Raw genomic sequence first — 72,089 nt, forward strand, 5'->3', positions numbered from 1 at the left:
CATGTGTTGGCATACCCTGTAGTCCCTAGCATGCCCTGGAACACCTTGGCATAATATTTCATTGAAAAACATTAGCACATGGCATACATTGGCACTTAGCATGTATTGGAACATATTATTAGTGTGCCTAGCATGCCCCTTTTGAAAAAGATAAAGTCCCAACTTATTAACCCTCTTATGTGTTCATTTACTTACATTTTAGCTTGGTTATTCCTTTTGTTTCCTTGAAACTCCTTGACGCATATTGGCATACTCTGGCACCCTGCACATCCTAGCATTTCTTAGCACTTGGCATGCCTTGGCACTGTTTGTCACATGTTATCACACCCCGGAACTACCCAGCACACTCTAGAACTTCTTGACATGCCCTGATATTCCCTGGCATGCCTTACCCGTGCTTAGCATACCTTTCCACTCCCTCCTTGGCATGACAACTAGCACTCATTGACACTCCCCAACACACCCTCATATTCATTCACTTCCATGCATTTTGACCTAGTGCTCCCTTGTGCTTTCCTAGTACTCCCTAACACTCCTTAGCATGCATTGGCATTCTCTAGCACACCTTTGCACTCTTCGATATGCTCTGCCACTTCATAGCATGCATCGCACTCCCTGACACACATGGGCACTTGGCAAGTCTTAGCATGTTTGGCATGCATTGAGATGACTTGGTATGCTTTGGCATGGTTTAATACTAAAGTTATTTGAGATCAATTATTGGAAACTAGATGAGAAGAAATGGAGGAAGATTTGGCACTTAGAATGCATTGACACTTGTCACTTGGCACCTAGTGTTGGTGTGCCTATCATACCCCTCATGGAAAAGGTAAATTGATGATATATTAACCCTATTATGTGCTCATTTTCTTGTAGGTTAACTTGTTCCTCCCTTTTGTTGCCTTGAAAGTCCCTGACATGCATTGTCACACCCTTGTACATCTTGGCATACCTTAGCACTTGGCACATCTAGTTAGATTGTTTGACATGTCTTCATACTCTTTGGAACATGTTATCATGCCCTAGAATTCCCTAACACACCTTGGAATTCATAACCTCACAACTAGCATTACATTTTTCCATGACTTGGGAACCTTACATTCACTAGAAGACCTTGGCACTCCATAGTTGTCATGCCCTCTATTATCCTCCACAATGTCCCAAGCTGATGAGGAGATCGGTGAAGGTGACCACAGACCAAGATTTTAGTTTGGTAGCTAGTCCTACCAAACCAGAGAGGGCTCTCTCTATGAAATCACAGCCAAGAGATGACTGGAATGTAACTGATTTTAGGCTAGATAACTAGGCTCAGGTGGGTTTTGGAAAATTTAGGGTTTTTTTTCTAGATAAGGGAGAAAAACCAAGTAGATAGGTCAGAGGATCAAAGGGTTACAATAACAAAGATATAAAGGAGAAAGGTAACATTACTTTTGTGATGGATCTTAGGGTTTTCCAGTGTAGTGTAGTGTTTAGAAGAAGCAAAAGGTCTTAATGAGCATGAAACATGAATTCATTAAGCAAGAAATAAAGTAACACATAATGATTGTTTATTCAAAACAGAGCTTTATGCAAAGAATTCTATTTATAAACTGTATGGAAAACCATTGAAGAATTCATGATTGGAAAGAGAAGATGAATATATTTCATATGAAGCTATAACAGAGAAAAAACAACATCACAAACTTACTACACATGAATTCCTAGATAATAGCTATAAACTGTGTCCTTTGATTTCCAGAATATGTCCAAGTACAAGCTACAATGGTTCTCTCCTTTGAAATCCAACTCATTCTATAACTGAGGAATTGATACATAAATACCAAAACAACATCTCCCCACTCTCAAGGGTCGAATCCATGACTCTAGTAACTGTTCCATGAGGTGTTCTAACCAAACCCTAATGTCTAGGGAAGTTAAAAACAACTTATACAATTAACTTTGACTCCAACCTCTCTCATAAATGAGGTCAAATTTACATCAAAATAGCTTACAAAGACTAACTGCCCATTATTTACATTTAATTTTACCCCTCACATTCATATACTTCACCCTTTTGACTTTGACCAAAGTAAAACTAGGAATTACAAAAAATTACATAGTGAAAATTTTACAAAAATCTCAGAAATTTCCAGGTGCGTAGCGGGCTATTGGAGGACATTTTTGAGTGCCTTTATGAAGTTCAAATCCAGATTTGAAGCCTATTCTAGAAATTTGGGAGAGTGCATATGTCTTTAGAGTATTTTTTTCACTCAAAAGGACCCATTTTTGGATGAGATATGGCCATTCTCCCAAGGTGTCTCCAGGTGCACAACGAAATGGAAGAAAAGGGGCATAAAGGTGATTTTTGGCCTCTTTTTTGCAAATTTCTCAAAAACTAAGCCCTAGACTAGAAAAGTGGGAAAGTGGGTTTTGAGAGGGGGTCATAATATTTCCAAAAATTCTGGTTTTCCATCATTTGGAGCCCTGAGGAAGAAGCGCTACGTGAACTCCCTGCGCTCCTAGACACAAAATTTCCAAAAAATTGCAATTCTACACCAAAACACAAAATTTTCTCCAAATCCTCCTAAAATTTGTCTAGAGTTGCCCAATGAGGTATGTTATGCCATCATAAATGCATAAAAAATCAAATCTAACTTACCCTTATCCTCTTGGCTGATTAGGGTTTCCTTTATTTTTTGCTTCAACTGCTTGATTTTGACCTTGACAACCTAATTCCTTGTGTAATAATGGATGGCCATTTTCTTTTGCAACTTGTTATCCCTGTTGGCCTTGTTAAGGAGCTTCTCAAGGTCGCAATTGACTTTTCCAAGCCAAAAATCACTGTCCTCATTTATTTCCATTGCAATCCTATCTTCAAAGGTCAATTCTTCCATTGGTGGCTTTTGTTCTCTTTCCCTTTGAAGTTCCTTCCTAAGTGTTAGGATATTCTGACACATAGGAAATAGTTAAGTACAACTTGGTCTAGTGTAGAGTTAGGTATAGAGTTAGGTAAAGTGTGTTTCTTTACCGTTGTACATTTTGTAACTTACAATCCGACGGTCACGATATGTAGTGATCCGACGGTTCATTCTCTCCTCGGTATTACCGACACTTGATCCGTGGCTTGACACCTGATTGGTCCATGACTTCTATTTAAAGCGCATGGAGGGTCATTTGTAGGGAAATCCGTGCATGAGAGAAACATATGTAAATTTTCATTCTTTTATTAATAAATTGCCTGAAGTGGCCGCGTTGGCTCAGGCCGTGGACTGTTTCCCTCTTTGAGGGTTTTAACCACGTCAAAATACTGGTGTATTGATCTGCGATCTGGTTGTGAGCGGTGTCCTTTTGGTGTTCTGTCTGAGGAACTTACCCTGTAAATTCTTACATGGTATCAGAGCTATTTGAGGGCCGCGTCCGTTGGTGATCCAAACCTGAAGCCGGTAGAACTGCATCCGACTGCCGTTTCCTAGATCTGCTGTTTCTGACTGCTTTCGGGTCGAGAGGACTGCTCTGTTGTGTTCAGAGCATCTGTTCCAGTGAGGAACCCCTTTCGTTTCACGCGAAAAGGTTTCCGGTAGCCCTAGCTGCGTCATTTTTAAGATCTGGAGGTATACAATGTTTATTTGCAGTTTACTGTTATTTTCTCTCTGTTTATTTCGGTTTCGGTTTATTTAGCCTTTTTATTACCGGATCTATACCTTTCATTTCTGTGTATGCTCTTTGCCCTGTGACTCTGTGCGATCTGGGCAAATAAGAAACAGAAAGGAAGGATTTTTCTCATGCGTATGCTCTTTTCCCTGCGCCTTAGGGTGATCTCGGAAAATCAGAAACATTGAGAAAAAATATTTAGTTTTCGGCCAAAGCTAACTTTGAGCCGCAAGGTTCATTTTTGAAAATATTTAGTTTTTCGGCTAAAGCTAACTTCGAGCCATAAGGTTCGTTTTCTTTGCATGTCCATGTTGGGTTTTGTGTTTTGTGTTTTGTAGGGAAAAAGAGCTTTCTCAAGGCAAGCACGCAACCCAAAGCACCCCCCCCCCTCTCTCTCTCTCTCTCTCTCAAATTTTTTGTATAGATCAATTGGTTCAAAGCTATTTTAAGAGAGTAGAGGTATTGGGTTCAAGTCTCCACATTTTGTGGGGGCGGACTTTTTCATTTCCGCACATTCCCGCACTTCGTCGGCAACTTCAACAACTTTTTTTCAAAAAGCCATAACTTCTTCATCCGGAAGCCGTTTTTTTTAAACCAGCCGAATTTTTCGAGATCTATCCACTGGAACACTTATTTTCAGCATCTTTAGCTTCAGTTTCCATTGAAATGGAAAGTCAATACCAAGTTACCCTTGACAGCACCAACTACTTCCAATGGTTGGCTTACATTGAGGATTTACTTAGAAGTAAAGGTCTCTTCAGAATAGCCTCAGGCCAAGAAAAGAAACCGAAGGATGAAGATAAGGCTGCTAAATGGCAAAATAGGCAAGATCAAGCACGTGGACTGATAGGGATGTCTATCTCTCCAGATCTTAGATTCCATATTGCAGAAATTGATTCTCCTGATGAAGCAATGAAACAAACCAATAAAGTTTTTGGCATTAAATATGAAATTAGAGCCCATCAACTTGAAAATGAGTTGCTTACATTGGACCCTAATAATTTTTCTTGCATTGAAGATTTCTTGTCCAAGTTCAAGACCCTTAGATATCTTTTGGAAGGTGTTAAAGTTAAGAAAGAAGATAGTAATCTTATCTATTCCATTCTTACAAAGTTGGGACCAGCCTACTCTGTGTTTGTTTCCACCTTCCATTCTACAAGAGAAGCCTTCATTTCTCAAGGAACAGACTACAAGTCCCCTTCCTTTGACTCTTTTTGTGATTCTTTAATAAGAGAACAAGAAAAACTCTTACACCTTGGTCTTCTTAATCTTGGAAACTCTTCCAAGAAAGCGTTAGCCGCCCAGCAGCAACCAAATTCAAAGAATCCCAAGAAGTCATATCCTAAAAAGAATGGTCCTAAACCAAACAAGGGTCCTAAGCAATTTCAGCCCCAAAATGAAAAATCATTTCAACAAAATGATAAGACAAATAAAAACAAAGGGAAGAAGACTGATAGACATTGCAATTTTTGTAATCGAGATGGCCACTTAGAATCAAAATGCTTTAAGAAGATGGAAGCCTTGGAAGCAGCAATGAAGAAGCATAACATCCATTTGGGGCAATCTTCAACTTCAACTTCATCTTCAGGAATGGCACTTTCTGCATGTGGTTGTCAAGCATCTCGGTCTGGCTATGCATTAAATGTATCTTCTTCTTCTCATTCTCATGAGTGGCTCATTGATTCTGGAGCTTCTTATCACATGGCCAAAAACAAAGCCATGTTTTCTTCTTTAAATGATTGTAACACCAAAAATATATATGTTGGTGATGATAGATCTCTTAATGTTGTAGGGACTGGAACTGTTCATCTAGACAATGGTCAGTTTAATGATGTATTATGTGTTCCAACCTTATCCTGCAACCTTCTATCTGTATATCAGATAACTCATTCAGGTGAAGGTAAAATCGTTGAATTTTCACCTCATGATGTTGTAATCAAGGACTTAAGAGATCCTAAACAGATTTTGGCTACTGGCATTGCTGATGATTCTACAAGGTTGTATAAGTTTCATAACTTTGGGTCATCAAATCTTCCCTCAGTATTTGTTGCTCATAACGATGAAGTGAGCAAACTTTGGCATGAACGATTTGGTCACTTAAACTATCGCTCCCTTCAACATCTATGTAAAGAAAATATGGTGACAGGTCTTCCTATGGTATCTTGCAGAGATGGTGTTTGTTCCAGATGTGTACTCAGAAAACATCATCGGGACAGTTTTGAAAAACGTGCCTCTTGGCACGCCTCAGCCCCTTTACAGCTTGTGCATAGTGATTTATGTGGTCCACTTCCAGTTGTGTCATTCTCTGGCTGCAAGTATTTCTTAACTTTCATTGATGATTTCTCCCGACGCACTTGGGTATACTTCTTAAAACTCAAGAGTGAAGTATTTAACACTTTTTTGGCCTTCAAGGCCTTTGTTGAAAAACAATCTGGACATCAGATTCTTAAGTTAAGATCTGATAATGGCGGAGAATATGTTAAAAACACATTCATCAACTATTGCACTGAGAATGGAATTCAAATGCAACATACTGTTCCATATACTCCACAACAAAATGGTGTAGCTGAAAGGAAGAATCACACCTTAAAGGAAATGGCTAATTGTATGCTACAATCTAAAGGACTTGGTCTTAGTTTTTGGGCAAAAGCAATTAACTGCGCAAATTACATAATAAATCGCACTCCTACTAAGGCTTTAAAGAATATCACTCCAGAAGAAGCATGGAGCTCAATCAAACCAGATGTAAGTCACTTTCGTGTTTTTGGAAGTGAAGCGTGGGCCCATATTCCATATGAAAAGCATAAAGCTTTAGAACCTAAGAGTGAAAAATGTACTTTTGTTGGATATTCTGAAGATGTCAAAGGCTATAGACTTATTCCATTTAAGTCCAAAAATGTTATCATTAGAAGAGATGTAAAATTTGATGAAAATATATCGGCCTGCGAGCCTAGTCCGGCGGTTGTGCCACCTCTCCCTATCTCTTCTACTTTTGAAAACATTTCTTCTTCAGATGATGAAAGTGAGGATGACAATCCTCCCCCACCATCTCAGGATCCTCCTTCAGCTCCTGAGCTTCCAAAATGGGTTTGTGCTACTCGAGATGCAGCAGGTGATCTTGCCCGTGATCCTACAGATCAACGACGTACACGTTCTCAGTTCGAGAGAGCCTCTTCTTTACTGGCTCAAGCTCCAGTAAATTATGATCCTGACACCTTTGCAGAGGCTTCAGGCCATCCAGATTGGGAAGTAGCTATGAATGAAGAATATCATTCATTATTGGCAAATGATACATGGGATCTTGTTCCTCTACCAAAGGGACGAAAACTTGTTAGATGCAAATGGGTTTACAGAACCAAGTATGGACCAGATGGGAAAGTTGATAAACATAAAGATCGTCTTGTTGCTAAAGGTTTTTCACAGGTTGAAGGCATTGACTACACCGAAACCTTCTCCCCTGTTGCCAAAATGAACTCTATCCGCCTTGTTCTTTCCCTTGCTGCCTCTTTCAAATGGGAAGTCCATCAGATGGATGTTAAATCTGCCTTCTTGCATGGGGACTTGCATGAAGAAATCTATATGGAACAACCCATTGGCTTCATACAAACAGACTCCAGCCTTGTATGTCGACTTAAGAAATCCCTTTATGGTCTCAAGCAAGCTCCTCGGGCTTGGTATGCCAAAATGGATAGCTTTCTTTTAGAATCTGGCTTTTCTAGGTGTCATTCTGACAATACTGTCTACGCCAAGAAAGTGGGCAACTCTCTTATCATCCTTGTTCTTTATGTTGATGATCTTATCCTTACTGGTAGTGATCCCAACCTTATAAACCATGTGAAGTCTAGCCTCAAAAGGAAATTTGAAATGACAGACTTAGGACACTTACACTATTTTCTCGGTCTTCAAGTCTTACAATCCAAGGAGGGTATTTCCCTTTCCCAGTCCAAGTATGCTTGTGATATTCTACGTCATTTTCACATGGAAGACTGTAAGCTAGCCCCTTCTCCCTTTCAGTCTGGAGTCAAAATTTCAGTCACTTGTCCTTCTCCTGAAGTTGATGCTACATTATACCGTCAACTTGTAGGAAAACTCTTGTATCTAACTCATACTCGTCCTGACCTTTCCTATGCTGTTGGCCTTGTTGCTCGGTTCATGCAAAACCCCCGTGAAAGTCATTGGAAAGCAGCTAAAAGAATACTTCGTTATGTTCGAGGTACAGTTCAGTTTGGGATTCATTACAGTGCCGAAGCATCTCCTCTATTGGTTGGTTTCACTGATTCCGATTGGGCTGGTGACCCTGATGATCGGAAGTCGACTGCCGGTTATGTGTTCACTCTTGGTTCAGGACCTATTACATGGGCTTGTAAGAAACAAGCTGCCATTTCTCTTTCATCAGCAGAAGCAGAGTATCGTGGTGCCGTAGAAGCTAGTAAGGAAGCCTTGTGGCTTCGTCAGATCCTGTCAGAGTTTGGCTTTCAGCAGCAGCATCCGACTACACTTTGGTGTGATAATCAAAGTGCCATTCAGCTATGCAAAGATCCAGTCCAACATCAGCGCAACAAACACATTGAACTGCACATGCACTTCATCAGAAAGCTCATTCACGACCATGTTCTTGAAGTGCAATATTGTTCAACAGATGATCAAGTTGCAGACATCTTCACAAAGGCTCTCACAGAGGCGAAGTTCACTAAACTTCGATTTATGGTTGGAGTTCAGGAAGTTTTCACTAACGGGGGATAGGCTCTAGTGCCTCCTTCCTTCTCCTATTGTGTCATATTTGTAAATCCTTCAATCCTATCCCAAGTTGTTCTTAAGGGGGGATGTTAGAATATTCCGACACATAGGAAATAGTTAAGTACAACTTGGTCTAGTGTAGAGTTAGGTAAAGTGTGTTCCTTTACCGTTGTACATTTTGTAACTTACAATCCGACGGTCACAATATGTAGTGATCCGACGGTTCATTCTCTCCTCGGTATTACCGACACTTGATCCGTGGCTTGACACCCGATTGGTCCATGGATTCTATTTAAAGCGCATGGAGGGTCATTTGTAGGGAAATCCGTGCATGAGAGAAACATATGTAAATTTTCATTATTTTATTAATAAATTTCCTGAAGTGGCCGCGTTGGCTCAGGCCGTGGACTGTTTCCCTCTTTGAGGGTTTTAACCACGTCAAAATACTGGTATATTGATCTGCGATCTGGTTGTGAGCGGTGTCCTTTTGGTGTTCTGTCTGAGGAACTTACCCTGTAAATTCTTACACTAAGACCCATTGTACTTGGTATCTTCCTTGCCACATGTCCTTCATGATGCTCAATATCCTCATGGTCCACCACTTCCTTTCCTTTCATCTCTTGTTTCTTGGCTTTGAATTGCTCTTTCTCCATGACTAGTTGTTTTTCCTTAAGTTGACCGTTTTCTTGCTCAAGGAATGAAATGATGAATTTGGCCCCGTCCAAATTGTCCTTGAGCTCCATGATTTGAGAATCCTTCTCTTTGATGACTTTTTTTAGGCTTTGATGCTCATCATGTACCTCCAAGTCAACTAGGTCAAGATCATTCTCAATGGGCTCCTCATCATGCAAAGAAGCCTCATGATGTGATGGTGATCCTTGTTCTGCTGATGTAGTAGGCTTGGCCCCTCCCTCAATTTGAGGAGAAAACACAAGGCTTCTGCCTTTATGACATGTCTTGGTCACCTCAGGCCTAGGTGCCTTGGAAACCTCATAATGTTTTCTTGATGACCCCACCTCCATGGGATGTATTGACATGGTTTGGTGCTGGCTTGGTGAAGTGGTTATATGCATTTTCAAGGCTGCCTCAATGAAGGTGTCCCATGTCATGTTCTTCTCTATAAACTGATGGATTACTATAACACTTATCAGGCTATGGTGAAAGAGGCTTGGATAATTCACTTTTCCTTTCAATTGCACCCTTTTAGACAATTTGGTTAGGCTCCTATACAAGTAGCTGGACAAATTTAGAGACTTGGCAGCTATAAAGTGCATGAGCAGTATTATGTGGTATTGATATAGCGTGGAAAATCTTCCCTCACATGTGAGGAACTTCATGACAACCTTCATCAAAGATTCATATCTCTCCAACAAGTATCTGAATGGGAAAACATTTGAGTGAGCTCCATTGCATTATGATTTCAAGTAGCGTTTGTACTCTTCTAGGTGTAGGTTCATGCCTTTGAACCAATTTTCACCATCATTTCGTATGCATGTAGCTTGAGATATGGAATCCACTGAAAAAATGAAATTATTCCCTGCGATGGTGATCTTGTCTTCCTTCAAGGTTAGGGAAAATATACCTGTGAGATGCTCATGGCAACCTACTTCCTGCACTCTTTGACAAAACCCTAAACAATTGACATCTTCAAAGAATTTCATGACAAATGGGGAGGAGGCGATTTCATTGCAATTAGAGGACTCAAACCTCAATATATTTCCCCCCTTGTTGTACTTACTCTTCTCTGATGGTGATGAGACAGGCTCCATACTCAAACCCTAGGTGAAAGGCAAACAAAAACAGTGAAATTTGTTGTTGTAAGGGAATGAGGTGGTATGATGGAATTAGGAGTTGCCTAAATTTGTAAGGAAATTTAAGAGGGTATGGTATGATGTTAGTGAGTAGGGGAAAAAGGAATTTTGGGAAATGAGTGAGGGGAGAGGCTAGAAAAGGCCAAAAGACGGGCTTGTCCTAAAAAGAGATAGGGGAGATTAGGGTTTAGAGGAAAATGATAGAAAAAGAGGGGATAAGGCTATGTGATGGATGGAAATGGTGTTTTGGCTGCAAACAGAGGTGTAGGGAAAAGGAATCTAGGGTTTAGGGCAGCAACTCATCATTTTAGGATCAAAGCCATGAAAATCATGTAAACCCTAAAAGAAGAAGTATTTGATCCTTTTCTTGACATATGAGGCAAAGGAGGGCATGAAAATGATTAACCTTACTTTTATAGAGCCTGGAAGATGAAATGACTGAAGAGGAGCTTTGAAAATGAATTTTGGTGGTAAAACAACAATTTTGGACAACTCTGCCCCGTGCACAGCGAAGGCTTCTTATGCGCAACGTGTTATCCAGGTGCACAACGAAGGCTCTATGTGCGCAGCGAGAGTCAATTTTTGCCAGTGAGGGCTATGGAATCACAATTTTTTGCAAAGGAGAGGGGGGAGCTCGATGATAGGATGGTAGAAAAGTGAAAATGAGTGTGAATGAGCTCCTCCATGTGCTTTTATAATTTTCTTTTGGTGTCTAAGTGATTAATGAGGTAGGATGGCCCACCTCACCAATTCACTTTCTTTTTGAGTTTTGTAGCCTTAGGACCTTTTCTTGTAACTTTAGAACCTTAGGAACATTATTACATCTAAAAACATAAATTACATTTGAAATCAAGTTTTATTGAACAAATTTACCTATTGCTACTCCTCATTTGTTGGATTTATACATGAAATGACTGATTTTGTGACCTTAACCCTAATGACCTAATGGTGACACCGAGCTGAATGGAGACCATGATGATTTCAATGAAGTGATATTAATGATGTTTTCATGATGGTAGACTCAATTGAGTGATGAAAGTGACCGGCATATGAAATTCTTGAGAGAGTGGACATAGCCCTAGACACACTAGCCAGTGACCAAATTTTTATTTGAAGACTCACTAAGATGAAAAAAATTGACTTGACACACTAACAACACCTTGTAAGAGCATATTTGATCACTGGTGATAGGCTGAACTGACTGACACTAACACCCTCACAGATAACCTTACTTTTTTTGCAACTTGGGAACCCAACCAATTCATTAGCAAAACAATATTGTGCCCAACCCAAAGTCTCCCTTTCTCTAAAATTGCTTTGTCCACGCCTTATCACAACCATATGCTTGAATCCTACAATTCCTATTCTGAACTTCTCCTAAAACACTTCATCCTTAGGACACCTAGAATTCACTGACACTCCTTGGCACACACTCTTATTTGTTCATTTCCAAGCATTTTGACCTAGTTCTCCCTTGTGTTCCCTTGACTCTCCCTAACACTCCTCACCATCCATTGACACTGTCTGCCATGTGTTAGCACACATTTTCATTCCTTGTCATGCCTTGGCACTCCTTATCTATCATGCCCTCACAACTACCCTTACTTTTTTTTAGACTTGGCTGGAACCCAACCAATTCCTGCCCCGACAACAACAAATTAACCAAGTCATAGTTACTACAACTAGACTATGCCTTGTTAACCTAAGAACTGACTATAACACATCTTAGGCTATTCCTGTTCAATTTCAACTCATCCCACTTAACAAGTTACAAATTCAAGGCTCACGTCCAACCATGGCCATAAAACAACTACGAAACACAATTTACATCTTGACATGACATAACACATGGAACGCCTAAGAATCCCTTAGCCCTATGTGGCGTGTGTTAGCATCCCCTACATTTCTTTGCATGATCTGCACTCCTTAGCACACCCTAGCACTCTATGACATGCCCTGGCACTCTAACATTCTTTGGCACTGCCTAGCATATAACCTTCTCACTCCTTCCTTAGAAAACTTGGAACTTGTTGACACTCCCTATCACACAATCTTATATCTTCATTTCCATGCATTTTGAACTAGTTCTCCCTTGTGTTTCTATGGCACTCCCTAACATTCATTGGCATGCATTGACACACCCTGGCACATGGCACATCTTGGTATGTTGCCTTGGCACTCTAGCATTCCTTGGCACTACCTAACATATCTTGTCGCTCCCTCCTTACCACACCTAGAACTCACTAACACTCCCTGTCACACACTCTTATTCATTCATTTCCATGTATTTGAAACTAGTGATCCCTTTTATTTCCTTGGCACTCCATAACACTCCCTGACATGCATTGGCACACCCTAGCACCTGGCACATCTTGGCATGTTTCCCTAGCCTCTAGCATGCCTTAGCACTACCTACCATACCTTGTTACTCCCTCAACACACCTGTATCTCACTGACACTTCCTATCACAAACTCTTATTTGTTCATTTGCATGCACTAATTTGACCTAGTGCTCCCTTGTGTTTCCCTGGCACTCCCTAACACGTCCTAGCACATGTTGACACACCCTGGCACTTGGCACCTAGCAATCTAGCATGACTTAGTGCAACCTAGCATACCATGTCACTCTCTCCTTAGCACACTTGGAACTCGTTGACACTCCCTGTCACACACTCTTATTCATTCATTTCCATGCATTTTGACCTAGTGCTCCCTTATGTTTCTCTGGCACTCCCTAACACTCCTTAGCACACATTGGCACACCTTGGAACTTGGCACATCTTGGTATGCTTCCCTAGCACTCTAGCATGCCTTGGCAGTAATGCATAACATACCTTGTCACTCCCTCCTTAGCACAACTGGAACTCGCTGAATGTAATGTTCCAAACTAGGAAAAATAGTGTGATGCAAAGCAGACAATAAAAATAACACCATAAAATTAAATCAAACCATCAGACCACAAAAACTGTCTGACATGTGTTAGAATGCCTTTTCATTCCTTAGCATGCCCTAGCATTCCTTAGATATCATTCCCTCACAACTACCCTTACATTTTTTGCAACATGGGAACCCAAAAAAATCCCGCCTCAACTATAACAACAACTTAACTATAACAACAACTTGACCAAGTTACAATTACTACAACTAGACTATGCCTTGTTCACCTAAGAACTTCCTATAACTCATCTTAGGCTACTCATGAATAATTTCAACTTATCCAACTTAACAAGTTATGAAGACAAGGCTCACATCAAACTGTAGTCATAAAATTAGACAACTAAGAAACAAGTTTTACATCTTGACATGCCATAACATCTGGCATGCCTAATAATCCCTTGGCACTATGTAGCACGTGTTAACATCCCCTGCATTTCTTGGCATGCTTTGGAACTCCCTAGCACTCCCTGACACTTAGCACACCTCGTACTCCCTAGCTAACACTCTCTGTTGCACTTTTATTCATTCATTTCCGTGCATTTGAAGCTACTGCTCCCTTGTGTTTCCTTGGAACTTGGCCCTAACACTCCCTAGCATGTGTTGGCACCACACCCTGGAACTTGGAACTTCTTGGCATGCCTTAGCACTTGGCATGTCTTGGCATGACTAAAATGCCTTGGAACTATCTAGCATATGTTAGTACTTCCTGTAATTCCCTGGAACACCTTGGCACTCCCTAGTTGTCATGCCCTCTTAGATAGCCTTACTTTTTTTGCAACATGGGAACCCAACCAAGTCATTGACAAAACAATGTTGTGCCCAACCCAAATTCTCCCTTTTTCTGAAACTACTTTGTACACACCTTATCACAACCATAGGCTTGCCTCCTTCAAGTACTATTCTGAACTTATCCTAACACACTTTGTCCTTGGGACACTTGGAATTCACTGACACTCCTTGGCACATTGCACTCTTATTTGTTCATTTCCAAGCATTTTGACCTAGTTCTCCCTTGTGATGCCTTGGCACTAGCTAGTATACCTTTTCACTCCCTCCTTAGCACACCTGGAACTCGCTGACAATTAATTTCCATGCATTTGAAATGAGTTCTCCCTTGTGTTTCCCTGGCACTTGGCCCTCACACTCCCTAGCATGCATGGATAAAATATTTGCAAAATTTTTCCATATCCTACTATCTAGGGTTTGGTTTTTGAATAAATAAAAATGTGATAATTGAAGATATAATCATGGGATATGATATAAAAATCCTTAAAATTAATTATGCAAATAGATTTTAGGTCAACCATGCCAAGTTGGAGGTCCACCAAGTCGAATTTCAAAAAGTTCTAGAACCCTGTTAGCAATTCTGGCCTGGTGAAATTGTGAAAAATGGGTCTCAAACTGCCACCTATAACTCCAAGATAGTAAACTCTACATAAAAAATGAGAGAGGATTTTGTTTTTGGGTAAGTTATGAACAAACATCTCCTCCCATTTTCAAAAATACTTTCCCATTTGTTCAGAATCCAAGCTTGAAGTTGGTCACACAGAAATGAAAGAAATCTTGACAAAAACATTGCAAATAGTTGACTTGAATGAGGTTTTGAGTGTTGTTGAAGACCTGTGAAAAAAATTGGAGATGTAAAATACACCTTGGAGCCTTTAAACCATGGAAAAACATCATTTTATCCTATTCAAACTTGATTCCAAAACTAACCATCCAGAAGTGTAGCGAAATGAGCAGCAAGGAAGACAAACTCATTTCTCTTTAACGATAAAATCTGTGAAAACATTGAAGGAGGTTATTGTTCTTGGTTCCATGCTTAATGAAACCTCATTTTGTTTTCCAAAATTTATCTCCATTTGTTCATAATAAACACTCATAAGCTTCACATGAGTACATGAATGCATTAAACACCTTGATATTTAAGCTCTTTAATAATCGTGAAAAGGGCTTACAAATTTCCATCATGGTGAAATTTTGTTCTTGATACATTTTTTTCTTACATTTTTTGAACAAAATTGACATTTTAACCACACCTGTATGCAAATCAAGTCACGGGAATGTGAAATGACTTGGCTCATAAGGCTAACAATTCATTATTTTTAAGATTGTCTTAATGGTTTACTTGCCTGCCTTTTTGTAGATGTGTGATCACTTTTTAATTTGAAGTGCCATGTCCTAACACACATAACGAGATAGTGATAGAAGCCCAAAAGTGTCACTATTGGTGCACTCTGCACACAATTTAGGCAATGCACACAATTATTAAATATTTGATGTTGACATATGGAATTTCTTATTGTTTAGGGGTGATTTAAAACTTACATTGATCTCTATTCTTAATGGCAATTTGTTCTAAATACATAGTGGTTATTGTGCGCACATGCTAATGGTATTGGTCATGGTTCATTAGTTGTAATTACACACTTTGGAATTTTACAAATATATCGTTTGGGTCACAATTATATGGTTACAAACTACCCAACTATAAATAGTGACAAATTGATGATAAATGGATGACATTTGAATGTTACAAATGTGTAAGTAGTCCACATTCAACCTTTTTGTCTTCATTTTCCTTAGTAACAACAACAAGTTTGAATATTTCCTTTATTTATCATCGCAAACACAACTCATTGTCATCCTAAACATAGTTAATATTATTGGTGTATGATCTCTTAATTGTGGAATGGTTTGTTGACGATGATAATAAACTCTCAATCTCCAATGCTCATGAATATGATGAATGAATCATATAATGCCTTACTTGTATGGACACAAGTTATGATTCATTTTCTATTTTTGTTGTTCCATTGTATATATGCTTCACTAGCATCTCATGTGATATGGTTAATTGAGCAAGTTTTATCTTTCATTTTTCAAGAATAATTTCGTTGCATGAATAAGCATAGTTGTCTAATTAAAATCATTTGAAATTTGTTAATAATTCATGGTTTTTTTTACTATTCGCACACTTATCCCTAGCGTTTTACTTTTAGAGTTAGTAGTGTCAAATCACTAGTCTTCATTAAGGAAATTTCTTTCCTTACTCAATGACCTAGCTTAGCTTGATCTTTAATAGTTCCCCCCTCGACAAGGATATCCTTCTTGTAGTCTAAATAGTGAGAGAATGCCACCAAGGTGACATTGGGTGGTTTGCTTGAGAGTTACCTTTTCGGCATTATGGGTGGGGTCAAGACTTTCTTTTTCTATGAGGGTGTTTGAGTGGAGACTCAACTTAGAAAATGCTTACAAGAAAATTAGTTTCCCTTGTTGCCATCACCTAAACTACTTCCAATCAAATCATGTTCTTTTAATAACATGTAATTTTGATAAATAAATAATTTACTAAAATAAAGAAAATAAGATTAATATTATTATTGTTATTTTTTGTATATGGCATAATCTACAACTATAGGGAGATTGTACTTACGTGACATGGGATCTATCGTATCCACTACCACAATCACCTCCAAGTGTACCCACATTGCCTCACATGTGGCACACTGAGCTAATAATTGTTTAAACCAACAACATCATAAGAAATTCCTTAACAACCCATTCTATCATGATCTACACCATGGGGAAAATTAAAACTAACTTTTAATATTAAAAAATATAGCCATTTTATTTTATTTGAAAATCAATTTTAATATATAATTTGAGGAAGTCGGCTCAAATAAAACTCTTTTGCAAGTGAGAGGAGTATAAATAAATATTTCACTAAATTTTCAGGTTGGATGTTATGGGTAAAAATTGGCATTTCGAAAGAAATGAACAGGGGGCTCATATGAAACAAACGAAGGTTTTAGGTTGGCTTGATTGAAACACATGCATGTGAGATCAATAAGCCTCTCCCATTTACATAATTCTGCCAGCCATATTTCGACCATCTTCCCACGCCTGCCCGAATCCTTTGTTTCTGCACTTCAAATTGTTGGGATTCTAAGATGTTTTTCACTCTCCTTGTTTTTCTCTTTTTCACAATTCAATTTTCTTGCTTTATTTTTTGAGTTCTTCCTCTACTTTTATTTTCTTATCGAAATTTCAGCTCTCATTGAGAGGGTTTTTCCGTCATGGTATAACTGTGTGGAAAGGAATTGGTTGATCACGAGGGAAAAATGATGAAACAGTAGATGCCATGAATTTGGGTTTTTGGGTGCTTTGGTGGTAAACCCTAGGTGTTATAAATCATAGAATCTTCCTTGATAATTGACATTGTTTTACAACTTGGCACTGTTTTTGCAATGGTAGAACCTAGCTGATCCAAATCTCTATGGTGGGCTGGATTTTTGATAGATCTGCGTGTTTTGTGTCCCCAAAGCTCGAAATCTCAACCACTCGAGTGATTTCATATTCTATCAGTGCTTATAATAGCAATTGAACTAGGGACAACTATTTGGGAACTACCAATTCCATATCTTCCATATCCCTTATATTGTGCAATTTGCCCACTATACTAGTGTAGTCATCCTTTGTCGATGGACTGTTTGCATAGTTTGAATTCGCATTGTATTGCCCATTGCATGATTTATTCTTCCACCCTTACAAAATCTGTAGTCCACGCTATTAAATCATGCAATAGTTCATCTTTTGTGCAATCCCTGCATTTCCGGTCCTAAGTAGAGGAATCACGAAATTTATGTCAAACAATCGTTGGATACAGACAAAACCTCTTCAATCACATTGCTTCAAACTATAGTTACCAAGTTCAAATTTGAATTCAAATTCGAATTCGATACGATACAGTAAAAAATTGAATAAGAAATTTTCAATTCGAACAAAATTCAACATCATACATCTTAAAGGTTAATAAATATGTAGTTTTCTTTCTATAACAACCATTGCTTTTGCTCATTTCTTTCCATTAATTTTTAAATTTAAATAATTTCTATTAATTTTGACAAATGTAAACAATTTTAAAATTACAATTCACCAAAAAAACCACATTTCACTCCTCCCTCCAAAAAATTATTTTATTTTCAAAATTTAAAACTTTAATGTAAAATCTAAATATGAAATATTAAAAATATATTAAATTTCTTCTTATATAAACCTATTAAAAATTTAAATTATTAAATTTAATAATTAATATATAATTAAAAGTTAAATATTAAAAATATATAAAATTTATTTAATATAAATATATTTAAAATTTTAATTGATTTCCATTACACAACGATTTTTTTGACTTCACAACTCAGATTTTGCTATCCCGCGACCATTCATTTTGCCTTTAGCGGCCACGGGTTTAAGCATGTGGATATAACATAAACTCTCAATTGAATTTCCTTATAGGCACACGATAAATTAGTCCTGTAAATCGATAGGTTGTATGTATATCCATATCTGTTACTTCCAATTTCGGAGGCGCAATAGATCCAAACTCTTTGTGTAGTGATCTGCTCTGGTCTACAAACATGGGTCACCCTATTTGTGCACAGAGAAAAGGAGCAGGCTCCATGCTCAGATCCCACACCTATTACAGGAAGGGACCTAGACATTTCAGAATCCTTGACTATGGCGAGCACAATGGCTACATTAGGGTAATTTTCATGGATGTAATGCACGACCTTGGCCGCGATGCTCCCCTCTGCAAGGTGACCTTTGGGCACCCATTCTGTTACAAGCATCAGAAAGAGCTCTTCTTACCAGCCGAAGATATTTACACGGGACAATTTGTTTATTGCGGAAAGAAGGCCAATTTCACTATGGGTAACATGTTTCCCTTGAGATCTATTCTAGAGGTGTTATCACTCAGGTTTTCCCCAAAGTTGTAAGAAAGAGAAGGATGCCGAGGTAACCACAGACTAATCTTTTAGATATAGAATCTAGCCAATCTATATCTAGAGAGGGCTCTCTCTTTATGATTTAGCTTTGTTTTTAAAGGTATTAGGCTAGTTATGCAGTTCAAGGGTTTTGTTTTGAGTTTGGGTGGTGAGATTCAATCGAACAGAGAGGTAAACTGAGTAATTCAGTCCATTGGGCATGATGGAGTCAAAGCAGATGGCTTTCTAGATTTGTTTTCTTAACAGAGGATGGCTTCACAGAGCAAGGTAGTCAAACAGGGAACAAATGAAGGCTTGAAACAGATGGAATGGGCTCAAATGGGGTGAAGGGAAGTTAAGAGTCCTTCAACCTATTGAAAGAGGGAAAAATGGATGATTATTAATAAGGAGCAGTTAAGAATTCTTTAACAAATAATCACATGAAAGAATCAGGAAAACATGAGTAATTAAGAGTTCACTGTTTATTCAAGTTTTGAAGAAAACATAGAGAACAACGAAGACTGAAAACAGAGTGCAATCAAGCAAATTCTGAAATTAACCTTTTTCTTTATCATTCAGATTATGAAACACAGATGATATAGTAAACCAGAAAACTATAAAAAACAAGATATAGGGGACTTATTGATCTAGAGGTTGATTCAAGAATTCTGTGACAAGTCCTCTGCTTCAATTCTTCATCTAGTATGGCCAGACAATAGTTGATTCCAACAACTTTTTTATTCCAAAATTTCAGTATTATAGCAGAGTCTAGGAAATCCACACACCACAGACCACCTCACTACTCTAATGGAGGGGGTATATATACAACAAAATATGTACAACCTATATCTCATAACAGCTGTGAGATAATATCTATGTTTAACCTAAAATAGTTTACAAGTAAAATAGAAACAGCTAACTAATGTTGTGCTGGAGGCAGGCCTTTAGGGTTCGGCTTGCAACTGTCTTCTGTAGTAGCTTTGCGCTGACTGCCTGTCTTAAATGTGCTCTTTAATTCTGATCTGCTGATTTTAATTTTGCTCTGCCACTCTTTATTATTGATATGATACACTTTAATTCTTGCACTGATACTCTTTGACTTGTTTTGATGCTCTTTAATGCTGAACTGACCCCTGCTCACCGCTATCTGGCATTCCGCCCAAAATTTCCTTTTTTCCAAGGGTAACGGTGTAACTATGGAAAAACACCTGTTTTTGGGGCACTGGAGGTTGTTATGCGCCTTTTGATTCATAACACTTAGCTCTTTTTGTGGTTGGTATGCTAACTTCCTGTGGAGATTGCTGAGAAGCCCTGGCAATTGATGCGCTGATAGCCATGTATTGAGAAAATTCATAGGTACCTGTTTTTACAGAGGAAAACCACATCCTGTAGTTTTTGAATGGCCGCGAGCTCGTCGATGGAGCCCTTTCTGGTCTAGAGGCGGTCGAGAATGAACTGCGAACTCGATAGATATCATGCTCGGAGCACTGTTCGCAAAAAAAACATATCAAAAAATGACCTTTTTCCCTTTTTTTGAAAAAATGGAGTTTTGGCAGGAATGTTTGATTTGGAGGACGGATGACGTCAGCAAAAGTACAGGGCAGGTGACGTGGCAGGTGATGTGGTGGTGACATTAGCAAAGGACAACTGACGTAACCGATTACATCAGTGGAGGGCCGTGGTAAGCAGTTTTGCCCGCACCGCTTTTCAGGCTTGGCGGTTTCGGGCGGAGGGCGAGCGATCAGGTTGGATGAGTGACGCATGTCCTTGGTACGACGACAAAACCACCCTGTCCCCGTGAGTTAACGTTCGGCGATGGAGGGTGGTGCAAAATGATCGTCGATCGTCGGATGCATGGGCGGAGATCTGACGGCGGACGGGTAGGGAATATAGAGGGACTATAAGCAGTGGGCCCGGTTTATAATAAACTATTTTGTTTAATATATCGGGCGCATTTCTATTGGTTTGGGATGGTTTGGTTATTAATTAACCAGAGGTTAATTAATCCCATGAGCGTGGCGGGTAACGGTTATTAATAAATTTCAAATAAATTTATCAATCCCTTTTAAATAGTGATATGGCTGTAGTCGACCGGGGAGGGAAATATTAATATTTTGTGGTTTTTTATGTAATTAAATAATACGGGAATAGGGAAATGTTTGCATGGGATTTAAATAATATATGTTAGAAGTTAATATGGATTTTCTGAAAATGAACCAGTGCTAAGTTAAAATGTTAGGAGTTACATTTAAAACTTAGGCTGTAGTGGGAAAAAAAGGGATTTATGGGAAATTCTTGCCACTTTCCTAAGCAAAATAGGGTTTTACTTAGGTATTTGATGAAAAATGGAAGGAGTGGCTTTTAGTGATATTAAGAACAGATTCTTAATTTTTTAGGGGGAAATTAGCAAATGATTTAGGGAAAAGTATGAAGGGGAGTTAGTTATTCAACCTTGCCTCGCTTGAGCTACTCCAAAAATATCTGCCTTGCACTTGTGATGGGAGTGAAAGTTAACACACATTTTTAGAAACATAATCCATCACAGGTATCATTCTGCAACACCAATCTACCTACCCTGCCTACTTTGCCTAGCATTTTTTTCTTCTTTACTTGGGTGCACTTAGACTGGCAAACCCTTTTCAAATTTTCTTTTCTTTTCATGGCAAGCCTACCTAAGTCTGCACTTATTACTTCCAAGGGCTCATATTAAACTGTTGAGCTCCTTTGCTTCTCTACCTATCTACTTATCTACCAAGATTAAACAGTTTGGCCAGATTTTATTCTCTATCTCTAAAACAGGAAATTCAAAACATGAACTAGCCAAGATTAAGCTGTTTGGCCATTCATCAATTGTGGCATAAAGTTCAACAAGCTGCACACAATGCTTATTACAGAAAATGAAAAAGTAGTGGCATTTTGGACTTGCACACTTTCCTGGTCTTTCATTATTTGGGTTTATTTTTTATTTTTACTTTTTTTACCATTTTATTCTTTTTACCCATTGATTTTTATTTTAGGGTAACCCTCTTTTCATTTTTTGATTTTTTGATAATATGGAAACCTTTACAGCAAGGAAAGGAATGAACATATTACGGAGCTCATCAAGTCAATCATGAAATATGACACCTATTGGTATAGGAGTATAACAGTGGCTCCACTTGGGGATGGCTTTCCCTGGTGGAAAGTCAAGAACAGCAGGTCAGATGGCCTTCTGCATAACTTGGACTGTGCTCTGAAATTTCCTTTTGCTGGTTTCTTTTTTTGTATATATGACAACATACTTGTGAAGCTTAGGGCTTTCTCTTTGGGCTTCAACTGTAGCAGGTTACTATCGAATTCAAACTGTAACGCTATTAAGGATATAGTATGTACATGTTAGAGTCAAAATTCATCAAAAAACTGGATCAAAGTAATGTTTTAGCATTCGACCATTCACTGGTCCTTCTTCTATTTTTGTACCATCTAGGCTCTTCAGAAAGTAAGTATTGTTCCCTTGCAATGCCTAGATGATAAACGTCCCTTTCCACAGGAAGTCAAACTTCCCATGTTTTCCTTTGTCTTCTTTCCTGGAATCCCACCTTAGAACTTTGTTTCCAATGTAGAAGTCTTCTGCTTTGGTCCTTTTATCAAATATTTTCTTGAGTTTTTCTTGTAACACTTGGGATCTTCGGTGCACTTCTTCTCTGGTCTGTTGCAAATGGATGGTCTGATTTATTCTTCTTTGAATGTCATTTGGTTCCACCTGAGCTTCTTGCAGCAATTTCATTATAGGAACTCCTAAAGATGAAGGAAACACAACCTCCATGCCATAAACCAACTCATAAGGGCTAGTTCTAATAGATCTCTTTGTAGTAAGTCTGTCTGCCCATAGTGCATTTGTAAGCTTTTTGTGCAAGTTTTTCTTGTTCTCTTCCAACAATTTCTTAATAATATTAATCAGGCTTTTATTGGAAGACTCATCTAGACCATTACCTTGAGGGTAATAGGCTATGGAATGGCCTAACATGATATGGTATTTGTTATAGAAATTTATCATTTTCTTGGATTTGAAGGTAGCAACATTATCGGTTATGATCTTTTCAGGACAGCGAAATATAGACAAGATGTTGGTTTCTAAGAATCCTATAATCACTGAATCATTGGCTTGTCTAGAAGGAATGGCTTCTATCCATTTGGTGAAATAGTCTGTGGCAGTAAGAATCCATTTATGTTGGCCAGAAGAAGGAGGGTGTATTTCTCCAATGAAGTCCAAACCCCATTGTTGAAAAGGCTTTTCAATGGAAATTGGCCTTAAGGGTAAGGGTAACAGTTTCATTTTGCCTTCAAAAATTTGGCATTTGTGGCAAGCAGTGACAAACTTCTTTACATCAGCAAACAAGGTTGGCCAGTAAAATCAAACCCTTAGGATTTTGTCTGCAGTTGATTTCTAGTAAAGGTGTCCACTGCAGTCCCCTGCATGAAATTATTTGAGAACTTTGTCAGATTCTTCTTTTATTAAACAATTCAATCAAATACCTTCATGATTTTTCCAAAAAAGAGCATTATCTAAAATACAGAATTTTGAAGCTTTCATCTTTAAAAACCTTTTCTTTGTTCTGGATAACCCTAGAGGAGCCTGTAGATTTAATAATACATGAATTATATCAGCATACCAAGGTGATTCTAAGAAGGCCTGGCTGATTTGTGGAGTCGCCATCCCCTGTTCATTATCTAGTTCATTAATATCCAGGGCTTGAAAGTTTTTTTCAGTCATGAGTTTAGCCAATACCTGTCCTTTTATAAGCTTTGTAGGTTTTCTTTCGATGTCATACTCCAATATTTTAGCAATCCATTTACCTTGTTTGCCTTCAATTCCATCCTGTGTCAGGATGTCTTTGACAACAGCATTTGGTACATAAGCTACTACATGGGAGTATAATATGTAGACCCTGAAGTCTTGAATGGCTTTCACAAGTGCAAAAGCCCGTTTTTCCATGATTTTGTAATTCAGAGGTGCATCTCTAAGTGCTTTATTGAAAAAGGCTATGGGTTTTTCACATCCTTGATCATCTTTTTGTAGTAAAACAACTGCTATAGTGTGTTCTGATGCAAATGAGAAAATTATGAAGTCTCTGTCAAACTTTGGACTTGTGAGGACTGGTGTTATGGTCAAAGCTATTTTAATTTCTTCAAATGCTTGTTTGGCTTCTACTATCCATTTAAACTTTGAATCCTTTTTTAACATATTGTTCAGCAATCTACTTAATTCAACCAAATTAGATATGAATCTTCTCAAAAAGTTAATCTTTCCTAGGAAAGCTTGAAGTTCTTTGACATTTCTGGGGTGGGGTATTTGCAGAATAGCTTCTATTCTAGGAGGATCAATTCTGATGCCATCTTTAGAGATGATATGGCCTAACAGTTTGCCTTCCTCTAGACCAAAAATAGATTTTTTAGGATTTAATGAAATACCATACTTTCTGCATTTTAAAAACACTTGTCTAAAATGATCTAAATGTTGCTAATCTGATCTAGAAAACACAGTGAGGTCATCTAGATATACAACCAGAAAATCGTGAATCTCTTTTGCAAAAGCTATGTCCATTGCTTGCTTAAAGGTTTCCCCTGCATTATTAAGTCCGAATGGCATTTTAACATATTTGAATGTACCCCATGGTGTTGTAAAAGCAGTCTTTTCTTGGTCATCAGGATGAACCAGAAACTGATTAAAACCTGAAAACCCATCCAAAAGTGAATTCCTTGAAGCACCTACTACTCTTTGTAAAATATGATCCATCTTAGGTAAAGGGTAGTTATCTTTCAAAGAAACCTTGTTTACATTTCTTAATTCAACACATAATCTGATTTCTCCTATTTTCTTCCTGGTAGGCACTAAATTAGACACTCACTCCGAAAATTTGATTGGAGAAATTATCCCTGCATCATGCATTCGTTTGATTTCTTTTTCTATTAAAGGAAGCAGTACAGGGTTGATTCTTCTGAGCTTTTGTTTGAATGGTTTTTGATTTTCCTTGAGGGGTATTGTATGTTGAATTACAGAGGTGTCATAAGATTTTAGGTCTTCATAGCTCCAGGCAAAAACATCCTGGAATTATTTGATCAGTTCAACATACTTAAGTTTTTTATTAGGGAGCAAAGATTTGGACAATTTTACCATTTTTGGATTCTCTTAAGTTCTTATGTTGTAGTCTTCAATGTTTTTTTTTAGAGGTTCCATTGAGGTTTCTTTGGGATATCGTTGAAATCAAAGAGATCTTCCAAAGGAGTTAATCCTTTGGGCAAATGATTGTCTTTCAAATTGATAATTTCAGATTCTCCTTCAATAATCTCATCAACATCTGTTTCTTTAAGATCTTGTATTTCCTCTTTGGTAAATTTTGTTGGATGAAGCATTTGAGTTGCATTTTCTGCTGAAATGTCTGTTTCTATCTAATTTGTTGGATCAAACTCACTAACTGTATCTCCATCTACGTTAGTGCTGGAAAATTCTTCTTCTAGGGTCAAAAATTTGTTGATTTGGTTATCACTTTCAAACACTTGCCAGTTCTTCACATTATCAGGTATGGCTGGCCTGTGTCTAATTTCTGCTGTAAATTGATGATTTAGTTCAAATGGTAATTTACAGGTGTTGGCAAACATGGCTAGGCTATGAGCTTGCAAGTTGTGTTTTCTCAGGATTTTGGCAAGCTAAGTTTCCAGAAATGTGTTAAGGATCTCTATAACTATTCCTCTGTATTCTCTCAATCTGGGATCATTTGTTAAGAACTTCCCTTTTATCTGTTGGATGATTAAATCAAAATCTCCTAGGACTGACACTCTAGTTGCTCCCAATTTCTTGACCAGTTTAAGACCTAGCAACAAAGCTTCATATTCAGCCATATTATTAGTGCACCTAAAGTTTAATCTATAGGCATGACCTTCAACATGATTGTTTTCAAGATTGTGTACCCAGAATCTTGCTCCTGCTCCTAATTTGTTCACAGAACCATCAAATTCTAAGTACCAAAGGATTTCATTTTTACAATTAGCATCTAGAGTTTCAGGGATCTGTTCAATAGGGAGATTTGGTTTTTTAGTGTCATCTGATTTATCTGATGTTTCATGATTTTCAGAAATTTCTTGGATTCGTACCCTAGACCTTTCATTTGCAATTTTTTCTGTTTTATCTGTTAAACCTTTCATTGCATGTGGGGGATCAATTTTAGCATGGTAAAGGATGAAAGAATCCATATCTGAATGTACTGAGTAGATAGGGAAATTTTGAGGTTTCTCTTGGCTACTTACTACATACTTCATTAAGGTTTCTCTGTACAGTCTCTTGGGTTGACCAAACACTGAAATAGTAGCGTAAGACATGTCTAACTGTAGAGATTTTTGAAGCTTAGCACCCCAAGATCTGGACAATAACATACCATACTTTGGAGGAATATCAGCTACTACTATGTCCATTAAGATGGTTTTGGCAGGATATTGGACTAGTGGCACACATAAGTCTTTGATTAAACCCAAACATTTGACCAGACTTGAATCAAAAGAGAAGAGGTCTTTATATGGTCGAGTGATGTCAAGGTCTAATCTCTCCATTACAGATTTAGGCATTAAGTTATGGGAGGCACCAGAATCAAACATGGCATTATGGAGTATCTTATCATGTATGTTTAAACCTACATAGAAAGGAGGAACCTCTCCCTCTATTGTTTTTCCATTTACTCCAGGGCCAAATATCAGTTTCGGCTGGTCATCAAAAATGTTTACTGAATCTTCATTCACAGAAATTTTGAGTGATCTGCTGATTTGACTTCCGTAGACATCATGTTTAGCTAATTCTGATAATGGAACAACTATCTTTAGTTTGCCTACTTCTGGCTCAAGATTAAAAGGTTTTTCGGTCTGAGTTCTTGTATTTCGGACAGTTGATTTTTTTGCGTTTCTATCCTCTTCAGGCATGGGATTATGGTCTGAAGTTGTTTCCAGATCAAGTTCTAGAGGCTCTTCTACTTTTCCTTTAGAAGGAATAGAAGTGGAAGGTTGTCTGTTGGGTGTCTGATTATCTGATACATCTGCAACGATTGGGTCATTTGGGTTAGGGTCTATTTTAGAAAGAATATGTACGGGGGGCACTGATCTTACCTTCATTGGGCTGCTTGGTATCTTTCTGCTTGTTGATTTCAGGGACATCTATTCTTCTGCTCCTCAGATTGTATTGTTTGTGGACTTCATAAATGGTTGTATCATATCCCTCCCTAAATTCAAATGATTCACCTGACTGAGTTTGGAATTGTTTAAGAATGTGAGCTTCTTGATCCTCTTGGGTCAAGAAAACTTGTTGTTCATTTTTGAGTCCCATCAGATTAATTTGAGTGTCTTCTGTTGGTTCATTAGAAGTTGAGGCTTCAACATAATTTTCTTGAAATGGGGCCTAATATTTTGGTCATACCCTGTCTTTCCAGTGTTAGGATTTTGGTTCTTCCTGAAATTTGGATTTCTCCCAATATTGCTTGGTTGACCATCCCAAGGGGATTTTCTCTCAATTGTTTCTACTCTATCTCCAAGTCTGTCCATTCCTTTAATAATAGCATCTAATTTCTGTTCAAAGGCAGAAGGTTTTTCTTTGAAAGGTGTTCTCCTTTCAGCTCTGTCTCTAGATTGTTTAGATATTAGGTTGGCCTCAACGCTGACAGCTATACTTTGCATCTCTTCTAAGTTTCGAGGAGCTCTTTCCCTAACTTGGTATTCCAAATTAAAATCAAATGCATCAGGGTATTTGATCAAGGCCAAATCTGGAGGAGGTCTGAGATTTTGAGGAATAGCATTGTAAACATTATTGAATCTGGTACAGTAATCTGGGACAGTTTCTTGTGTGCCTCTTCTTAGGTTTTCATACTCTGATAAAATGTGGAGAGGATCTTTCTTCTTTTCCCATCTATTCAAGAAGGTATAAAGAGATTGTGGGTCATCGATACTGTTTGTAGGGAGGGCTCTAAACCAGGTTCTAACATCTCCAGTTAAACTTTGAACAAATACTTTCATTCTAACATCATCATCATCAATCTCATAACTTTCAAAATAGTCGGTTATTTTCTTGGTATGTTGTTGAGATGTGTAAGTGCCGGTACCATCAAAAGAAGGGATTTTACTTTGATAGTCTTGGGGCATAGCCCCTGGATTGGCAGGTATGTTTAGGGGAGTATATCAGTTTGCCATGGTTGCAAAAGTAGGTGTGACAACTGGAGGAATAGGGGTAACAATGGGAATGTGAGTTGTAGATGGATGAGTGGAAAGGGTAGTTTGAGGTGCTGTTGGTGAACTTGGAGAAGTTGTAGCAATCATAGAAAGGTTTGGTGTTCTTTCAGAGGTAAGCTCAGATTGAATGCAGTTCTGCAAATGTCTGTCAAGGTGTGAACTAGCAGAATTTCCTTGGCTCTCTAGACTTCTAAGAATCCTAGGAATCAGATTAGGATTTTCAAACACAGGTGGGGGATTAGGATCAGGATTTGATCTGGTGTAATGAATCCTTTTTGGAGCCAGTTTCTAGGTATGTTTTTGGTTTTTTCTTGAAATAGTTTTGACAATACAACTTTTAACAGTATTTTCTAGGAGGTTTTAGATGTAGGAGTTTTGAACTTTCCTAAAGACTTTTTGAAAAGAGGAACTAATCAAGTATTTGAAACCAACTATTCAATCCATAAATTAGACCGGAGATAGATTGAAGCAGCATTCATTTACTTCTGCAATTGCAAATCAAGAGTATTTCAAAGGCTACTTGGCTAACTTCAGCTCCGTCTGTAGCTTGTGAAATAAGCAATAGTAACAAACAATTATTCAGTTCCCCAGTGGAGTCGCCACTGATGTTATCACTCAGGTTTTCCCCAAAGTTGTAAGAAAGGGAAGGATGCCGAGGTAACCACAAACTAATCTTTTAGATACAGATCTAGCCAATCTGTATCTAGAGAGGGCTCTCTCTTTATGATTTAGCTTTGTTTTTAAAGGTATTAGGCTAGTTATGCAGTTCAAGGGTTTTTTTTGAGTTTGGGTGGTGAGATTCAATAGAACAGAGAGGTAAACTGAGTAATTCAGTCCATTGGGCATGATGGAGTCAAAGTAGATGGCTTTCTGGATTTGTTTTCTTAACAGAGGATGGTTTCATAGAGCAAGGTAGTCAAACAGGGAACAAATGAAGGCTTGAAATAGATGGAATGGGCTCAAATGGGGTGAAGAGAAGTTAAGAGTACTTCAACCTATTAAAAGAGGGAAAAATGGATGATTATTGATAAGGAGCAGTTAAGAATTCTTTAACAAATAATCAACATGAAAGAATTAGGAAAACAGGAGCAATTAAGAGTTCATTGTTTATTCAAATTCTGAAGAAAACACAGAGAACAACGAAGACTGAAAACAGAGTGCAATCAAGAAAATTCTAAAATTAACCTTTTTCTTTATCATTCAGATTATGAAACACAGATGATATAGTAAACCAGAAAACTATAAAACTCAAGATATAGGGGACTTATTGATCCGGAGGTTGATTCAAGAATTCTATGACAAGTCCTCTGCTTCAATTCTTCATCCAATATGGCGAGACAACAGTTGATTCCAACAACTTTTTTATTCCAAAATTTCAGTATTATAGTAGAGTCTAGGAAATCCACACACCACAGACCACCTCACTACTCTAATGGAGGGGGTATATATACAACAAAATATGTACAACCTATATCTCCTAACAGCTGTGAGATAATATCTATGTTTAACCTAAAATAGTTTACAAGTAAAATAGAAACAACTAATTGATTTGTGCTGGAGGCAAGCCTTTAGGGTTCGGCTTGCAGCTGTCTTCTGTAGTAGCTCTGTGCCAACTGTCTGTCTTAAATGTGCTCTTAATTATGATTCGCTACTTTTAATTTTGCTCTGTCACTATTTATTGTTGATCTGATACACTTTAATGCTTGAACTGATACTCTTTGACTTGTTTTGATGCTCTTTAATTCTGAATTGACCCCTGCTCACTGTTGTCTGGCATTCCACCTGAAATTTCCTTTTTCCAAGGGTAACAGTGTAACTATGGCAAAACACCTGTTTTTGGGGCATTGGAGGTTGTTCTGCGCCTTTTGATTCATAACACTTAGCTCTTTTTGTGGTTGGTATGCTAACTTCCTGTGGAGATTGCTGAGAAACCCTCGCAATTGATGCGCTGATAGCCATGTATTGAGAAAATTCACAAGTACCTGTTTTTACAGAGGAAAACCACATGCTGTAGTTTTTGAATGGCCGCGAGCTCGTCGATGGATTCCTTTCTGGTCTAGAGGTGAAAAAGAATGAACTGCGAACTCGATAGATATCATGCCTGGATCGCTGTTTGCAAAAAAAGACATATCAAAAAATGACCTTTTTCCCTTTTTTTCTGAAAAAATGGAGTGTTAGTGGGAATGTTTGATTTGGAGGACGAATGACGTCAACAGAAGTATGGGGCAGGTGATGTGTCAAGTGATGTGGCGGTGACATCAGCAAAGGATAGCTAACATCAGCGGATGACATCACTGGAGGGCGGTGGTAAGCAGTTTTGCCCGCACTGCTTTTGGGGCTGGGCGGTTTCGAGCGGAGGGTGAGCGATCAGGTTGTAGGAGTGACGCGTGTCCTTGGTATGGCGGCAAAACCACCCTGTCCCCATGAGTTAACATTCGCGATGGAGGGTGGTGCGAAATGATCGTCGATTGTCGGATGCATGGGCGGAGATATAACGACAGATTGGCAGGGAATATGGCGGGACTATAAGCAGCAGGCCCGGTTTATAATAAACTATTTTGTTTAATATATCGGGTGCATTTCTATTAGTTTGGGATGGTTTGGTTATTAATTAACCAGAGGTTAATTGATCCCATGAGTGCGGCGGGTAACGGTTATTAATAAATTTCAAATAAAATTTTCAATCCCTTTTAAACAATGACATGGCTGTAGTCAACCAGGGAGGGAAATATTAATATTTTTGGGGTTTTTTATGTAATTAAATAATACGGGAATAGGAAAATGTTTGCATGGGATTAAATAATATATGTTAAAAGTTAATATGGATTTTTTGAAAATGAACTAGCACTAAGTTAAAATGTTAGGAGTTACATTTAAAACTTAGGCTGTAGTGGAAAAAAGGGGATTTATGGGAAATTCTTGTCACTTTCCTAAGCAAAATAGGGTTTTACTTAGGCATTTGATGAAAAATGGAAGGAGTGGCTTTTAGTGATATTAAGAACAGATTCTTAATTTTTTAGGGGGAAATTAGCAAATGATTTAGGGAAAATTATGAAGGGGAGTTAGTTATTCAACCATTCCTTGCTTGAGCTGCTCCAAAAATATTTGCCTTGCACTTGTGATGGGAGTGAAAGTTAACACACATTTTTAGAAACATAATCCATCACAGGTATCATTCTACAACACCAATCTACCTACCCTGCCTACTTTGCCTAGCATTTTTTTCTTATTTACTTGGGTGCACTTAGACTGGCAAACCCTTTTCAACTTTTCTTTTATTTTCATGGCAAGCCTACCTAAGTCTGCACTTATTACTTCCAAGGGCTCAGATTAAACTGTTGAGCTCCTTTGCTTCTCTACCTATCTACTTATCTGCCAAATTAAACAGTTTGGACAAATTATATTCTCTATCTCTAAAACAGGAAATTCAAAACATGAACTAGCCAAGATTAAGCTGTTTGGACATTCATCAATTGTGGCATAAAGTTCAACAAGCTGCACACAATGCTTATTACAGAAAAGGAAAAAGTAGTGGCATTTTGGACTTGCACACTTTCCTGGTATTTCGTTATTTGGGGTTCATTTTTTTTTTTTTTTTGACCATTTTATTCTTTTTACCCTTTGATTTTTCTTTTAGGGTATACCCTCTTTACATTTTTTGATTTTTTGATAATATGGAAACCTTTACAGCAAGGAAAGGAATGAACATATTACAAAGCTCATCAAGTCAATCATGAAATATGACACCTATTGGTATAGGAGTATAACAGGAGGGAGCCATTGTCTGCAACATGGAACAAAATGTCAGTGATTGGGGTTCGTTTGTTAGGGCTTCTAGAGACTAAGCCATTGTTGTCAGCCAAAATATTGATAACGACACTACCAAGGAGAAGCTTCCTTCCAGAGCCATGTTCTAATTTAAAAGAAGAAAATCCTAGAGGTTGTATTCTATTTTAAAGAATCACTTCATTTTTAATTTTATATGAAAATCTTAAAAACCCTATTCTATTTCAAAGAATGAAAATCCTAGAAACTCAATTCTCAGATAGAATAGACCGCACCTATTGCCATAGAAACCCTATTCTCAGATAAAATAGACCATGTTAGGGCCATTCATTTTGCCTTTTAAATCTTATTATACATAAATCTATAACCACCAATTACTTTACAAGTGTTAGACAGTAAGGAGAGGTATGACCATTAATGTAACAAAGTGCACAAGAAGGTGGAATATGGGATTAAGGAGGTATGTACGAGAAAATCGAAAGTCAATGCTTCTCCACTTAAGAAGAAACATCGATCTATATTTCAAGGTGTGTAATAATGTTGACACTAGCTTTATCTTGATACTAAATTGATAAGTTTCCGACAGAGGCAGCATGGTGGTAGAAGAAAAGAGCGGTGGTGTGATGGATTTGCCTGTATCTTTTAGGAGGATATTTACTGAGACTTAATCGGGGGAGGGGTTGATGGCTTTTATTTTAAGCAAAGTTGTCAGGAATCCTAGTCCAAGTCCCATGGCTAGTTTGTTCAAGAAATCAACACAAGCACCAAAAATCTGTATTAACCTTATGCAGATAGATGAGTCCTTATCTAGACTGAATCAAGTATGGGTATTTCCCCTCAGAAAATAACTAAGTGGCTTTGCAAAAACATAATTTGGAAGCTATCGGGAGGGGTTCAAATTTCCCAACTGGGAAAATTTAAGTATTAAAAATTTCTACATCCTTCTCAAAATGGGATAAATTTATGGATTAAAAATTTCTACATCCTTCTCAAAATGGATTTTGAAAGATCTGTAGTTGTAAGAAATCAACACAGGTGCAAAAAATCTGTATTAATATTAAGCGGCTAGATGAACCCTTATCTAGACCGAGGGAAGTATGTGTATTTACCATCAGAAAATACCTCGACGGTTTTGCAAAAACATAAGTTGGAAGTTATTGAGAGGGGTTCCGATTTCCCTTATTGGCGAAATTTCCTAACTAAAACTTATACATGCTTCTCAAAATGGATTTCAAAGGTTCATGGTTCCTCTGTAAGGAGGGGCTCTCGTTGTAGTATTGCATCACTGGGTTTGATCTGAGAATGATCTGTCCATACACTCTCTAGTTGGGATCAAATTGGAACACCTTGGTTTCAAATTTTGAAACATATTTTATTTTAAGCTCTCAGAGGCTATGGGGTTCAAATTACCAAAGACATTGTTTAAGCTCAAAACCCAGGGAGATCAAGCTTTCCCTTTCGGCAAATATTTGTTGTCTTAGCAATTTTTGTATCCTTCTAAAATATAATATGGAAAAAGGACCTCGGTAGGGTAGGAATCTTCATTGAGTATTGGATCTTTGAGCCAAAATTGGATGTACCCATAAACACTCCAATCCGAACCAGATTGTAGTACCACCCTTTCCTTAGAAATTTCGAACTGTAATGATGATGTTCTTCTAATGAGTTGGCTTTAGTAAGCCAACTAGGATAATGATGGAACACAAGTTGAATTCATTTTCTAGATATGTGCAAACATTGATCTAAACAAAGAAAGCATATCCTCAAGAGTTACTCTTTTCCTCATAGAAAAGAGGCATCCTCATAAACTGCAATATCACAGAATTTTGTGAGCATGACCATATGGAGTTCAAATGCCCAAAAGGATGAGGAAGAATTATCAAAGCTTTAGGTAAAGGTAAAGGGAAGCTGTAAAATTTTTAGTCACACAAACCCAAAAAAAAATCTCAGAGGATTTGGAAGGACATAGATAACATCCAAGCCCAGAAAGATTCCAAGACCTAGAAACATTAACAGAATATGGGTTGTCGAAACCTCTGGGCTTCTAAAAGCACTAACAGGGTGAAGCTTGCCTCTTTAAATTAGAGCAAGGATTCTAATTGAAAACCCTATCGGAAAGTTGACCAAAAAGCACCGATTTATCCAACCTCTCCTTGATTGAAGGGTCATATAATCTGAAAATTTTCCCCTTTTATTTCTTAATTAAGTTAAATTAAATTTAAATTCAATCGAACATTATAATTCCTTTCTTTTAAGGAATAAATTTTTAACCAACATTATTGCAGTTCTAATTGGTAAAAAAGTGTCAATGATGCATATATGTGTTCCACTAGAGAGATTCAAAAATTGTGTACATGTGCTATGGTTTGCCAATGGATCCAATGTTTGTGCCATGCACCTATGATTGACTGAAGAAGGTTTGGCAGGGGAATTTCAAGTACATTCGATTTTAGGAAAATAATAATAATTACGTTCATGATTTCTGATAATATTGGGCATACTTCTCAATTTTGATGAATTCTTTAAATTTCATAATCTATTGCTTTCTAATTTTTCATGGTTTTTCTTAATAGTATATTAAATTAGTTTAACTTTTTGTATACTTATGAAGTTATTTAACAGAATACACATGAACTAAATTTTCTTTTGAGTCTTCAACCTTTTAACAGTTTTTCGTGAAGATATTTTTATATCATCTTAAGGTTTGATATATTTGATAAAAAAAATTGTCGTGGTATTCATCTATTTTTCAAGGATCTTTTATAAAATTGGTAAACAAAAACTTTATGCTGATATATTTGATGAAAACATGGTTTAAGATATTTATGTCCAAGAATTCAAAAACAGATAAGGAATTGATGCATCTACCTTCAATGACGCCTTTTATCCAGTGGTTCCTCTACGGTTGATGCCTCCACTTCTACCCATGGCTCTGTGTAAACTATGTTGACTGAAGCTCCTCTATCTATCTCTACCGCCCATGATTCTGCTGCCCATGTAGCCATATATGCCCATCATTCCATCAGTGGTTTTGCTGGAAATCAGTGACAACGAAAAATCTAACAATAGGTCCAACAACTATTTTCATATTATATTCCATTTGATATTGATTCTATCAAAATAATATATTATCATTTTTCTCTTTTTTTTGTGTTTTCTGGTGACCGTTTTTCTTTTCTCAATTATTTTCGCCCTCGTTCATCTATGAAAATTTACCAGTCAGCTTGCCCTTTTTGAGAATGAGCGGAAATATTTTGGTTAGCCTGCCTCACAAGGATGTAAGATTGAAATTCACCCTTAAGTTTATCAAAAATATCTGGTTTTCTTTTATGTCAGCTGCAACATATCCCTTAGACAAGATGACATATTATCCACAATATTATTTGCTACAATTCCCCTAACATTGGCAGGACTAGTGCTAGTACTAGAGGAAGGTGAGCATTTTAGAGTTAGGAGGGCCTGAGATCATATTTATCTGAGATTTGTTCTACCCAGTGGTGATTGACCACACTGTCCTCTCATCAAGTGTTCCTCTATTTCTGTGCATACTTGCCTGAGAAACAGTTTTAGATTTAGCTTTTAGATGAGGTTATGCTCAGAAAGAAATGTGTTCATAATCCAACATTTCTGTCCAACTACAGTGATTATAATATATCATGAATTTTTTTGCAAGACCCTTTCTCAAATCAAGTTAAAGTATTTGGGTAGAGGTAGAATTTGACAGATCAGCTATCCCTGTGGCCATGGCAACAAATCTACGAAAACATTTATAATTTCCTTGAGGGAGTTGGCATTCTAACATCCAAGAGGCAAGCTGGACATTTGCACCCAGATAATGCCTAAGGATAAGAATTTAGTGAATATATTAAAACCTGTCTGCCAAGGCCTTGGAAAAAAAAAAGGCCAACCCTCCATAAACCAGGACATATTGTACATAACATTTTCTTTGTCAAGCACAAAGATAAATGCAATGATGAAAAACTCTTGCCCCAGGGGTGTATCACCATATTAGTTTGCAAGAAGAAGCCTCAGGACTTGGATACACATTGATATCTTTCAACATCAGACATACACTATTTAATCTCGAATCAACCTGTGGGCATGGTAGTAAGACTCCTCCACCTTAACCTAGGAGGCATAGAGAATCAAAACCAATACGAAGGTTGGCTTGTAGGTGTAGAAGAATGAACATGAGGGATTATTTGAGTTAAAAGAAAATCCTTTAAAGAGAAAAATTTCTGGGTCATGCCCTTTGTTGGGTGGATCCATCAAAGAAAAAGAGATTGTTTCTTTGTCAGGTGGAGCTTTTCGAGGAGCCAAGCCATTTTTTATTGCAAAGTTGAATGCCTATATGCCCTTTTCATTTATCATATATAGAGAGGGACATTTGGAGCAGGTCTTGGGTCATCACTACCACTGAGTGTGAAACCATAAGCAGAGAGATTGTGATGATTGAATATCCATAAGTGGATGGTGTAGGCCTACAAAGACAATGTGAGATGTTTGGAGCCCAATAAGCACAGAGTTGTGTTTAGCGTGACAGTGCAAAATCAATATCAAATAGATAATAGATATACATTAGATGGAGTTCCACAATACAAACACATATACTACTAAGATTTTTTGGGGGGTTTATAGCATGATGTTAAAATTGAACAAATTGTTGATTTTATTTTACCAAGTTTACATGAAACATGTCAGGTTTCAAAAGAAACTTTTAGTTCTGTTTTGGAGTTAAGTTTTACATTATGTATCTTTTTGTCTTTGGCTTTTCTACTTTTTGATGGATAATGTAACATTTTTCTGTGTGTGAAAGCATAATCACAAGCTTCAAACAAGTTAACAAGCTTTAGCTAGGATGTTTAGGAGAAGTTATCCTCTCCACCTAGATTTGAATCTTGCTTTTGACATGTGCTCCTTGTGGGCTATTTGACTCTGCAAGGAGCCATTTCATGTGGATGGGGCCAAGAACAATCCTTGGGTGACTTTGATGGATTAGATTCTGACTAGTCAGCCACATAGCCAAGAATTGACTCCACAAATATGTTGGTAGATATTATTTTTTCCAATAGATCATGGAGTAAACACTGCAGGAAAAAATGAGCAATAGGAAAAGGTCAAATAAAGCCCTATCTTAGCTTTACACATATACATTTAACTGGCTAGAAGAAGATTTATATGAGTAATAGACGAATCGGCTTACATAACATTATTGATGGTGCCACGCCGATAATCTTGATGAATAACATATATGCAAGGTGTCATGTAATAAAAATGGAGTTCAAAATAAGAGAACATGATCTCATGCGGTGCTTTGTATAGATTCTAACACCATGCATAGCAAAAAAAACATAGTCAACATCAACAAATTTATTTAAATGACTTTAAGCTAGAATATTTGGTAGTGGAAACATGAGAACGAAGAGTGGGACTACTTAACTTTTATCATGGTTCCATAGATCTATGTTGTCTGAATGGGAATATTAGAAAGAAAAAATAATTATTTTAATGCTTCTTAAAATTTATAGGAAACATGTTAATCACACTTTACAGTTACTTGGGGCCTTATTTTCAGATTGTATGTTGAATCTTGGTTCTATGTTGAATTTCAATTTTTTTATATGATGGGAGGGCTAACTCTAATTGTCTCATTTTCCAGGGTGAAGCTTCCCTCTGGAGCTAAGAAGATTGTGCCAAGTGGTTGTAGAGCTATGATTGGTCAAGTTGTTGGAGGTGGAAGAATAGAAAAACCAATGCTCAAGGCTGGCAATGCATACCACAAATACAGGGTCAAAAGAAATTGTTGGCCCAAGGTTCGTGGTGTGGCTATGAATCCAGTTGAGCATCCTCATGGTGGTGGTAATCATCAACATATTGGTCATGCTAGTACTGTATGTCGTGATGCACCACTAGGGAAAAAATTTGGGCTTATTGCTACCAGAAGAATTAGTCGTCTGCATGGACAAGCTGCATCAGTAGCTGCAAAGATGGATAACTAATCTTAGTTCATTTCTATTTGCAAGGATTTCATTGTCTTATTTTGGTGTTTTATTTTGTCATAATGTATCTAATGAATTCTACTGTGGATATGAGGATGTGGACACTAGTTGAATGACTTGCTTAGTCTTGGGAAACATCAAGTATGGAAGCGGATGACAGTCTCATTGAATGGGTATGCGAATATTTTCCCCATTTTCATTTTGTTTATCATTCATTGTTTGCGGTGGTTTTGAAATCCATTTTTAATTATTTATATTTTGGTCACTTTATATCATTAACGTTCCAAGTTTCCCAGGTCATAGATAACATTTTCAGTCACTTTAGACAAGTAGTCTGTAGGATTATGATGTTCCCAATGAGTTTTGAACATTTGTCCAGTACACCTTATCGATTTTGGATTGTCATTACGGGTTATCGCTTGAATTGTTATCCGGTTTGACATTTGATTGACAATGAAATGCCCTACTTTTATAAATTAGTTGTATGTTAATTTTTAAAAGTATTTAAGAAATTTGTCTTCAATAGCCACACTTCAAACAATTGATTTCACACTACTAGGTTTAAGGTTTGGGTTATTTATTTGGTTAAAATTTCCCAATATTTATATCATATCTCAGGTGTTAGGTTTGAGTTATTTATTTGGTCAAAATTTCCCAAGATTTATATCATATCCCAGCCTTTTGAAATTCATGCCATTTGACTATAACATATCACGACAAGGATGAGCCCTATTAAGCTCACCAACTCTGTTACTACGCTTAATAAGTCATAATTCAAATGGACTCTAAATTTCATTCTTTTCCTTGACTAAACAATATTAAGCGAACTCCTCTCAGTCAAGCTCAACCCCAAGTCATACTTGAAATTTTAACATGTGAATAAGATTGGCTCGGCAGCGAGTTTGACACCTAATTCCTTGCAAGTTAGATAGGACAATATGTTTAAAACAAAAATATGATCATGTCCTTAAACTATTAGCCCATGGACTCCCCCGTTGAAGAGAAGATCATTCTATTATCTTGATAATTGGTCTATCAAAATGTTGATGGGGCGAAATATGAGTTAAGGAGCAGAGAAAGTAATTTTTCTTGACATTGCCTAGAATATTTTGAACTTTTGGGGGGACCTCACGTGACACTACCATCACCACACCAACTTACCTTTGTTTGAGTTGAAAATGTCATTAGATCTCATTATATCATCTATTGCAAAGCATGAATCCAATTTACCTTTGTTTTAGTTAAAAATGTGATTAGATCTTGTTATATCATCTTTTGTAGAGAATGAATTCAATTTCTCAGAGTCCATTTGCTTGAGGTATAACAAAGCTACTTTAATTCATTAAACTTAGTTTTCATATTCTGTTTGCTGATTGTGATGCTGCAGGCCACATCTACATTGGAAAAGGGGCATATTTGATGAAGTGTGGAAGGAGAGGGAGCCTTTAGTTCCGTCCTTTAAAACTTTCTAAGGTATGTAAAAAAAATTAAAAAAATTCTCCATAGAATGTTGTGCTTTAACTTTTTCTTTTGATAATGGATTATTTATGTGATCTCCTCTCTCTCACACAAAACCAGAGTCCAGAAATACATGGTTTTTTGGGATATGTGGACAATGGACAGATTTATGCTAGCCATTTATCTAGAAATTTACACTGTAGGAGATCAAGCATTTACAGTTGAATATTTCCTTGCCACTAAATTAGAGTTGCAAAGTCAGACTCCTATTTGTTAGGCATGTACCTCACTTTTAAATCAATTTATTGCTAACTCTATATAGACCTTCCATGGGAGGGAAAAGAGTGATCACTACCATTGCTTAATATTTCTACAGACCAAGTAAAGATTCCAAATGTGTATAAATTAGTGGCTCCTTGGAGAATCCCAAGAGTGGCACTATTGTAGCAACAATAAATTCGTTTATTTTGAGTTCTTCATTAGTGCATTGATAGTATATTGTTTATTCCATACAATACCTCAACAGTGTATGATCAAATTACAGTTAAGCCTGTCATAATATTTTGACTTACCCTCTTTTAGAGGGAAACTAGAGTGTGTGTCAAGCTTGCATGTCACAATTGTATCATGCAGAGTTTACTTGGGACAAGTTTTGTGGATCTAAGCAACAAGATTCCTGTTGGAATTCAAGAGGTAGCAATACTACAATGTGGAAAAGAGGTTTCAGAGTTAACTTGGCTTTCACATTATGGCCGGAGTCAGTTTGTTGGCAAGATGCTGGATACCCCAACTTCCTTTTTATGATTGGGTGCAAGATTGAATCCTTCGACATATTCCTCACTTAACTTTCATTAAGTGATGGGTTTTCTCAGAAGTGCTTCACACCTATAAACTTTACCAGAGTTGTTCTTGAGTCTTTGGAGGTGGTTCGCTTTTCAAAGAACACATGTACAAGAAGACGAGAAATAATATGCCCGACCAATTTGAAGTTATTTCCCTGTGAATAGTGTGTTCCCATTCATAAACCTGATGAATCACTCTACTTCTTTCTAGTGCACAACTTTGGGACTTTCCATGAATCGTGAGACAATTCCAACCCCATAAATATAAATTTCTTACTTAAATATATACCCACTAGATTAGAATATGCACAATGAGAACTCCATTCTTGTTTCGAAAGAACCTAGAATCGACATGTACCATGATATTTAAACTTTTCTATATTTATTCACATCCTTGATCTGTGACATAAAGATGCAACAGGCAATTGCATTTTCTATACTAACACTCCTAAAAAATAATAAAGTATGCCCAAATCTATCATTTCAAATGATCTATGTAGCTCACCTTTTGTTTTTTCAATTATCGAAGTTGTTACCTATATCGATGATATCTTCTAAAACCGATATTATAGTGAAAATATATGTTAGAGTTTTATCTGTGTTTCTTTGAAGGTGTTTCTCCTTCAATAGAGCAGTAGTACACCGCAGTTTCCATTTAAGGGAGAAGTGTACCCAGTGGCAAACTTCGCCTCTCTGTAGATGGGTTGAATGCACATTAGACTCTATCTGTTGTTTTGAAGGTGTTTCTCCTTCAACAGTACTTCACCTCAGTAGATCCTTTCAATCTACACCTTCAGTAGATGCATGCAGCCTTGGTATACATGTTGTAGATTATAGTTTTCCTATGAGGGTGTAGCAACGATGAAATAAGTGCATCGATTTTAGGCATCTTGTGGTTGTTGTATGCAAGCATGCTTGTTTAACATTTCCCAAACTTAGATAGAGCCATTTTTATTATGCTTTTATAGTTTGACTTAGATGCTCACTTTTTTTAATTTAGGTGTTTTTCTTAGTTCCGTTTTATGCACAGATTTATATTTAAGAAAAGTGCACAATAGAGAAGGGTTCTATATTTTGAGCAGGGGACACACTTCTAGGTAGGAGGTACTCTATTCTAGGAAGCTTTTTCCATGCAGATTAGGTGCTTTATCCGATAATCCCAAGAGTGGCACTATTGTAGCAATAATAAATTCGTTTATTTTGAGTTCTTCATTAGTGCATTGATAGTATATTGTTTATTCCATGCAATACCTCAATAGTGTATGATCAAATTATAGTTAATCTTGTCATAATATTTTGACTAACCCTCTTTTAGAGGGAAGCTAGAGCGTGTGTCAAGTTTGTACGTCACAATTGTATCATGTAGAGTTTACCTGGCATGAGTTTTGTGGATCTAAGCAGCTAGATACATGTTCGAATTCAAGAGGAAACAATAATAAAAAGTGGGAAAGAGGTTTTGCAGCTAACCTACCTTTCATATTATGGTTGGAGTCGGTTTGTTGGCAAGATGCTGGATACCCCAACTTCCTTTTTATGACTGAGTGCAAGATTGAATCCTTCAACATATTCCTCGCTAAATTTTCATTAAGTGATAGGTTTTCTCAAAAGTGCTTCACATCTATAAACTTTACCAGAGCTGTTATTGAGTATTTGGATGTGGTTATATTTTCAAAGCACACACGTACAAGAATACAAGAAATAATATGCCTCACTAATTTCAAGTTATCTTCCTGCGAATAGGGTTTTCCCTTCCATAAACCTGACAACTCGCTCTGCTTCTTTATAGTGAACAAATTTGGGACTTTTCATGAATTGTGAGACAATTCCAACCCCATAACTATCAGTTTCTTATTTAAAGTTATACCTACTAGATTAGAACTCGCACAAGGAGAATTCCATTCCTGTTTCAAAAGAACCTGAAATCGACTTATACCATGCTATTTAATATTTTATGTGTTTCTTCACATCCTTGGCCTGTGACATAAAGACGCAACATTCTACCTTGCATTTTCTATACTAACAGTCCTAAACAATAATAAAATATGCCCAAATCTATCATTCAAATGATCTATGCATCTTACCTTTTGGTTTTTCAATTATTGAAGTTGTTACCTATATTGATGATATCATCTACAACCGAGGCCACAATGACAATATATGTTATAGTTTTATCCATGTTACACTAAAGGTGATTTTTATTCAGCAGCACTACAATACATTGCAGTTTCCATTCAACGGAGAAGTGTAACTAGTAGCAACCTTGGTCTGTATGCAAATGGGTTGAATTCATAGTATACTTTATCTGTTGTTTTGAAGGTGTTTCTCCTTCAATAGTACTTCATCTCAGCAGATCCTTTCAATATACACCTTCAGAAGATGCATACAACCTTGGGGTACATGATACAGATTCCAATTTTGCTGTGAGGGTATAACAATGATGAAAGAAGCACATCGATTTTAGGCATATTATGGTTTTCGTATTCAAGCATGCTTGTCTAGTGTTTCCCAAACTTATATAGAGCCATATTTAGTATACTTTTATAGTTTGACTTAGATGTTCACTTTTTTAATTTAGATGTTTTTCTTAGTACTATTTTATGCACAGATTTATCTTTAAGAAAAGTGAACAGTAGAGAAGGGTTCTATATTTTGAGCAGGGGACACTCTTCTAGGTACGAGGTACTCTATTCCAGGGAGCTTTTGTCATGCATATTAGGTGCTTTATCCTAGACAGAGTTCCAAGTCCTTGCCTCTTTGACAAAGTCCCTACCAAACAAGACACCAGTGAACAGAGTTCCAAGTCCTGAAATTTTCCAAAAACCCACTTGAACCTAGCTATATAACCTAAAATCCCTTACATTCCAGCCATCTATTGGCTATGATTTTATAGAGAGAGCCCTCTCTAGTTTGGTAGGGCTAGCTACCAAACTAAAAGCTTGGTCTGTGGTTACCTCCATCGATCTCCTCATCAGCCTAAGACATTGTGGAGGATAACATAGGGCATGGAAACTAGGAGTGCCAAGGTGTTCTAGTGAATGTAAGGTTCCCAAGTCATGGAAAAATGTAATGCTAGTTGTGAGGTCATGACTACTAAGGTGTGTTAGGGAATGCTAGGGCATGCTAACATGTGCCAGATAGTATGAAGACATGCCAAACAAGCTAATATGTTCCAAGTGCTAAGGCATGCCAAGATGTACAAGGTTTCAAATTCCCCGCCTCCTCTTCTTCCATATGTTATCCACTTATGACATTTACTTTGCAATATTTGGTGCATTTGCTAGTTATAGGTCATTTATAGGTTATAAATGTCTTCATAGTTTCACTTCTAATTGAGTATTCAACTGAACATATTGATTCTCTTATACATAACTATTTTTCCCTCCACCCACTTTTCATAACTTCCATAACCATTAGGTAGGGACCTGCAACTTTGATGTTGCTTTGCTTGTTTAGTAAAATATTGCTGAGAATTTAATTTATTGAAAGTTGTAGAATTTACAATTTATGAAGTTTTAAGGTCTAATTTTTAAAAGTATAATTCTTTCAAGGGTGCTAGCTCAATAGAAGAGCACCTACTTTACAAGAAGGAGGTTTGTGGCTCGATTCCATCATGCCCTGACATCCATATGGAATGACGACGATCATTTTTGGTGACGGAGGCTCTTTTGACCATCACTAATGAGCTTTGGTGACATTTTTCGACCCTCACCAAAAATATGAAATGGTGAGGGTCAACGAACGCCACCATATATACACATCAATAGCGACGAACCTCAAAGGTCCGTAACCATAAATCATTGTTGTTGATATGAAATGGTGATGGTCGTTGTCCATCATTATGGTCATTAATTGTAACGGACCTTGAATGTCACTACAACACTTATACTTCTGGCAATGCGCATTTTGGTGACAGTCAACAAACGTCACCATATATATGCACCAATAGTGATGGCCATTAAAGATCCATCACAATAAATCCTTGTTTTTCATATGAAATGGTGACAGTCACTATCCGTATTCGTGACAGACCTTGAATGTCACCATAACACCTATACTTTTGGCGATGCCGCCTTTGGTGACATTCAATTTTTGGTCACTGAGGCCATGGTCCATTACCATTGCTCATATGCAATGGTGACAGTCACTATCCATCAATATAAATCATTATTAGTGATGAACTTTGAATGTCACTACAAAACCTATACTTTTGGCGACACCACCTTTGGTGACGTTCAGTTTTTGGTGACAGAGGCTATGGTCCGTTCCCATTGTTCATATGAAATGGTGACAATCGCTATCCATCACTATAAATCATTATTGGTGATGGAATTTTTATGTCACTACAGCACCTATATTTTTGGCGATGCCACCTTTGGTGACATTCAGGTTTTGGTGACGAATGCTCTTTTGACCGTCACCAATGAGCTTATGGTGACATTTTTCGCCCCTCACCAATGTCCTTTTTTATTGTAGTGTTTTTGCCTTAAAAAATGAGAAAGAGTCTCTTTTATGAGTGAAATAAAATGTGGTTAGGAATATAACATTTTAATAAATTGTGGTTTATAAATTTAAACTTTTTAATAAATAAAGTAATTTCTTTTTTAATATGATATTTTTCATAAAAAAAGTTTTTATTAATTATCATCTTACCTAAATTAATAAAATGGACTCCTTTTATCTTTATCCAATCATCTTTCTTTATAATAATTTTATTTTTATTTAATTTATTTTTAATGATATTTATATTTTTTTATTTTATCTTATAAAATTTTATTACAATATACTATATAATTATTTTCTTCTTTCTTATAAAAATGTATTCACTATGTCTATATTTTAAATCATGTGCACAATATACTTTAAAATCTTATTAATAATGCTCCATAAAACCCCATGATTAACCTGTAAAACCTCTAGGTACTAATTAACCCAGTAACACGTTAACCCCATTACCCTAAGCCCTCAACCCCTAAACCCTTAAACAATAACCCCTTATCCGTAATCCCATAAAGTAATTAACCCTTAATTTGACCTAATCCCTTAATAAACCATAAAAAAATAATCAAATAATATTTCTCTGCATCAAGATGACAACATAGGAGAAATACCTCAAAAAGAATATAAAATACATTTACAATAGAAAGACAATACAATTTACAATACAAAGACATACAATCTAAAATACAATATACATATAAACATTTAAAAAAACAATCTACAATACAAAGACATATAATGAATAACTTACTAATGGATGATATTCATTCTTGCCTTTGGCGTGTCCATAGTCTCTACAATGCTTTTTAGTTATTTTTATTATAAGTCTCCTTGGCCTCAAGCCCTTGCAATTTATACAAGGGCAATAATATTTTCGGTCCTCTAAAGCCCTTGATGTCGATCCCACATATCCTTGGCCTCCTTGAGGAATGTTATGTGACATTTTTTTTCACCAAAATTTCAATGATGATTTTGTTCAAAAATTAACCTCAAAATAAACCTACAACCTTTCAAAACAATCACAACTAATATAGCAACTATGTCAAAGTTATATGATGTTCAAGAATATATATATATATATATATATATATATATATATATATATATATATATATATATATATATATATATATAAAACTTTAGATATATAATTATATATTTAATTATATTATATTATATTATTAGATATATTATTCATATTAATATTAATATATATTAATAATATTATATATAATTATAATATTAATCTTATATTTATCACACTTATTTAAACCCAACATAAAGTGGTCCCATATTAGACATTTTCAATAGAAAAATGTCATTAATGGTGGAATTGGACGTTATACGATGTTCATTTCCATTTGTTAGACATTGGACAACATGTCATACATTTGGTATCAAACAAAACATCAGAAATTTGATGGTAAAATATCTTTTGTCAAATATTCAATGGTGAAAGAACTCCTATAGGATATTTGATGATCGGGATTAAAAAAAAGAAAATTAACTTTTGAAATTTTTTCCAATTTTATCGATTCCGTCGGATTTCGCCGTCAGAATTTATGCTCATGTGTATTAGTGTGTATTCACACTTAATCGAGTCCCTGTAATGAACAATGTCTATTCTTATTAATATTGGTTCCCATGTTGAAAGGTGTAAGTATTTTTATCCCTCCACGAGTTTTCGATTGTGACATGTGTGCTAACTAGTAAGTTGAGGAGCTTGGAGGTCTAGCACAATGCGTAGTCTTATGAGGATGGTTAAGTGTCTTTTTGGTGGGATTTCAGTGTCTTAAGTTATAGATAATCTTGTCAGAATGTGGAAACCTAGTTCTAACAGTCACCCATTAGCATCTCGAGTGAGACTTTACCCACTCCATGGGTGTTACCGAAAGGGTTGATGTTGAGTGGGTTTTTGTTGGCCGCTGTGTAGAAAATCTCAGGCCTGTCAAAATTCATGCACTAACACTATCCAATGCATCTAAAACTTTCTAGGGTATTTAAGAAATTTTCTGTCATATAATATAATGAGATTGCCAACCTAGAAATGCTTCTGCTTAATGTGAGGATTATGCCATGGCTTCTCCCTGGCCTTCTACAAATGTTAGTGGAACCTTGCCATGAATCTATCTTCTTCCAATCGTAGTAAATTTTTCAATATTTTCACTACTGCGTTGGAATCAACCAAGTTGTTTGCAACAAATATTCATAGATTAGGGACTATGAATTTCATGGGCATTACCACTTCTTATCCATATACCAACTGTAAAGGTGTTTGGCTTGTAAGATTCTTAGACATAGTATTGTAGGCCCATAACTCTATGGGAATCCTTAGGTCCAAGTCTTTGGCCTATAAATTTCTTTGACATAATATGGTAGGCCCATAGCACTATGGAAATACTTAGGTCAAGTTCATCGCTATTTACATTACAGATATTTTTAAGTACATTCTCTAGAATCTTGTTTAGGGCCTCAACTATGCCATTCACGTGTGGATGGTTTGGTGTGCCTTTTCTTATGATGCACTTGTAACTCTTCAGATAGTGCTTCAACAATAAGATTTAGAAAGTGAGTCCCCTAGTCACTCATCACGATTTTAGGATATCCAAAGTAGGTGATGGGTCTCTAAATTAGACATAAATTAAGGCCCATCTGACCATCCTTCAGAACATTAAACCTCTCTTTTTGCATTAGATAATGTATTTTTAACTTTAATTTGTTCATTAGGAAGGTTTATGAATAATTTCATATTTGTGCTAAATATTATTTATTTTTGTGGAATATTAAGATAATATTGGGTAGATTATGGAGATTTGGAGGAGGAAATAATATAGTTACCTGATCCCTACTACATGAGGATAAATATTAAATAATAAATCAAAAAGGTGTTATGGAATTATGGCACAAATTTTGGAGCTCCAATGATTGAGGAAATCTAGGAATGAGTTCCCTGCCATTTAATGCAGATTCCTAATATTGGGAACCAGATCCACTAATCAAGGGATTTTGGTGGGGAAATATTCCTCCTTTCATGGGGAATGATTCCTAATCATTTTGTATAAGTACCAAGTCGAATTTTCCTCTATAGGTGGAATTTTATTAGTCTTCTTGTGGAGAGAAATCGTATTTTTGCAGCTCCATTGTCATTTCTTGCAAGGATGTAATCGTATTGATGGAAATAATGAAGATTGGTGACACGTTTAGCTTCTAAATCTTTGTCTCCTTAATAGGAATTTGATGTTCCTTGGGATTGGACATCCTAGGAGCCTCAATCCATTTTGTATCATTTACTTTTCTTCTTTTCACTTCTTATTCACATGCATCTCTTGTTCTTATTTCTTTCTATTTCTGCATTTAGTATTAATGATTTATTATCGTAGGATTGGATTATATGGTTGATGTAAGTAATTTTGGAGGATTAAAAGCATAATTTAATCCTTGTAAAATATTTGGAAGGTCATAGTAATCATTGAGCTACTTGGATTAGTTTTCTTATTCCAAAATCTAGATTTCTGGAACTCCTTTGTAGCAAATAACAATAAATTTCTGCTATTTTTTAGAGCATGTTAGCGAGCTTCAATTGAGTTGGTTCCACTTGAATTAGATCAAAAAAACATTATAGTTATTAAAAACAATTACCTCATTTCATTTTAGCTTGATTAGGTTAGGAATTTGATAGATTTACTAGCTCACTAGTTCTCGAATTTCTAGATTTTAGACTAGTAATTTTCTGCTATTTTTTAGCATGGATTAACAAAGGTATTTTTGAGTGATTCCACCTGGGATGGAGACCTAAGACATCCTAGTCAATAAAAAAAAAAATTCCCATCCAATTTTAATTTGATTTGGTTGTTCATTCGATGAATTATAACTCCCTATAGAAAATCTGTTGTTTCCTGTAGCAATACTATTGGAAACCCTGTAGTAGCCTTCGAACATGCATATACTTGACTAGATTCACTCAAGAAGCTTGGTTATTGTCCCTTAGGGTTGAATCAAGACCCATAGGATCTAAATAAATTATTAGGGAAGACTAAAGACTGCTTAGGACTTTCCTCTTTACCCATGCAAAACATTTCATCGATTTGGGTTAATGGACAAATTTACGAATTGGATAATACAATGATGATTTTCTTAATTGCCACATCCAATGAACTCTGTTAATGGATATAAAATATTTGAAATGTAATGGTTGAAATTTAGTTCATGATATTTACTTGATGCAATTAGAATAGGTTTCTTTCCTTGTACTTTCTTTCTTACAATAAGTTGAGGTTTCCATTTTGAGCATTTCATTTTCTGTAATTAGTTTAAGGTTTGACTTTAATACATGCACTCCATTACATCACGATAGAAAAAGGACACATTGTATGGTGCACATATAGTGTCGATACCTATCAAGTTTTTACGAACCCTGAGTTGATAATTAAATTTGGTAGCCTTGGGAGTTGCAACATTCTTGTTGCAATACCAAGGCTCATCACTTTTTGGCGTCGTTGCCTGGGAGGTGTCAAAATATGCATTGTTTTATTCCCTAGTTGATTAATTTATTTTTACTTTTCAAAAGGAAAAACTATTTTCATTAGTCATATTTCATTTCAAAAACAGAAAAATTCATTGCATTAGTTTTTTCATTCAATCATAAAAACAAAAAAAATCTCCAACACCAACCCACCCCCTCATGGATGGAGATGATGACAATGAGGAAGATCCTCTCAGATTTCCCATTCAAGATACTGATGGTAGTGTGCACATGAAGAACATCCCTCCATCTTTTCTTCCAGTCGAGCCTTGAAACTTTCCCTAAGTGTCTTGCTACTTTACCTAGATGCCCTACAACCTCTTATTTCAAGCATGCCAGATATTTGTAAGTGTTGCCTTCGCTTTGCTAGTGAGGAACTGGGAGGTGCGGAACAATGCCAAGGAGTGGCTTGTAGAGTCTACATGGATTATGGAATTTTTGGCATGTATCAGGCGAGGTGGAAGCCTCTTTAGAGCTTGCACCAATCCATTGGTAGATGCCAGAGGCAGGAGCACCCATGCTTCCAAGTGAGGAATTCCCTACCCGAGGGCAGGGAATGCCCATGGGCTACAAAAACCTCAATGTAAATATCACCTAAGTTCGGGAGGGGTAACACCGTGAAAATATTTAGATTAACCTTGGTAGAGTAGTGAAATATTGAAGAAGATTTAGAGGTCTACCAGGCCTTGGAGATAGGGTCACAGTCAAGAATACTAGTTTGAGGAATCTCGTGCGGTGGTAGAGCTTGTCCTCGGGTGATCCAGTGGATCAAGAAAATGCTCAAAATTCAAAAAGCTCGAATTGGCTCTAAACTAGTGCCAAAGTGTAGAACTTATTGCCCTGAATCCAACACAACTTGTTTCACTCAAATCCAACATCGGATGCTCCTGATATCGTGTTCTGATCAATTTTGGAAACAACTAAAAATTTGAAAACATGGTTTGTAGGGATGCTCAGTCAGTAGTTTGTATGTTGACTGGGCCATGACTGGGAAAGGTGACTAGGTCCTTCATCGGCCTAGGGATCATTGACAAGTGGTAACTATTAATTGGGTCAAATTGGAAAGTTTCTATTGGTTCATGTTTTGTTGGGTGGACCAATTAGGAGGAGCCATGTGGACCAATATTTGGCTGCCATATGGCCTCCTAATGGATGTGAAAACATATGGTTTGAGGCCGAACTGCCTCCATAAGGTTCGAACGCAAGACCTCATTTCTACCATAAAATCTCCTTACTGCCTCGCCTACTAGTGTTCCTTTCTATGTAAGGGGCATGCTTTTATTTAACATTTAATGGGGGAGGTATTAGAGGTGGGGAGAAGGGTTAACCCTAGACCACATTCCACCAACCACACCATAGGGTGGTAGACGGGGTCCGGGGTTAACCCTGGCCCCAAAATATATATGATACCATGAACCATATGTTAAACTATAACCAAAAGTTTTTGGTGGAAACCATGACTTCAACCGAAGTTCAAAAGCAGGTTTGGTTAAAGAAAATGGCGCAACCATTTTAAACCTAACTGAGATCAAAAGTCAGCAGAGCGCCAAGTGGTGCATTTTTATGTGGTTAAAGGGCGACATGGTCAATTTAAGGAGGTGAAAATTTGAACCCGATGTGGCAGGAATCTTGCCGACGCAGGGCAAATTTGTCACTCCATGTGGTCGTAAAAGGCGAAAAATGTAGAACAGATTGCAGAGGAGTGCGAATTGTAGGACAGTTAGCACATAAACTATTATGGAGCATAACTCAGTTAGTTTTTAACCTTTTTTAGTGCAAAAAGAGCCCAGCTAGGGTTTTTGACAATTCTGGAGCTAATGGGGGCATTTTTTTAGCATTCTTAGCACTGTAACATTATGTAAACACATATTTTTGAGCATAATGAAAGAGGCCCAACATTGGAAGCTAGACCAGGAGATGTAGCGCAGGAGGGGTGAACTCCTTCATCATTTGTTGTCTTGTGTATATTGTTATCATATTTATTTCTTCTTTATTTTATAGAAAACCAAGTTTCAAAGCATGTTAATGTGTTAATGAAATTGACATAATTGGATAAAAAAAAAACCAATACTTTTCACTTGCAAAGTTTCACCATAAACTCTCAATTTTACATATAGAGTTCAGTTTGGCATCAGAGATTAGGCTCTCAAGTTCTTAGTTTCTTTGAGGGTTTAATTTTATTACAAGTGTTTCTAATTCTTACAAGGTTGAATATAAAAATAGGAGAAGTAAATCTTGTGGTTGCAAGTCCTCAAGTTAGGTAAAGGACAAGGAAAACACATTTGCCAGAATCTCCACCACAAATTTCACCTCAAGTTGCACCAGAAGCTTCACTAGTCATGGCACATGAAGGAGAGCCAAACAATATGTCAAATAATGAGAAATCTTTCAGAAAATAATTATTTGACATTACCCAAATGGTGAAAGTTCTTTATGAAGAGAGAAATACAAGGTTGCAAGGTGAGAGATCTCATCCTCCAAAGGTAGACAAGTCTCCAAGAGGAGATGGAGTTGATGGGGACATGCCTCCAAAATGGAATGGAGGGAATGGTGATAAACCACCTTTGACTCCACCATTCTCTTCATCTCCATCCTCACCTCCATTTTCACCATCATCATCTTCTACATCAACCCTTTCACAAACACCTCCACATTTTCCAAAGGACCATGGTAAAACTTCACCATTAAAACTTGACATAAAGTTTGAATTTCCTATGTATAATGGAGAGGTAAACACTGAAATATTAGATAATTAGGGTCGTTATCTTGAAGTGTATTGCAGGATACAAAGGATTGAAGATGATGAGACAAAGATTCATCTTGATTCTTTAAGGTTGGAAAGTGCAACACTCATTTGGTGGGAAGCCAAAACTCAAGAGGACATGAAGAAACATGGTAAAGTTTATCTTCTTGGAATGATTTTGTTGTTGCAATAAGAAGGCAATTTTATCCATTATGATACATGAAAAAATCTATCATGGATTGACAAAAGTTTAGGCAATTAAAGGGTCAAAGTGTGCAAATTTATACCCAAGAGTTTAGAAGGAGAGCATTGATATTGGGTGTAGATTTGTCATCTCAAGATACTTTGTTGAAATATATTGGAGGTTTGCATTGCTATTTCAGACACACTATTTTCATGTTTAACCCTACAAGTTTAGATGAGGTTTGCGTACAGGAAACACATCTATAAGCAAGAAGGAAAAATGTTCCACAAGAGGGCATTAAAAAGCCATTTAAAGGTGGAGACAAAGGAAAGGGTAAATTCAAAGGAAAAGGGAAGAAGAATGCTTCCATCAAGAAAGAGGGAGAAAAATTAGCATGAAAGCATTGTTCAAAGGACGGTCATGATGAAGATCACTTTTGGAAACTTCATCCGGAGATGAGACCCAAGAAGTTTAACAACAAAGGAAATAAAAAGACCACTGCAAATTCACAACATGATTTAGGATCCGATTTGGGTGATGAAACAAAGATCAAAACCATGGGTTTGAAAGGTATGGGCATTGCAAGTACTAGTTCTTCAAATTGTTTCAATGAAACTCAATATGAAAAAAAAATAATAAAGCTTTTCCACATTAGAGTTGTTTCAAAACATACCAAGATAGACACACTGTTTGATAGTGGTTCACAAGCAAATCTCATTTCACAAGAAATTGTCAAAAATTTAAACTTGGAAACCATGCCACATCCAAAACCTTATCCTCTAGGTTGAATACGTGACAATGCAAAATTGCATGTGAGAAGGAGATGTAAATTGAAATTTACAATCACAACAAACTTTTTAGATGAGGTAGATCTTGATGTAATTCCAATTGATATACGTGGTATTATTTTGGGAAGCCCATATCTTTATGACATGAGAGCTATATTTCATCACCATGAAAACAATTATCACTTGTTTAAAGATGGTATTGAGTACATTTTTAGAGCACATTGAAATAAGATAAACCTTTCACTTGTGAATGTTGATCAAACGAAGAGACTTGTTAACTCTAGCAAGAACTTTGTACTTTTAATGATCAAAACCAAGGAAGATGTTGAGAATGAAGCCTTTCAAGGTTGTGGTTCAAATTTGAAATCTGATGTGGTTGAGGTTGCTAACCAGTATGATGAGATGTGTTAGGAGCCTAAGGGATTGCCTCCCAAAAGAGGAATCCAACATGAAATCCAATTGCAGCAAGATTGTCATCTTGCTAACATTGGTATGTACATGATTTTAATGATGGAAAATGAAGAAATTAAAAAAAAATACAAGAGTTGCTTGACAAAGGGATCATCCGGCCAAGTACTCCGCCATGTAGTTCACCTATTATTTTAGTGCCAAAGAAAGATGGAAAATGGCACATGTGTGTGGACTTTTGTGCATTGAACAAGATCATGGTAAAGAACCATTACCCTCTTCCTAGAATCGATGATTTACTTGATCAATTGAAAGATGTTGTGTATTTCACTAAGTTGGACTTGAGGAGTCACTATCATCAAATTGGGATTGCTGAAGGAGACAAGTGGAAGACAACATTAAAAACAATGCAAGGTTTGTTTGAATGGTTGGTTATGCCCTTTGGGATTTGTAATGCTCCTGCTACCTTCATGCCTATAATGAATGATGTGTTAAGGCCTTTTATATATAACTCTGTGATAGTCTACTTAGATGACATATTATTTTTCAGTAATTCCTGTGAAAAACATGTCATGCATGTCAAGAAAGTGTTAGATTTCTTGAAGAAAGAACAATTGTTTTTAAAGATGTCGAAATGTGAATTTGGTAAAACTTCTTTAGTCCACTTGGGTCATATTGTTGGAGGAGGTGAGTTGAAAATATATACCTCCAAGTTTGATGTCATATTAAATTGGCCAAAGCCCAAGACAGTGACAGAGGTTAGAAGTTTTAAGGGAGCAACCCAATATTGGAGAAAGTTTATTTCTAACTTTTCTTCTATCACAGCTCCATTGCATGCGTTGAAAAGTGTGAAGCAGGTTTTCAGTGGGGAGGAAAACAACAAAAATCATTTGATGCATTGAAGGAAAATATCAGTTCAACTCGTGTACTAACACTTAATGACTTGAGATAGTCATTTGAGATACAAACTCATGCAAGTGACTATGCCATGGGTGCAGTTATAATGCAACATGGTAAGCCTATCTATTTTCATTCAAAAACTTTTAATGGTGTAGTGATTAACTATCCTACTATTGTAACAGCTACAAACACCCTCCAAAATTTTTTGACTCAACTTCGTTTTGGAGCCTCCCTACCAACCATCCTCAGTAGAACGTCTTGCACCGTCAAGCATATAGGCTTCAGTTGTTTCTTAGTGTCTTGTCATCCTGTGCATGTAAGTTTGCTTCACTCCCATAATAGGATGTCTTTTCGTACTTAGACCATGTGCTAGCCAAGAAGCTCCCCTAGGAAATTATGCAATTATGGAAGGGAACCAGCCTTCCCTCCAGAAATTGCGCAAATTAGCTAGCTAGCCTATGAGATCAAGAATTGTACAAATCAATTTGTCAGGATTCCCTCAGAAAATTCCACAATTCTGGAGGGGAAGCAAATTTTCCTCTAGAAATTGCGCAAATCAGCTTGGCAACCTCCTAGGCTCTAGAACTATGCAGAGAAGTCAGGCAGTCTTCCTCCAGAAAGCTACGCAATCTGACCTAGGACAATTACTCAGCTCACAAATTGCACAATCCTAGGAGACAGTCACCTGTTCCTCCCAGAAATTGTGCAATCCCTCTGGGACAACCAGCTCTTCTCAACCCAGAAACTACACAAATCCCTCTCCCAGGCTTGCAAATTGCTGCATGTGCCTTCAGGTCATTCAGTCCCCTTTGGGACTAAGCTATCCTGGTTTTCATGCATGGGCTTCTCTTCCCGGAATAGAAAAAGGAAGTATGCAAAGGGCATCCCTAGATCTAGGGATATTTTCTTAACAACTAGAGGTTACATGCAAATCTCTTTCTAGAAACCTCTTCCAAGTGTCACGCTTTTCTAGATTTGTGGCATGCGCATTATAACCTCGATCTTATCAAAACTCATCAACCAGACGCTGCATAGATCATTCCTCATATCAACCTTGTACCTCTGACATCCAAAATTTCATCTAGGAGTCTTCTACACTTTCAGCCTAGTTGTTTCAGTGTAAGTCTACTTTTCATGTATTGTGCTACGTTTTTGTCACTTTTTGTATTTCGCTTTGTGTGAGTGTTTTTTGCTTGATTTTAATGAGCACTTGCTGTTGTTTTGATGTATGTTAGCTTGTAGAATCATCATTTCAGTTTTCGTTCGCATCTCACTGCTATCGCATGCATGACATAGTTTTTGCACCAATGGTCACCCTTGTGGCAAATCGCTTCACACACATGCATGCTTTCCCATTTTCTGAATCCTACGCTTATTGTTTGCATGCACAATCATTCACTCTTGTTTACACTCAGTATCACCATGCATTCAAACTTCTCATGTTTTCAATCACCAGTCGGGCAGTCTTGGCCGCCTTAGCCCAGACCTTGCCTTGCCCGGCTAGCATTGCGCATGTCCGGAAGTGAAGGCTCTACCTTCCCTCTATAAATTGCACAAGTTTGGCCCAAAACTGGCCTCTAGGCTTGCATTTTGCAATTCTGGGAGGCAGTTCCTTGCTGGCATCAGAAACTGTGCAATGCAGTTTGCTGGTTTGCATGTCATTGTTGACTGAAATTGCGCATTGTCCAGTTTCAGTCCTCAACAAGCTAAGCGGGACTATGCATTGTGCAGTTCCAGTAGTCAGTCAGCCTCCCGATATCCTGGACTGTGCCTTCCGTAGTTTTGGCAGTCAGCCTCCCAAACTCCTGGTGAATATTGCACAATCTTCACGGACTGTCACATAAGTATGTTGCATGTCAATCCTTCAGTTTGTTTTGGTTTTCGACTGACAGATTGCTTGTCATGAGTGTTGCTATGTCTCTAGGTATCACAGGTGTTCATCTACCTCTCAGTAGCATAGGTACAATGGCTTCCAAGAGAGCAGAGTCGAAGACACTGTTTAGAGCACAACTGGGGATGTAGTCAATCAAGTGTCTATGAACTTTCCTATCTATGAAGACATCAAGTTGTTCATGGACAAGGATATCAAGATGAAATGGAAGTGGCATCACAACGAGCAACACCATTAGCAACAACATAAGGTAGCGCACTTGCACGTGACAAATGCAAGAGGAGGGTTGTTGATAGCGAAGAGGCAGAACAAAGTTGCAAGCTCAAGTAGATCCACCTGTGATGAAAGCAGCTTTGGAGATTGAGGCTATGAGGAGATGACGTGACAAGAGGATCACATGAAATAAGAGAGATAAATAGATGAGGAGTTGCAGGTGTTGAATTAGCAACTCAAGGAAGAACAGGAGATGCACAGATGAGAGAAAGAGTTACAGCGAGAACAGGCACAATAGGAGGCACAACATACATAGACTGATGAAATTGTGCCCATACAGGTTATGGACCCATCCAGCAGCTGGCATGGAGCAGATAGGGTGAGAAGTATTGTCAATCGCATGCAAGGGTATTCAGGAACATGGATGTCATTGTGCGCACACATGCGATCCCACCCATTTGGCACACTGACCAAAGCAAAGACAAGAAGCAAGTCCGACTGGAGATGAACATGTATTTTGACAAGTTTATGCACATGGTCGCCAACACATACTTGGATATCAGCACAAACATTACGCATCAGTGTGTTTTTGGTCCAGCTGCACTCAAGATTATGATTCACGTGTTATCAGATGAGTTGGATAGAGGAGCCATATTAGTTTACCTGGATGCAACAGAGGCAAGAGTTTGTTTTCAGCAGGATGTCACCATTGAGCACACGGACACCATCACAGACGACCAACATTGGCATCAGTTCACCACCGTCGATAATCGCAAGGATGTAAAAGAGTTGGTCTCACCACAATTGTTCGAGTGTTAGTGATAGCTTTCTCAAGCCTATTTTGTCTCGCATGGGTACATGCGTAGATTGCATGTAACATCTTGCAAAGTGGAATTCCAAGTGTTGATAGTTGAATGTAACAGTCATAGAGTAGTTGAAGATTCATGAGGGTAGATGAACAGTGACAAAGGGGAATGTCAAGGGTCACCCCACCCTTTGGTATATACAATCCCTCATAACTGATTGCATAGGCTTTTGGTTAGCCAGGCTTTTGATAGGAGTATCTTAGAGAAATCTTGGAGAGTATTATAATGAGCCTTGGCTTATCTATTGTGCAGAGATAGTATATCTATCTGGAGGAGTAGGCAGTAGTGACTGTAACATTCTGCTGTCGGAACTAGTGGTTGGTCATGGTTGTATTGTATGACTGGAACTTTCACTTCTTAATATAACAGAGCCAACACGTTTCATGCATATGTCATATTGTATTTTAGATATCTTGTTTACTCTAAATTATATATGTATCTGTTTGATTACGCATGTGTATATAGACTCTTTCTGTATATGTATGTATGAATCTTACTAAAATGTGTTGTTGGTTTAACCATCACTTTGGATTGCTAGATTAATTTCCTTCCAGTTTGTGATGCATCTTTTCTCGTGTGTTCCCTTCTTAAATTTGTGGTTTCACAGGTTTCCAAGGGGCGCACTCACCTCACCCTCCATGTGTTAGAACTATTCATGCACCTTCCTTGACTTGGCGCATATGTCACACCCTTGATACGAACAGGGACATCTTACTTGCATCTACGCACAACCGTGGTCAAGGAGATACCATATGACACACTGTTGGTACTCATACACCAAACAATGTGAGGTCTAGTTGGGACTTCTTACTGGGGAGATCCCTTGACATGTTGGTGGGTCTAGCACCGTCAACATTCTGGCACTAGAAGGAGGGCTAGATGACAAGATGTTTCCTCTCACCTTGTTTTTAACCTTTTCACATCTATCATGGATTATATCACACTCATCCCTCCACAATGTCTTTTGCATGTCGAACCTCTCAACATCACAAGGGATTTTTTGATCTCTTTTTTGAATTCACATATGATAGTGAAGGCGACGTAGACTGGCCTGAGTACCTAGAAGACTTATATGTATTCCTTGAGAACACAGATGAGTTATATGCAGAAGAGGTCAATTTTCTGCTTTCATACATACTTCACGAATCCCCACAATGATGGTGCTGTAGTCTACCTCCTGGCAGCGTGCACTGACTTGACCAGTTCTGTGATCTCATTGAATCTACTTTCGATCATTTTGAACTAGAACTTCTTGACAAAAAATTGTTACAACAATGGAAGGCCCCACATGAATCACCAATGGAATTTTGGGAACGCTTCCATGTTTTTCAGTTTCAAGCTTCGAAAAGCCATATGAAATTTCCTTATCTTTGGGACAGATTCGAATATTGTCTTAACAAATCAGTCAATCCAAAGAAGAAGTTCAAGATCAAGCCCTGCTCAACATACTTCGGTGATGGAGATGCACAATCATGGATGGACATGGTCGTTGTCACAAGTGACTATCCATCGTCCCCTCATCAAACAACTCCACCATCATAGAGTGATGTGGGAGAGCATGCACACACATCTGTTCAACTGTCACATCCTCCCAACATTTCTCCTTCCAATTTTTATGCAAGCTTGGTTGCGAATCCATTGGGTTCTCACGTGTATTTTGTACCTCAACCTTCGTCTTCATACTCAAATGATCCTACGGATTACACTGTCTTGTGTTCTTCCATTCGGGACTCTACACTTGTTGTGAACAAGGATCAAGGAATCAACGGAGTTGGTGTTGCAAAACCAACATGCATTGTCATTGATATAGAGCATGACTGGGAGCTTGAACATCCAATGACAGTAGAGGACGATCCCTATCTGTCCATACCTCCCCCATTTTTTCTTGACATCCTTGATGATCTAGCCATCACTGATCTGTCATATGTATCCCTGTCCACATATGCACCCATTGTTGATCATTTGCAGGACACACGATATGTCAGCCCATCATACAAAAATGGAGAGGACAAATCATTCATTGAAAATCCACTTGATTTTTCATCTACTTTTTCTGGAAACGTAGAGGGTGAACATTATTGCTTCTCACCTACCCCTCTTTGTGATTCATCAAACCAAGAGGATGCTGATAAACATCCTGAATTTTATTATCTTGATTGTCGTGAACTCTCTACTTCTTCATCCGATCACAATATTGACTCAACTGTTGTTAATCTGTCTAAGGCACTAGTCTACGATGATCTATCTGTTGACGAAGTCAAAACCCCCCAGACTGTTGAGGCACTTTAGCCTGAGCTGACGGTTATGTCAGGCCCTCCCTGCCCTGAGTTTGGTCTCACTTCTGATCAGGAAATTGTGGAATAGCTTGAGGCTCCTCATCACTCATATGTATGCATTGAAGATCAGTTTCACACACAGATTTTGCTTCGTCCACTTGAACTACATGATCCCATCACTCATGCATTGGAGGAATCTTACACAGCAAGAACACTTGCACAATGTAAGTGGTCTACCTTTCTCACCATGGCAAGTCCACAGAGTGCATGTCATGCGGCTTCACTCACTTATGTTTTTTGGACGCTTTTAAACTCAAAGTGTGTTTGCCTTCATTGTTATATATTTCTTGTTTGTTGGTTCACACAGTTGTCTTGTTCGCAAACCATGCTATCACCAACATGGGTCGACCAATGTGTCGGTGGCTGCATTGGAAGTATCACTTCACATGAGCAGACCCATGCACCGTTAACTTAGGAGTAGGAGTAGTGTTTGCTTTTGGTTTATTTTCTTGCATGCATGTTTGCTTACTCATTTTGCATGTTTTTTTGTTTGCCTACTTGTTCGCTTACTCACTTTTATTACTCATTTACTTATGATGTTGCTTTGTTTTGTGTTTGTTTTCTTGTTTATGTTCGTAGGTTAGTTTTGTGTGAAACCATGTGTGACTCTTGAAACAATCTTGGTAAAGTAAAAGAGGACTTGTGCAGTTATAAATACTTGGTTATCTGTTGTCCTGCCTCTGCATGAAAAGCTTCTTATCTTCAGTCCATGATACGCTAATGGAAAATACGTATTATTCAAAGTGAACCTTGGTGAAAACACAATGCTTGCGTGCTAACTAGTGTCACCTACTCTAGTTGGTTGTTTTTGGGTTAATCCTTGTGAACTCGGTCAAGTAGAGTAAGGTGAGGGGGAAAACCTTAACAAGCACGTCAGAGATATATACAAACTACTTCTCTGAAGGAACAACCTCTTATGCTCTCAATAAGTTGGGATCCCTCTTCTGCCTTTGAAATGAATAAGTGTTATGCACAGTTATGAAAAATGAAAAAGATGAAAAAGCAATATTTTTTGAAAACCTGAAAAATGAATAAGGTGAAATAAGAGAAAGGCTTCTTGCGCAGAGAGGTGATGCAAGTAACTCTGCCAGGGTATTGACCAAGCTCGCTAGCAGCGAAGTGATGCTTGTGTTCCTGTGTGACTCCGTCAGGGTACTATCCAGGCCTCCTAATCCAGATTGAAATAGGAATGCAAAAAATTGCAGATATCACCATAAATACAAAGATGTAGTAGAAAAAACACTTCATTTCATTAATATCAAATACTAAAATATGCTTACAAATAGAATGGAAATAAGGCCAGCTCGGGTGATGGTAGCGTATCTCTAAGAAGAGATGTGGTGGCTACATGCCTCTGAACTGTGTTACAATGAGGCTCAAAGGTCTATTTATTATTGAAAAACAATGGAAAACCCTAAACATCCAAAAACCTAACCCTAGGAGATGAAGTGCCAAACTATGGGCCCCGTTTTGGTAAATGGGTACTTCAACTTCCCAAGGTCGTAACTTTGGCATACGATCTCCATTTGACGCATACAATACCTCATTAGAAAGATCTATCCGAGGACTACATCTTTTTCATTACCAACATGGTTCAATGACCCAAGTTGGTCCAAGTTTTTACAAAAAAAAACATCGTTTAGGGCCTCAAAACGGCTCTGGAAGTTCAGGACCCGAAAAAACTGCCAAAAATAGTATATTGTGCTAGAAAAAAGGAAACTGAAAACTTGAAAGGAACAATGGTGGGGGTCCAAGTGGAATAGGCGGATGGCCACCAATATCCACCTCGATCATTCCTCCCTCCATAGGAAGCAATGGTCCCCATTGCGTTGAGTTCCTCCACGAGATGAGGAAACTTCTCTTGAACTTGGTCACTTGTGAGCCACTTGCCCTGGTGAAGGAGTTGGCCTGCTTTGATAGCTTGATATAGTTGGATCCTTTGCTATCGGGTGTTCTTGATCTGATTTTCCATCATCCGATCAGTTGTGGCTTGTTCCATGCAATCTGGATTTAGCTTTGTAGGTGTGAGTTTTTCTGCAATGTCTGATGTGTCCAACAATGGTGGGAAGTATGGCTGAAGGCGGTCCACATTGAACACGGGGTGCATGCCAAGGAATGGGGGAATGCTGAGCTCAAATGCATTGTCTCCCATAGCCTTGGTAGTGGTGTAAGGACCATATCAGAGTGGTATGAGTTTCTGATATGCTTCGGTAAGGCGTTCCTTCTGCAAATGCAACTAGACTTTGTCGCCCGCCTGAAACTTGTATGGCACCTGATGTTGGTAATATCGTTGCTTTTACTTGGCATTTAATTTATCCATAATTTTATGGACCTGTTGGTGGATATGTTGGATGTTCTCAATGAATTTGTTTTCCTTATCGGCTTCTGAATAGACATGACCCAAATCTTCCTGTGTAGCTGCAAATGGTATGGCCACATCAATGGGACATAGGGACTGGAATCCCAAGCCCACATGAAAAGGGTTGTGGCTAGTCAAGATATGGAGAAGCTCGATTATAGCTATGCTAGACATAGGGGAGGCTCTCATCCCATGTGCGTAGATGTTTTGAGTTGTACATGTGCAGAATGTGTATGATCATCCTATTAATGGCCTCTGTCTGGCCATCAGTTTGGGGATGGAAAGTTGTCGACTTAGTGAGCTTGGTGTTTAGCATCGACCAGAGACTGGACCAAAATGTACAGAGGAACCTGATGTCCCGATCTGAGATGATAGACTATGGCATCCCAAAGTGTACCCACACACATTCAAAGAAGAGTTTAGCATTGGCTTCTACTATGATTTCTTCTTGCAGGCCTCCATAATGGCCATCTTCGAGAATCTATCGACGACCACAAAAACACAGTCATTTCCATGCTTAGTAGAAGGAAGGCTCGACATGTAATCCATGGAGATGGATTCCCAAGGTCGACTAGGGGTAGGCAACGGAGTATAGATGCCTTGCTTCTTGATGGTCGGTTTGGCAATGGCATAGGCAGTGCATGATCTAATGTACTTCCTGACATCCTGTCGAAGATCTAGCCAATAGAAATACTTCTGCATTAGTGCCACCATTTTCTCAACCCCTAAATGCCTAGTGGCCCGACTGTAGTGTGCTTCCCAAATCATCTTGGCTCGCTCGACTGAAGGAACACAAAGGTGTCCCAGGTGGCATAGCAGGGCATCCTGGAGGTGAAAATATGGAACTTGCTGACCCTCCAAGAGCGTCTGATATGTGCGGCTAAATTTTGGGTCAGTTTTGTAGAGAAGTGACCAATCAAAATTTTCATGCCCACAAGAGTTGAGTATGGTGGTTATGCCATGATCAGTGGTCAGCTAAGGAAGTCTGCAACATTATTGGTGTTTCCCTTCTTATACTTGATATTAAAATGGAACTGCTGCAGGTATGTGGACTACTTCTGATGATGATCATTCTGCAACTTCCCTTGCATTTGTATGAACTGTAGGGGTCAGTGGTCTGTGTGGATGACTGTTTCCTTCCCCAAGATTTAATGCTTCCATTGTCAGCATGCTTGCACAATGTAATACATATCTTTGTCATAAGTAGGATACTTTTAGACTGTGTCTGAAAGTTTCTCATTGTGATATGCCACTGGATTCCCCTGTTGAGTAAGGACTGCCCCAATAGCATAGTTAGACACATCTATCTCGATCTCAAATGGTTGTTGTAAGTCTGGTAAAGTGAGCACTAGTGTATAGAAGAGGTGATGTTTCAACTCTGCGAATGCCTTTTGTTGAGATTCAGAACAAAATAATTTTTCTTTCTCTCCTCCCTTGGTGACTTGACTTAAGGACCAAGTGATATGAGAGAATCCCAACATGAACTTGAGGTAGAAAATGGCAAGACCTATAAAGTTGCAGAGATCTGCCAGAGGGGTTGGGACTGGCCAATCCCTAATGACTTGGACCTTGGCTGGATCCACATGCACCCCCCCTTCATCAATAATATATCCAACCTACTGAACATGGGTCATGCCAAAAGTGCATTTCTCCAAATTGGCACACAACTTGTGTGTTGGGACAGGGTCCCCTACAGTGAATTTTGGGGCAAAAGCCCAAGTTTTGGGGTAGAAAGCCCAAGTTTTTATGATGTAAAGTGTAAATTCTCCGCAAGCTATGGTCATGGAGCGCGGAGATAGTAAGTGTGATAAATGGATTTTCCCTTCTTTTATGTAAGTTGTGTTGGCTTGTATAAACCTGCCCATGGTCCGCGGACCATGGGATTGTATAAAAAGGAGAGTCTTATAGAGTCTAACGAAGAAGTGAAGTTGATGAAAAATGTAATGGGTCATTAGAAGTGAAAATCAAAGAGTCTTAGAGTAGAAGAGAGGCCATGCAGCTGTGACCACAGAGGCCTAGAGTAGAGTCCACAGCTGAGTGCACATATCCCTGTAGCTAAGTGCTCAGGGTAGTCTTGAGTCTGTAAGAAAATCTGAAGCATTAATAAAGAGATTATTCTGGAAATATTTGTGTTTTTACCCATTTACTTCTATTATGAATTTGTTTATGTTATGATGAACATTGGGTTTATTATTTAATACTGTATTGATGCACGATTCTACATGGTTTACATTGTTATATGAATGCAAGTAATAATATATGTTTACGTGAAGATTATCTTAATGCATGCTATAGATATCAGACACTTAAGCCGATCTGGGTAATAACAGACTTAGGAATAATTACAAAGGCACGTAAGTGGTTGATTTTCTCTTTTAGGATATGTGAATCACAGTCGCAGACCTTTGTGAGGGCCTAGAGGCTAGTAAGAGGGAGTCATATCGATAAGCCTCAAGGGCTTATCAATCTGCACGAAGGTAGGTTTAGGGCATAAAATGACATCATAACCATCTCTGGGTGCGGAAACTTGGTTCCAACATCCCCCCATACTGCTTTGAGTGAGACTTTAGTCCACGTTCCGCTAGTTGATGCCGAAAGGGCTAATAGTGTAGGGATTTGTTTGGAAAACTTAAATCTGAACCTGGGTCAGGACCCACTAAGCCAACAAATGGTTTTGTTGCTGTGACCGAGATATGCATAAATATATGTGTGATGTCACATCACCGGAATCCAACAAAGAAAGAAATTGAGGATTGGTTGGATAGAAAGATCCATGAATTCACGGTGCAAGAGAACAGGAATCTGTGATTGACAAAAGAATAGTGGTTGGACAAGCATCCATACACAGAGATACATGAAATTTTCTTCTGTTCTTTCCCAGTCGAATTATACGAGTAGATCGCTAAATTTCCAGACGACCATGGGAGGTGGAGGCTTAACAGTCCAATAGTGTGGATCCCGAAGTTAGTACGAAGATTGGAAGCCTTTGAAGATAAGATCGTGTGCACCGTTGATCACTTGCTTAATCATATTCTCAAAGGGTTTGTGACAGAGTTCACGGTCAATACCTGGGTTAGCTACAGCAAAGCAGAGCGACGCTTCTTCAAGGGATCGTGAGGTAAGTATTTAAGATCTTTGAATACTTGAATTAAAATTCTCTTCTGTGAAAAGCGGGTTATGAAACTACCTTGATGTTTGGAGCTACGTAAAGTGAAAATTTATTCAGGGATAGAAGGGGAATAGGTCCTGAATATAGCCCGCTGATTGAGCCTCCTCTGAGTTATGACAAACAAGCAGCACATGCTTCTCCGCAGAGCGCTGTCCAGTTAATAAAGCAAGGGTTCCTGCAATATCCCATCCAACCACACCACCTTCATCCTCACCTCCACATCATACACCTTCGCCCACACCACCACCACCTCCACCATTATTCAATATGGTGAATTTAGTAAAATTTCCCGTTTTCAAGGGCTTGGGGAATGAGGACCCAGACTAGTTTTGGTTCATTGAAAAGGCTATGTGGGAAGCCCAAGGCATTATAGATGATCAGATGAAGAAATCAACATTGGTTACTACTTTACAGGAGCGCATGCTAACATGGTACATTAAGTACTGCACTGATAACCTGACAACTATGTTGGCAGACATTCAGACTGCACTAAATAAGGAATTTAGTAGGCCACAATATGAGGCACAATCAATCGTTGGATTCAAGGAGATCATGATGAAGCCTAGCGAGACACCAGGGGAGATGGATCAGATATTGAAGTGCAAGATTCGTGAAGCTAACATGAATCTTATGGATGTGAAGCACCGTGAATGGTTTGTGGCTTCACTCTTGCCTCATCTAAGGGTTTCTTTATCACAACAAAAGATTGGGACCTAGGTGGAGGCCCTGGAGATTGTGATGAGATTGCACGAGACAACAATTCAAGATGATGTTTTGGGAGTTCAGTAGATTCACGTGGAGTTGCATAACCTTTTCTTAGAATTTCAAAGTCTGAAGAAGCATAGAGCGGCTCGACCAGAGGTGCACAAAGAAGTTTGGTGTTTGAAATGTAAGAGTCAGGGTCATGATAAATATCATTGCCCTGTCTTTGCGAATTATGTTGCAGGAGGAGGACTGATGCCTTTGAGGCCAGAAGCTCAAGCATGGCCAAGTATGGGGCCCGCACTATGGTGTGTTATCTGTCAGGTAGCTGGAAAACATGTGACATATAATTGCCACTTACTGTAGAAATTTGTATAGACATCGCAACAACTCTTCTGCAACTTCTGCAAATCAGTAGGTCACGAGGAGTGAAATTTCGTAGTTACGAGTTAATGATGGAGAGAACACCCATGTATCAAATGTAGACAGAAACTCGGCCTCTGAACCAAGGCGTTGGGGGAGCACAAGGAGGAAATCAGGGGCACGGACGAGGCCGAGGCCAAGGAGGACCTATGAGAGGTTAGGGGCAAGTTATTTGATACAATTGTGGAGGTCCAAGACACTATGTGTGAGAATGCACGAACCCGACACATCTGTCGTTCTGATACTGTACTCAGTTTGACCACACGACAGAAAATTTCCCTATATTAATAGCTAAGATGTGCGAAAAGGGAACGCAACCTCAACAACCTACCCAGAACCTGTAGATGATGAGGGATGAACCTAGTGAAGAGGATCCTAATGTGAATATTGTGCTGCGAAGTGGAATAATGACTGGCGAAGATAATGGAAAACAGGTGGAAGAAAGTGAATGGGTCCACAAATCTCGAGAGAAGGAGGTTGGCTTTGATCTAGAATGCGCAAAAGAAACCTTCATGGAAGCGAAGAAAAGATTTGCTGAAGCTTCTACCTCAGGAAGCGTAGAAATTTTGAATAATAAACACTTATTCACAGAGATTATCCCGATTATACACTATTGCAGAATACATGCACAATACATAATCTCCTCTATGTTGATCATCAATTTAGTAGCATTAAAAACAATGAAACATCAATCGCAGGCACACATTAACACAGTATGTAACCCGGGGAAAGCATACAGTTGAAAACCCCACACTATCTGTATATTATAATGATTGAGAACATGTAACAATACATAGTACAATACTCCTCACAAGTACTCAGTACTATCTCCACCTGTTACACACAAAACTAGCTCAGATCCGAACAAATCAGAGGTTCAAATCTCCTCCGCTGCTTTGCCTGCCTCCACTGCGCAATCCTGTAAGAGAATCACGTGAGCACAAGCTACAATTTCCTTGATATGGGCCCACACTACGCAATCCTCATTGGCATTACTCAATTCATGCATGTGCAAAATCTCATGCACAACTGATGGTCACAACTCACCCTTTCGCTTACCTCTAATACCTGTCTCTGTTGAACTGTCCATGCACTGTGTTAACTAATGTATTATTTAGTTTCTTTATGAGTTAATAATTAGTGAATTAATTAATAATCAATTCACACAACTCATCACTATTGTATTCTTTAGTTAGACTAAATACAACTAGTTCAACTAAGTCAAATTGAAAACAACTCCATCAACTCCACATCCAACTCCACAGAACTCACATGCATGAGTTCTAACTGAAGTCTTCCATGCGATAACTCAACTAACACATAAGAAACCACGTGATTCCTTTTTTTAGCTGTATGTGCCACATCCGTAGCTCGAACTGAAGTGCTCCAAGAGAATAAGATAATGTTTAGAGTCCAAATATTACTAAGGGCTAATAATATTTGACTCTTTCTATTTTTAGCCTGGTAGTCTAAAAATAGACTCTGATCACTCCACTGTGAACCAAAAATAGAAGTCCATCTATTTTTCCCAACATGACCAATCATCCATAAACATAATCCTGCAACTCATAGACCATGATCCATATGTCTAAAAATAGACATAGTCTAAAAATAGACTTTGCGCCAAAAATAGCCTGCGGGCCCACTTAGTGAAGGTGACTCCTTTCAACTAAGCTCCATCATCTTGTTGCATTTTCAACAAGAAGTCATGATAAGCAGTCTGAAGAAATGGATCCATCCATGCTTATTACCTTTTTGGAGACTTCTATGAAGCTGCTACATGATAGCAAGCATGTGAAAGGATTATAAGAGTTGATCAATAAATGTGCTAGTAATGCTCCTAAGGGACTGCGTGTGGTCATGAAAATTGGTATGTTGGGTTGTGTTATATTCTTTCCATGACTAGCCCACATAGTTAACCAGGGGGTTAGAGGGGTGGGTGGAGCCCCCCTTTGTTGCACCGATTGTGTGGCGGGGGGGTCACTGGGGGTTTGAGGTGTACCTGTAACCCAATTTTATGGGGTCTGGGGTAGCGCCTCAGAAAATTTTGGTTTTGGACCCTATGTTAGGTTGGGCGGACCCACCTATGGTTTTGTGCATGATTTTCGCACATGTTTTTTGGACATGATGGTTTTTGGTCCATGGTGTTGGATGTGATGGTTTTTGGTCCATGGTATTGGATGCTTCAGCATGTATAACTATGTATTATAACATTGAAAGGAACATAATGAAAAATCAAGCTGGTAGTCCTGGTTTTGGGATCTAGGGGAAAATCTCTGTGTATATGTGTTTTATGTGTTATGCTCTCACATTGTTTATTTTCTGTGTTTTAGAATTCGTATGTAGGTAATTTATGTATGAGGTTAAAACCTACATTTGGTATCAGAGCAATTTTGGCTTCAAGGGGACACCTTTGTTGTTGAGGGGTTTCGCTCAGGCCTGTGGTAGACCCTATTCAGTGGGAGATCTGCAAGATCGATTCTGGTGGTGAAAGAAGATGGTGAGCAGTGGAAAGATAGAGATCGATAAATTTAATGGTCAGAATTTTGAGTTGTGGAAACTCAAGATGGAGGATCTGTTGGTGGATAAAGATTAGTGGATTGCGGTAGATCCGGGTACTAAACCAACGAGAGTGTCCGATGAAGAATGGAAGAAGTTGGATCAGAAGGCAAAGAGCACAATATGATTGTGTGTCTCAGATTTAGTATTGCTGAATGTATCAGGGGAAGCTACAGCGAAGGCTTTGTGGGACAAGTTAGGGACTTTGTACCAATCTAAGTCTTTGGTGAATAAACTGTTCCTATGGAAAAAGTTGTATAACCTGAGGATGAAAGATGGAGACTCAGTGACAGATCATATGAATGCATTTAATACTGTGGTAAGTCAGTTAGCATCTATTGATATTAAAATTTTAGATGAAGATAAGTGCATTAGTTTGTTGTGTTCTCTACCAGATTCATGGGATAGTCTGGTTATTGCAATAGGTAGCAATGCAACTGCCTTGTAGTTTGATGAAATAGTCTCATCCTTGTTGACGGAGGAGATGAGACGGAAAAATATGGAGAGCTAGAATGGTAATGGCTTGTCTGTACGAGGACGGTCCTAGAGCAGAAACAAAAATAAGTCATCGAATGGGAGATCTAAATCTAGAGGGAGATCTAAATCTCTAGGAAAACTTGTAAAGGTGGTGTGCTGGAAATGCGGAAAGGAAGGGCACTACAAAAGGGATTGTAAATCTAAAGCTCTTGACAAAGGAAATGGATCTGATGATGCTCCTTCTGTAGAGGCAAAAACCATCTCAGATGAAGGTGGGGATGTGTACTTGGCTTCTTCAAGTACACATGTAGATCATGAGGCATGGTTGATTGACTCAGGTGCATCCTTTCACTTCACTCCCCATAGAGAGTGGTTCTGCGAGTATGAGAAATATGATGGTGGTGATGTCTTCTTGGGGGATGATAAGAAGGCTAGAATAATTGGTCACGGAAAAGTAAAGTTGAAGTTTCAAGGTGGAAGGGTTAGAACACTTCTGGGTGTTCTGCATATTCCTGCATTGGCTAGAAATCTGATTTTTGTAAGCAAGATGGATGATGCAGGTGTAAAAATAGTGTTCGAGAAGAATACCTGTAAAATGGTTCGAGGAGCACTGGTATTGATGCAGGGATTTTGAATTGGAACTCTGTACAAGCTGCAAGGTAGCACTGTTATTGATGGGTGCAACAGTTCTGTGGTTCCTGAAAGTGGAGCAGAAAATCTAGTGGTCTCTGGAGAGAAGACCATGTTGTGGCATCAAAGGTTTGGACATATTGGAGAGAAGGGCCTTCGAATACTTCATGGTAAATGTATGGTAGAAGGTATGAGTAATAGCTCTCTGGATTTTGATTTCTGTGAAAATTGTGTATATGGGAAGCAGAATCGGGTGAGTTTCCCCTCTGGTAGTAAGAGGGAAAAACAAATATTAGAGCTTGTGCACAGTGATGTGTTTGGACATGTGAAGGTTCCATCACTGGGTAAGTCTATGTACTATGTATCATTTATAGATGACTTCTCAAGGAATACATGGATATATTTCCTTAAGAAGAAATCTGAAGCCTTTGACAGGTTTAAAGAATTTAAGGCTCTCGTGGAAAATCAGATAGAGAAGAAGATAAAGGTGCTGAAGACAAATAATGGTGGATAGTTTTACAACAAGGAATTTGAATAATTCTGTAAGAAGTGTGGTATAGCACGATAGAAGACTACTCCATATACACCTCAACAAAATGGAGTTGCAGAAAGAATGAATAAGATGTTGATGGAAAGGGCAAGAAGCATGCTTAGTGGTGCCGGGTTAGGACAGGAATTCTAGGCAGAGGCAGTGGATACTGCATGTTACCTGGTCAATAGGTCACCTTCATCAGCGTTGGAGGATAAGACTCCACAAGAGGTATGGACTGGTAAGAAACCCTCTCTTTCACATTTGAGGGTATTTGAATGTGATGCATATGTACATGTTCCAAAGGAGAAATGAACCAAGTTGGATAGTAAATCTGAAAAGTGCATCTTTATTGGGTATAAGGATGGTTTAAAGGGTTATAAGCTTTGGAACCCAACAACAAGGAAGGTTGTGTACAGCCGAGATGTGGTGTTCAGAGAGGTGAAAGATGTTATTAAACATGAAGTCCAATGAAAGGAACCTGAGAAGATAGAGTTTGAGCTTAAGGAGGAAGAATCAGACTCTACAGCAGAGGAGGAATCAGAAGATGAAGAGCCACAAACTCCGGGTCTGAGAAGATCAGTTCGAGAAAGAAGGCAGCCAGAAAGGTATAGTCCATCTACTTTCTATTCAAATTTTTCTTTATCTATTACTGATGATGATCCGAGAACTGTGAAGGAAGCAGTAGATTCAGAGGATGGAAAACTCTGGAAAGAGGCCATGGTTGATGAAATGGCATCTTTGCACAAAAATGAGGCTTGGGATCTGGTGGAGTTGCCGGCTGGAAGGAAACCCATTGGCAGAAAATGGGTGTCCAAGAAGAAGACAAATGCAGAAGGAAAAGTGGAGAAATACAAAGCTGGGTTGGTAGCAAAAGGTTATTCCCAGGTGCTGGGAATTGATTTTGGTGATATTTTTTCTCCTGTTGCCAAGGTAACTTCTATTATAGTACTTTTATCTATTGTTGCTGCTTTTGATTTTGAGCTAGAACAGATGGATGTGAAGACAAAATTTCTTCACGGGGATCTAGAAGAGAAGATCTACATGAAGCAACCTGAAGGCTTTGCGGTGAAGGGTAAGAAAGAACTAGTATGCAAGTTAAAGAAGTCTCTGTATGGGTTAAAACAGTCACCAAGGATGTGGTATCATAAATTTGATACATTTATACGGGGACTTGGCTTCACCAGAAGCAAAGCAGATCACTGTGTGTATTTTAAATTAATTGGTGATCGTGTTATTTATTTGGTCTTGTATGTGGATGATATGTTGCTGGATGGAAATGACAAAGAAATTATCCAGGATTTGAAGACCCAGTTGTCCTCCAAATTTGACATGAAAGATCTTGGTGCTGCAAACTATATTTTAGGCATGGAAATTAAAAGAGATCAGGAAAAGAGGATGCTCTGGTTAAACTAGAGGAAGTATGTTGAGACAATACTGCAGAGGTTTAATATGCAGGATAGTAAACTAGTGAAGGTTCCTATTTCTGTAGGTGTGAGTTTATCTACTGAACAGTGTCCCAAGACACAAGAAGAGGAAGAGGACATGTCCCGTGTTCCATATGCAAGTGCAGTCGGTAGCTTGATGTATGCAATGGTCCGTACTAGACCAGACATTGCACATGCAGTGGGAGTATTGAGCAAGTTTATGTCAAAACTAGGGAAGGAGCACTGGACAAC

The 72,089-nt window shown here is 38.0% G+C and overlaps 1 pseudogene; it reads left to right on the forward strand.

Moving 5' to 3' along the window:
- The first annotated feature begins 18,538 nt into the window (after positions 1-18,538).
- On the forward strand, positions 18,539-37,914 carry LOC149140610 (large ribosomal subunit protein uL2-like; annotated as a pseudogene).
- Positions 37,915-72,089: the final 34,175 nt, after the last annotated feature.

Source organism: Pinus tabuliformis, chromosome X (assembly GCF_031772625.1).
Source record: "Pinus tabuliformis cultivar Carrire ecotype Pingquan chromosome X, CPIR1, whole genome shotgun sequence".
Classification (NCBI taxonomy): domain Eukaryota; kingdom Viridiplantae; phylum Streptophyta; class Pinopsida; order Pinales; family Pinaceae; genus Pinus; species Pinus tabuliformis.